Consider the following 56005-nt stretch of genomic DNA (forward strand, 5'->3'; position numbering starts at 1 on the left):
CTCTGGAGGAACCCCAGGCACCTTGCTGCAGCCTTTGCTGGTGTCAGTTACACCCCCACCTCCACCCCTAGGGCTGGCTCACATGGCCCAAGGGCCACCCTTAGATAAAAGGGACACTAAAACTGGGAGAGGGTTATGGAGGAACCCTAGGAAATCACGGCAAGGGGATGGGGGAGGGGTGAACGGAGCAGCACAAGTTCAGTGACAGGGCGCAACCCAACCTCCTCTGAGAACAAATCAAGGAAGCATTGCCCAGTAAGCCTTCCGGGGACAGGCTTGCTCCCGGCAGAACTGCGAGCAGAAGGGAAATGAAATTCCCCAGGACCGCTGTGGAAGACAATTAAGCCACTGCTTGACCAAAGAAGGGAGGTTAAGATTCACGCCAACAGCCATTCACGCCAACACTGCAACCCGTCCACACTGAGTGCCCCACAGCAAGATGGGGGGACAGGGGAGGAGGGAAAGAAAGGCTTTGACCTGTAAGCACCAGGGACTCCCTGGGGGAGAAGACAAGGGGAAGAGAGGAGGTAGGCTGGGCCATGGGGTGTTCTGGGGTCTGGAGATGTGCATCCATTCCAGACCCTTGTTCTGGGGACCCTGGACACCTGAAGCAGCAAAAGCCAGCACTCAGGAGGTTCAGGGCCAATAAGATGCCCTGTAGGCTACGAAAAGTCCTCCAGCAGTGACAGACAAGCCCTCCTACCTGCTCTTGGCTGCCCAGGGGCTGATGGGGTATGAGGACCGAGCTGGGTCAGGCCAGCATTCACGAGGGATGAACCACCAGAAGGTCTGGGATGGGAGTGCTCCTGGCAGAGGGCAACGTGAGTGCAAAGGCCCAGAGACGAACTAAGCCTGGAAGGTTTGAGGAGCCACAGGAAGACCAGTGGGGCTGAAGCAGGTAAGCCAGGGGGCAGGTTAGTACCAGGTAGGGCTGGGTGGCCAGCAGGCCTTGAAGGCCAGAGTCAGGAGGTTGGACACTTGTCAGCAGGGGCACAGGGAGTGTGGAGTTTTTTAAGCCCCTTCCTGCGAGCCACAGGGGGCCAGATCTCCTAGGGCCAAGACAGGCCAGGCCAAGGTTTCTCAGAGAGTGCTCCCAGGGCCACTTGCCTTGGAATAATCTGGGTTGAGCTGGGACATGATGGAACCTAATCAAGAGCTGGCAAGAGGCTCCCTCTGGTTGCTGTGGGGGGAGGACTGTGAAGGGTATGAGCAGAGGCTGGACCAGGGTAGGGGGCCGTGGAGGTGGGAGAGGGGGTGGGTTCTGGCTGCATTCAGGAGGTGGAGCCAAGAGATCTTGCTTGCTCAAGCGGGGGTGAGACAGGGAACTTCCTTGGCGGTCCAGTGGTGAAGACCCTGCGCTCCCACTTCAGGGGCAAGGTTTCGATCCCCGGTCAGGGAACTAAGATCCCACGTGCCGCACGGTACAGCCAGAAAAAAAAAATAAAAAAGGATGGGTAAGACAGGAATGAAGGCTGACCCAGACCTGGGGGTGATATTTACTAGGACAAGGAAGTCTCAATGGAGGCCAGATTTGAAGAAGGAAACAAATCCAGACTTCTATTTGGCCACGCTGGTTTGAGAGGCCCCTTTGATGGCTCCCAGGTAGCTAGGGCTCAGGGCTGAAGCCCAGGATGCAGACCTCAACGTGGCACTGTCAGCGTAAGAGGTGGCAACGCAAGCTGAGACACTGGACAAGACCACCGTGAAGGGAGAATCACTGGAGCAGAGAGGAGACCTCAGACCTGATGAGGTCATTGCTGACAAAGTCAGGGAGATGAGGAGGAAGGAGGGAGGTGGGCAGAGACCAGGGCAGGAGGGCAGCTCCGGGAGGAGGGGGACCAGTGTGTCAGGCGCTGCCCAGAGGCTAAGGAAGAGAAGAACAGAGGGTGGCCAGTGGATCGACAAGACAGGGGCCATGGGTGACCCTGACGAGGACTGTGGCGAGGGAAGGTGCAAGTGGCTGAGGTGAGGGAGAAGAGACTAAGGAAGGGAGCGTGAATCCTTTGAGGAATTCTAACTTAAAGGGAAGAGAATCGGGCAGCAGCTGAAGGGGGTGCAGGGCCTGGGAGGCCCGGTTAAAATGGGAGCTGTTACATCTTTTCAAGCAGGTGGAGAAGATCAGCAAGAGAGGGACCCAGTGAGGAGGCCAGGATGGCGGAAGCAAGTCTTGGAGGGGGCAGCCTGGAACAGGCAGGGGGCCGATTCACCCTTCCAGAAGCCAGAAAGCAGAGCTGGTGGGTGCAGATGGACCCCGGGTGCGGGAGGCTGGCTGGGTGGGAGAAGGGGTCCTTCTTGTCATGTGATGATGCCTTGTCCCCAGAGAGGTCAGCAGCAGGGTCGGGGTCAAAAGCACAGAGTGAGAGGGAGGTGACAGAGGTGAGAGATGCGGGAGTGGGTTTCTCGGACAGTGAGGGCTATGCTGGCTAGGAAGTGTAGCAGGATCCCTGTGCAGCACCGAGAGCCCCCTGGAGATCTGTGGCCCGGTGACCTGGCCACGTCCTTGGCCTGGCCTCACTCTGCACTCAGCTGACTCTTGCGTACCATCCCTCCACACCAGTCTGTGTGTTAAAGAGTCACTGTCCTGAGCCCCTGTGTGCCCCACCCCCTGGCCCTCCCTGGGGACCCCGACACAGCCAGGAGCCTCCAGGATGCTGCTGGGGCCCAGCTGCTTCTGTCCTGGTCCTATGGGGCCATGTCAACTGCCACAAATTTTGACCCTTTATTGTCCTATGGTCCTAAACGCAGTCTTGACCTGCTCCTTCCGCAGCCTCCCAGGATGCCCTTAGGATCCCCACCGCTTCCTTTTCCACTCTGGGAGGACCAGGGCCAGCCTCAACATGAGGTTTCGCTGCATCCTCCCCTCTACACAGAGCACATCAGAAACCACTAATGACGCCGAGCCCTGTTCGGAGCTCCACATTCTCCCTTGGGGAGAGACTGCCTGTCGTGACCCTGTGCTCCCACTTCCCTCTGCTCAGCCCATCCCCATTCTAGAATAAGCGGGCATGGGGAAGATGCTCTAGGCAGGAACCATGGGTGCCATGACCCAAGCTTCCTGGTCATTTGCTCCACAGCCTCAAGGGGCGGCCACAGTGACAAACAGGAGCCCTTGGCCACATCACATGCTCACGAACTCGCCCAGCCAAGAGCCCCGCTTGGCCTGAGTCTTGCCAAAAATGAAATGGGAGGGGAGGGGAAGTGGTCCCTCAGGCCTCCCAGCGGACCTCCCTGAACTGCCACAGGGAGCACCTCACACGCAGCCCCTGAGCGCTCGAAGCTGTTATGATCCCTTTACGGATGGTGGCTGTGTGTTCACCCTCCATCTCCAGCAGGCGTTTGCAAATTAACTCCACTGCCCAATCCTTTCTTCAAGTGACACCTTACTTGAGGATAGAGACAGAAACAGCTCTAAGAGCTGTCCCGGTGGGGAGGAGTTTGGGGGCACAGAGGCCTCCCTGCTTGGTCTGACTACTCCTTCCCCAGAGGTGCCCCCCAGATCCCACCTGGGAACCCCAGAGAGTTTAAAAGCTGCCCTCCTGGTAACAGGCATAATAAGTGACAATGGGAGGGCGCCAGGGTGCCTCCACATCCAGGATGCTAGGCTCCCCAAAACTCCCTTTGGGGCTGTTCACTGAGTGCCCTCGCTCTGAGCACGTGTCCACTTACCGGAGACGGTGACCACGATGTACTGCTGGGATGCCGGGGACGGGGCGGGTGTGCCGGCCGGCTGCGAGGGCGTGGGGGTGGCCGGGAGCTCTGTCACGTACTGCTTCTGGCCGCCCGGTGGCTGTGCCTGAGGCTGCGGACTCTGCAGCTCGGTGACATACTGGGGCTGGGGGGTGGCGGTGGTGGCGGGGGGCTGGGGAGGCTGGGGTGCTGCTGAGGCTGGTGGTGGCGGTGGCTGGGGCTGGGCTTGTGGAGGGGCCTGTGGCGGCTGGGATGGTTGCGGGCCTGCCTGTAGCTCAGTAACGTACGCCTGTGTTGCCATGCCAACAGTGGGGAAAATGATAATAAATAAGGCTTTTCTTTTTTTTTTTTCTTTTTTTTTTTTTTGCTTGCTTGGGAAGAAAGGTGGGGCGGGGGAGAAGAGGAGGAAAAAACAAGAAGGAAAAACAAGAATTAATCTACAGGCAGAGGAAACCAGGGACAGCTCCTGGCTCCCTAGAGACACATTTGAGTTCATCAGTAACTTAATTAAATCCTGAGGCTGGTGGCAAGATATAACGAATCCATCGTTACTGCAGGGCAACTAAGTATGGACTGGAGCTGGTCTGCACCTCTTCCACTCATCCCTGCCCAGGATTCCTGCCTTCTTCCTTCCTAGGCCCCAGCGCCTGGGGACCCCTGTGCTGGGAGAGCTCCGGCTCTCACCCAAAAACAAATAATACAGTTCTCCTGAGGGCTCCTGCAGGCTGGGCACTGTGCTGAGTGCTTTCTTTACATTACTCAATTTTAATTTTTGTTTTTTGGCCGCACCACGTGGCACGTGGGATCTTAGTACCCTGACCAGGGGTTGAACCCGTGCCCCCTGTAGTGGAAGCGTGGAGTCTTAACCACTGGACCGCCACGCCAGGAAAGTCCCTACATGACTTTGTTTTTTAAGCTTGTGGTTTTCTTTTTTTTTAATTAATTAATTTATTTATTTTTGGCTGCATTGGGTCTTCGTTGCTGCGCACGGGCTTTCTCTAGTTGCGGTGAGCGGTGCCCGGGCTTCTCATTGTGGTGGAGCATGGGCTCTAGGCACGCTGGCTTCATTAGTTGCGGCACGCGGGCTCAGTACTTGTGGCGCACGGGCTTAGTTGCTCCGCGGCATATGGGATCTTCCCGGACCAGGGCTCGAACCTGTGTCCCCTGCACTGGCAGGCAGATTCTTAACCACTGCGTCACCAGGGAAGTCCCCCTACATTACTTAATTTAAGACTTTGCAACGATCACATCTGAATTTGGGTTCCTTCTGCCAGAGGAGGAGTTGAGGCTCAGAGAGGTTGAGATTGCCCCAGGCCACACAGCAGGGAAGTGGCAGGACCGAGTCTGAACCCTGGGCATTCTAAGCACTTGACTAGTCGGCTAATTGCCAGAAAGGAAAGTCATGGGGAAGCTACCTCCCAGCCAGCCCGTGCCAGCTCCCTAATCGCCTGCCATCTGGGCTTGGATTCTTGGCTGAGTACCATTCCCAGTGGGGTGCCAGACACACAGAAGCTGTTTGAGTCCAAAAAGCCTCCCGAGCTGCTTGCTGCCACAGAAGTGAGGGCAGTTACGGGTGGTGACACCAGATGTGAGCTCCTCAAGGAAAGTGGCCTTCTAGGACCAGGGGCAGCTGGGCTGGGAACAGGTCCTGGCCACAGGGCAGGCCCAGCAGCCCCTGCTGACCTCAGAATGGGGCCCACCTGACCAGGCAGAGGCAGCTTTTGTGGCTGCTAAAAGGTTGTGGTCCCTCTCCCAGGAGCTGGGTGAGGCACATGGTCTCTCTTGCCAAGGGGGAATGGGCCCTGGTTCAGGTCCAGGGGCGCTGTTCTGGGCTTTCCCACTGGGCAAGACGGAAGGGTGGCCTGCCAGGGACTCAGGCAGCAGGGGGAGCTTGCCCACCGGGAGAGGGAAGAGGCTACTGCCTGCCATGCACACAGAGAAGACATCTTCCCCCAGCCCCTGCCCTTCCCCAACTCTTCTGCCAGCATTAGAGAGGCCCACCTCCTCAGGTCTCATACTACTGGGTCCAAACTCTGGACCAGATCAGGTGCTCAAGTCACTGCAGCTAATCAGCACCTGTCTGCCCAGTGTCAGACCCACCTCCACATGAACCCTGGCCTGTCTCTTAATTCATAAACGTGTAACTGACTTTCCTCTGGGCCTCAGTTTTCCCATCTGTCACCTGGGGATGATGAGAACACCTGATTCATAAGGCTGTTGTAAAGATCCAATGTGATCAGCCCAGCACCCAATAAGCACTGAGAAATGGAAGTTGCTATTATTATTATTCATTCAACAAACATCCATGCCAGTTGGGGCTGGAAGGGAGAGAGAGACACAGTCCTCAAGCTCTTGGAAAGAGGTGCCAAGGGGGACTCTGACTCTGGTGTTCATCAGCCTCACCTGGGGAGTTAGTTAAATGCAGGTTCCTAGGCCCCACTGCCAGAGTCTGGGATGACCCTGGAGTCTGCTGTTTGAGCTAGTCCCCTGGATGATTCAGAGGCAGGTGGTTCTGGGGGCACTGAGAAACCCTGGCTTGGACTTTCCCAGCCCTAAGAGAGCTGGCCCCTAGGGGCCCCTCCCACCACAAAAGGGCTTTAAAAGCTCCACACTTGCTGGTGCTTTCTCCTCCTCGAGGTGCCAACCCTGCAGGCCTCCTCCCTTCCCCTCAGGGGCAGAGGAAGGTGGCGATGAGACAACTGAAAGGCTGAGCTCAAAAAGGGGAGGAGCACAGGTGGCACAGTGGTTGAGAGTCCGCCTGACGATGCAGGGGACACGGGTTCATGCCCCGGTCCGGGAAGATCCCACATGCCGCGGAGCGGCTGCGCCCGTGAGCCATGGCCGCTGAGCCTGTGCGTCCGGAGCCTGTGCTCCGCAACAGGAGAGGCCACAGCAGTAAGAGGCCTGCGTAACACACACACACACACACAAAAAAAAAAAAAAGGGGGAAGAGGAGATGGATAAAACAGTTAAACCAACATCTCTGTTGGGAGACCTTCTCAGCACTGTCATTGTTAGTCTCTAGGAAGAATGATACAGAATGACATATTTCCCATAACTATTTCACCAGGGAACCCCCATTTTTTTGCCATTTGTGGAAGACTAGGTTAAGCAGAGTTCTGTAGGGTGTTCCCTAGAGAGGAATAAGTCACAAATATTTATACAGGATGAGGCATTCCCGGTCTATCTGAGCATGACTCAGCAAATCTGTTCCTTAGCAACGAAACTGCCAAAAAAAAGCACCAATGGCTGCACCTATCTTCAAAGCCAACACCTGTTTTTGGAGAAAGTTTGAATCAATTCTTTAGGTCAGGGGCTGGCAAATTTCTGTGCAGTCAACATTTTTGGCTTTGAAGACAGACAGCCTATTGCAATGACTCAACTTTGCCCCTGGAGTATTAAAGTAGCCATGGACAATATGTAAACAAGCAAGTGTGGCTGTGTGCCAATAAAAGTTTATTTCTAGATACTTAGATTTGAATTTTCATAATTTTCACATATCGTGATATATTAATCATGTCACAAAATATCAGTCTTAAAAATGTAAAAATCAGTCTTAGCTCACAGGCCATATAAAACAGGTGAAGGCTGTAGTTTGCCAACTGTTTTAGATGCCAGATACTTAACTGAATGGTTTACATCTTGGACAAGGCCCTCCCAAGGAAATGGAAAGAAAACCTCACTTCCCTCACCTGTAGACTGGCTTCAAAAATGAACTTTTGGGGGAATGGGGAAATTAGATATAATAATGTGTGTTTCCTTCATCTTCTATATCCAGTTTTCTTGTTTTTTGTTTTGGCTACACCATGTAGCTTGTAGGATCTTAGTTCCCCAACCAGGGGTTAAACCCGGGCCCCAGCGTGAAAGCATGGAGTCCTCACCACTAGACTGCCAGGGAATTCCCTAGCCACTTAGTTTTTAAGACTTGTCAATAATTCCTCCAAAATAGATCCTAGGGCTGGGCATTTCCCTCCATCTTTATCAATACCATGCTAGTCTGGGCTACCATCGTCTCTTGCCTGGACCCTCTCATCACTGGCTCCTGGCTTTACTCCTGCCTGTATAGTCTATAAGATCCTTTGAAAACACAAACCCTATCGTGTCACTTCTCTATTGAGAAGGCTCTAAGTCTCCCATCACAGAGAATAAAATCCAGAGCCCTCCCCATGACCCATAGGGCCGTGTGCGATCTGGCCCTTTCCCCTTTCTCATTCTGAATGTTCTAGCCACAATGTGGCTTCCCAAATGCTCCAGGCCTCCTGCTGCCTCAGGACCTTTGCACCAGCTCTTCCATCTACTGGCATGCTCTCCTCGCCTCCAGCTGCTGGCTGCTTATCACTCATGTCCTAGTTCATATGCCACCTTCTCAGGTCTCAAGTAACCCCCTTCCAAGCCCTCTGGAGTACATACTCCTGTTTTATTTTTTTCCTGGCCCTGTATCCTGTTTATTTTCCTCTTCCCTCCACGACCAGGAAGGTAAGCTTTCCCCAGGGGTGGAGATGTGACCTGCCTTGCCCATGACTCTATCCCCAGCTACTAAAACACTGACAAGCACAAAGCTGGGGCTCAACTTTTACTGTCAAATGAGTGTCCACAATGCTGGGAACACACTGCTAGTGACTGTCAAAAGCCGGTTCAAATCTGCCGACTGGTAAGACCTTGTGAAAAAGTTACTGCCTCCTGCCAGCAGCAAGCTTGTGCTACAGGGGCAGGTGATGTCTCCTGGTCCAGAACAGGCCCCTTAGGCCAGGAAGACTATGTGCTGTGTGGTTGCTATCTGGAGGCCGTGTCCCTAGTAGGTGGTGATGGGGAGTGGGGTGGATTCTGCCTAGCCTATCCCGTCTTCAGCCCCAAAATGCTGGGGCATGTGGCAGGAAGGGGAGGGAGAGACCCTTAGCTCCAGAGACACCCTTCCCAGGTCCCCACCTTTCCCATGACACCCACAGCCCCAGCTCATCCAGCTGCCTCCCGGAAGGTTGAGTCTGAGCCTGGGCCCAGGGAAAAATTTTCTTTCTGGCTACCCTCCTAAAGCTGGAGAAGGGCCTTAGGAGAGTGACACTTTCCCACTAGAAACTAGAGTCCTAGCACTCAGCTTCCCGGGATCCCAGTCATCGGCCCACACAGCAAGTGAGTCAAGCCTTAAAGCCACTAGGCTGTCACCCGATTCAAAATGATAAAAATAAATGCGAATGGTATAATTCCAAAGGCTGAGCAGGAAGCAACAACCATCATAATAACAGTAGCAGCCAACATAGTTTGAGCGATTACTATGTATTTAATGCTCAACATGTATTCTTTTATGGGATCCACAGCATAGTAATATGAGATTAAAATCATTACCAATGATCACTGTCCCTAGTTTAGATGGGAGGAAACTAAGGTCCAGAGAAGTTAAGTTACTTGCCCAGGAGCATACAGCTAGAAAGCAGTTGATTGTTTCAAGGACAAGTGATCAAAGCCAGTGTTCCCTTCAGGAACCCCTCTGGGCTTGGGCCTTTCAAATGCATAAGATATAAGAAGGGGGAGGGGCAGTTAACAAGACTAGATCACTTTCTGCTCAGAGCTCGCCTTTCTAACAGGTACCGATGACCTGGCAACTTGGTTATTTCTAGATTTTGGAAATATTTCCCAGATCAGGTTATTTCCTGACCTGGGAAAAATCCCTGGAGAAGTGACACTCCCAAGCCTTATGTCAAATTCTTGAGGGAAAGTTTTGGGAGAACCTGAAACGTTCCTTCTCCCTGAAGTTTACTGATTGATTTTAAAAGAAAACGGCTGCAGAATGCACTCGGCTCTGCTGATGCCAAGCTCCAAAGCAAGACGGAGAATAAGCACAGTGGACTTGGCCCAGCTGCTGTTTAAAAAAAAAAAAAAAAAAAATTCTTCCCCAAGCTGGCAGATCTTGTCCCGGCAAAGCAGTCACTCAGATTCTCCTCTAACAAATGTGGAACACTTCCCCTTCCCTCTGATCTCGGTGTCCCAGCTCCCTGCCCACGTGGCTCTGTAAGCTGGTACCTCCTCAGCGACATGTGACCCAGTTGACACCAACTTGACTGACACAAAAACATGTGTCTAGCCAAGAGAAGCAGCGTCAGAAACTTCCTCGGGCGCCCTTTACTCCATCATTTACTTCCTTCCCCAAAGGAAGACCAGGATGGGCAGAACAGCTAGGAATGGTCCCATCTCCAGGAACAAGCCCCCTGCCCAGGGACAAGACGAGATCTTAGATCTTAGAGCTGCCCACATAGAAGCAATCAAGTTTCTGTTCTTCTAACTCAGTCACCCAAGATCACTCCTCTCTGCCATGGGCTTCGCTTTCTGCGAACCAAATCGTCCGGACTAAAGCCATACCCCTATCCCACAGCTTCATGAAATTGTCTACCTTCATCTCTTTTCAGAGAGAAGGCAGATTTAGGAGCGAACAGCAATGTTGAAATCAAGACTAACAGTTAATCTATAAAAAACATTCAGAAAAAGTAGATAGGAGTAAAAAGTTCAAGAATGAGCCCTAGAGAAATTCCTGAAAGGAATTAGGAGTCCCTGAAATGCAAAAAAGAGGCGATGGCAGTGATTCTCCCCACTTTACAGGATAGAAAACTGAGGCCTCACATGTGGTACACACTTGAGTCCTGGCAGGTTCTAAAGTGACAAGGCACAGGTGGCTTCCGTCGCTTACGCGAGCAGGAATGCCTAGGGGAGAGCTGCCCCACCCGGTTCCCGGGGCACCGGCCGGTCCCGCCCACACCTTATGACCTGGCCCCGCCCACTCACTTCGGTCCCGCCTCGCCCCTCCCTCGTTCCCATTGGCCCAGCCCTCCCAGTCCCGCCCCCTTGTGCCTCCCGACATATAAAAGCCCCCCGCCCCGGCTGGCCGGCCTACCTCCACTCGCCGTCTGCCTGCGAGCGCCCGCCCCTCGCGGGGGCCGGGCTGCGGGGCCCGGGGGCGGGTGGTGTAGCCCCAGCCGGGCCCCAGCCCCCTCCCCCACGGCCCCGACAGTCGCCGCCGCCATTTTGACCGCCCGCCCCTTCCCCCAAGATTATGATTACAGAGACACCCGCCGCCCGGGCCTCGCTGTCCTCCCCGGCCCGGACCGCCACCCTGGGGCCGCACGGGTTACCTCGGCTTCTCCCTACTTCTGTCCGCGGAAGGGCTTTCCACAGGTCTCGGAGGCGATGTTGGGAGGGGGACAGAACGTGCCGGGGTCCCCGGGCCAGGCCGGGGGGGTGGGGGTGGGGGTCGGCCGGTCGGTTGTTGTTGTTGACTCGCGTTGCCGGGTTGCTTGGTCGCCACGACTACCGTGGCTATGGCGCCTCCGTTTCCCTCACCGGGGCAACTGTTGCTACCCACCCTACTTACGTCACGCGCCGGGGGCGGGGTCCAGGGTGATTGGCGGCACTGGGAAAAGTGATTGGATGGCGCCAGGCCCTGCCGCTAAGCTATTGGCTCCAAGGCACGTCTTTCAACATCCTCTCGACTTCCCGACGCTCTGATTCATCGGTGTGAATGTCCATCGAGGGAAACTAAGCCTTCAAAGGCAGAGGAGCCCGTCACTCCCTCAAGGAAGCTGCGGGCTAAGAATAAAGGGGTGGGGCCTGTAAGGTCGGGAACTGGTTTGCGGCCGTAAAACTTGCCTTTTGGTTCGACTAAAGGGACGTCAATCTAGCCCAAAGGTTTGCCGCGCTCTCTCGCTGGACGCTGTGCGCATGCGCAGCACGCAAGGCCAGATGGGAGTGGTAGTCCGTTACTGCGTATTTTAAACGCCTTACCAAATACGAAGTGCGAGAAAGTAAAGATCTTCCTTCAGACTTCTCCCTTCCCGTATGGGCCAGTTCTTGGCCTTGCGCGCTGACGTCACGGGAGGAATGCGGTGACGCTGCGCTGCTTGTCTGTGACGTTGGCGGCGGAGGCCGGGCTCGGGGTTCGATGACGTCACCGGGCGCGCTTTCCCTCCCCCTATTACCCTACGGTGGTAGGATGAACGTGGGGAGTCGAGGCGGGCGGGGTTCGATCCCAGGGCCGCGATACCCACCGCCACCATTTCCGCCTAAATCCATCCCGCTCTCTCCCGCCTCCCCGCCCCATTGGACCTGTAAAGGTCACCGCTGCCGGGGCTACCGCGGCTGTCTCGGCCCTGCAGGAGGCGCGGGCCGACCTGGGAAAGGTCTCCCGCAGGCGAGGGAGACTTAATTAGCTGCTTATTCCGCGGGCGATAAGCAAAGGTCACCGTCCAGCCCCTCCCGGGGCAGCTCGGGTTGCTCAACCGACTCCACACAGCTCCCCCATCCTTCCCCCACTCCCACCCCGAGTCCTCCGTGCCTCAGTTTCTCTAGGGGAGGAGAAGAGACAGAAGCGGGACTTGTACTAGGGTGAGCGTCTTGGGTGGAAAAACTCAATCATCAAGATGAATAACATTCTAATGAAGTATTGCAATAGTTTTTAAATATCAAAATTAATGGGAAAAAAATAAATCCATGGTGAACAGAATAGCAAAATTTTAAATAAAGACGGGATCTGCCAGGACTGGGATTAGGGCGGGGTGAGTCATGCGAGTGCAAGGTCGAATCTTATCTTTTGCTTTTTGTTGACATTAATTTTTTTTTTTTCCTGGCAGCGACACACAGCTTGCTTCTTTATACTTTTTGTTTTTTTCCTGGCAGCGGCACAGCTGGCCAGGATCTTAGTTCCCAGACCAGGGATTGAACCCCGGCCCTCCGCTGTGAAAGCGCAGAGTCCTAACCACTGGACCGCCAGGGAATTCCCAATTTTGACTTTTAAAAATATCTCGATGACTAATTTTTTTGACAACCCTTAAGTTTTGTGTCCTAATCCCCACCAAAGAGGGAGGGAAAAGAAAGCAAAGGCTCAGAGCCTGAAGTTCTAATGCAGATTTTGCTGTGTGACAAATGAGAAAGTGGCTCCACCTCTCTGGGTTTATGTTTCCTAGTTCAACGAACATTACACTTTCCTCAGGCAAGGCCCTGCCTGTAAAAGTGAAAAAAGCAGACAAGTCCCTAGACTCTGCATTCTACTACAGGAGGAGACACAATAAGCAGTGAAATTAATACTCAAGATAGGTTCGTAAGAGCTGTGAGGCGCTACTATGTAGAAAATAATCAGAAAGGACTGATAATATAGCACAGGGAACTATACTCAATATTTTGTAATAACCTATAAGGGAAAAGGATCTGAGAAAGTGTGTATATATATATATATATATATATGAATAACTTTGCTGTACACCTGAAACTAACACAATATTGTAAATCAACTATACTTCAATTTAGAAAACAACAACAAAGACTCTTAAAAAAAAAAAGCAACATTAGAGTGTGCGTGATAAGAGAGACCGCTGTAGCCCACGTAACCTGAGGAGGGGCTCCTTCGAACTGCGCCTGAGTTGTAGAAAGCAGGCAAGCCTCACAAAACGGAGGTGGAACTGCAGAAGCAAAGGCCTGGGGACTGGAACAGACATCTGGCAGGGGTGGAATTAGCAAAGAGGAACGTGCCAACAGCTGAGGTCAGAAATGTAAAGGTAGTCTGATGATTCTGCCGAAATCCTCCCAAGAACCCAGCAAAGCGGAATATTCCCCCCACTTGACAGGTAAGCAAACAAAGGCTCAGAAGGGAAAGTACCTCCTCTAGGATCATGTAACTGAAGGCAGCAGAACCCAGACAGCCTGTCTCCTTCTCTGGGACTTTTCAGTGTGCTTTTCTGCCCCTGGGTGTGACCCTCGATGGAAGACTAGAAGGGGCAGTCCCCGTCTGCTTGGAAATACTAGCTGAGCCCCAAGAATTAATGAGACTTCCAGGCAGGAGGTGCCCGAGATAAACCCTGACTGGCAAAACAAGTCGCTCGACCCTTGCAGCTACTTCTGTGAGACAGGTTTGGGTGCCAGAGCCAGCCATGTTGGGTGGGGGAGTGCCAAGAAGCCCTATTTTTACTTCTCACCCATTTCCCCACCTTCCTGAAGTCCTTGAACCCCCAAGATGGGTACAATCAAGCCTGGAAATCATTTCTTCAATTAAAATTACTCATTATAAAACTTAATGGCAGGGAAGGCCGTGTGGGATTAGAAATGCTCTATATTTTTATCTGGTGGTGGTTGCACAGGTATATAGCTGTAAAAATTCCCTGAGCTCTCCCTTTAAGATCTGTGCACTTTATGTATGTTATACCTCGATTTGAAAGTTAAAACACACACATACTTATTAACCCATTGGAAGTAGCTCTCAACCAACTCCTTTCCGAAAATGTTGGTAATTAAAAGTAAGGAATTAAGCACGATCTTGCCTTCCCAGTAGTAACTTTTCATGGTCACCACTTGCCTTCCCAGTAGTAACTTTTCATGGTCACCAAACAGTCTAAGAATGCCAGCTAAAAAATGTGGAAGGAGAGAATTCCCTGGCGATCCAGCGGTTAGGACTTCGCGCTTCCACTGCAGGGGGCCTGGGTTTGATCCCTGGCCCCATCCCTGCTTGGGAAACTAAGATCCCGCAAGCTGTGTGGCATGGCCAAAAAAACTGGAAGGAATGAGAGAATTAAAACAATCACCATTTTGCAGAAGCCAATGAAATAATTGATTTGGGCAGTATTCATCGATGGGTGTTCTCAAACATCGGGTGAGAAGATGTTGGGGAGCAAGATACGCCCAGGGTTCACTAGGTGTAGGGATGCAGACTTCATCACAGAGGCCAGACTGTCACCAGTGTTAGCTGCAGTGAAGCTGAGCATCACAGTAGAGGGACCCTTGGGCCTCCGGGGCCTCCTGATGTGATACCAATGGAAGTTCACAGCTTCCCCTGGGACACATCTTGCCAAAATGTTAAACTTGACTCTGATCAGGTCTCTTGACCTAACATCCAGTTTGCAGGAAATGGGAAGCGTAGAGGAACAAGTTAAATGACATCAGGAAGCAACTGACAAACCCCAAGGGTGGAGTGTGCTACAGGACAACTGTCCCGGTGTCTTCAATGCGTCAGTTATGACAAAAAGGAGTGGGGGACTTCCCTGGTGATCCAGTGGTTAAGACTCCACGCTCCCACTGCAGAGGGCACAGGTTCCATCCCTGGTCGGGGAACTAAGGTCCTGCATGCCTCGCAGTGCGGCCAAAAAAGAAAAAAATAAAAGAGTGGGGACTATTGTAGGGCAGGCGACATCATTGACATTTGAGGCCAAATTGTTCTTTGTCGCAGGGGGCTATTCTGTGCACTGTAGAGTAGTGAGCAGCATACCTGGCCACCACTCACTACATGCCAGGAGCACACAACCTCCCCAACCCCTCCCTTTGCCAGGTGTGACAACGAGGATGTCTCCAGACACAGCCAAATGTCCTTGGAGATACTGCCCTGGAGGATGGTGGAGCAACCGACAGAAGGACCAGGGTCCCCAGGCTGTCTGCCAGCAGAGACAAACATTCTCTCTTGTTTAAGCCAGTTATTGGATCCCTGTTAAATTGAGAGAGAACTACAACTTTGGTAATTCTCTTCCAAGTTTTTATATTCACTGAGTTTTGCACCAGATAAGAATGCTCATTGAAGCAGGAAGTTGGAAGCAATGTAGGTGTCCATCCCTCAGGGACTAGAAAGATGAAATAAGAACGCTGAGTGATAGAGTACTAACCTAACAGTGAAAGCAACAAAGTAGCTCTTAAAAAATGTGATGCTGTTGCGGTGAAACTCAGACACTATAGCATTTTAAAATAAGGCAACCTTGCTCCTGACCCAAGAGTGAGAGGTCTTCATGGAGTTTTGCTAAAAGAGAGAAAAAAAGAAATTAAGAGCCATCCATTAATGTGCCAGTGAGTAATGAAATAAGAATCTGACACTTGGTGCATTGAAATGCAAACAAGATGTCCTTCTGTTATGCTGGAAATTCATCTTAAAAGCCTGTGCATTTCTGCTTATTAAACATGAGGTGTAGTGAATGATTAGCAGGCTGGTTCTTCTTCTTTTTTTTAAATTTTTAAAATTTATTTATTTTTGGCTGTGTTGGGTCTTTGTTGCTATGTGCGGGCTTTCTCTAGTTGTGGTGAGCGGGGGCTACTCTTCATTGCGGTGGTGAGCGGGCTTCTCATTGCGGTGGCTTCTCTTGTTGCAGAGCGTGGGCTCTAGGCGCGCGGGCTTCAGTAGTTGTGGCACGTGGGCTCAGTAGTTGTGGCTCGCGGGCTCTAGAGCGCAGGCTTAGTAGTTGTGGCCCACGGGCTTAGTTGCTCCGAGGCATGTGGGATCTTCCCGGATGTGCCCTGCATTGGCAGGCGGATTCTTAACCACTGCGCCACCAGGGAATCCCAGGGTGGTTCTTCTAACTTTTCAAACTATGTACACAGTAGGGTAAAAGAAATATATATATATATATATATTTATTTATTTATGTTTGATATATAAACACTGTGCAGATATAGCCACGAATCTGATGCATGAAGACAATCTTCACGCATGGAAGATTTCTGGAGGCACTGAAAAGAAGATTTGTAAAAGAAAGGAATGGACTGAGATTTAAAAATAACAAAGATCTGAGAGACAATGCCCTAAATAATTGGGCTTTTAGAGAAAATACTTGGGGTGTATGCATATCTACATGAACCCGTCCCCCCAACTCTGGGAAGACAACTTTTTGTTGGGAGGAGGCTGAAGGAAAGAAGTTAATAAATGCTTTCAATCTGGTTAAAAAAAAGAAAAAAAAAGTAAAAACAAAATAAACAAAAAATCCCACAATGTATCCCTGAAAAGGATACAGATGGAGATCTAGTACACAATGTCATTTTGCAAATTACAGCATACTTGTATAAGCATATAAAGTAAAAGTATGAACACACAAAATGATACATCCTATTATTGACTATCTACCAGCTTAAGAACACGTAGCAGTTGCCTTAGGGATGCTGGCAAAGGTTTGGGAAGGGCAAGGAATTGGGGATCTGGGATGGAGGGGACAGAAATTAAACTGGTGAGGGCTTTGCATGAACCAATGAAGGTATGATAGAATCTGGGGAGAAGCGGGGCTGGGGTGAGACCTGGGTTCATGGCAATTTGCCGGGGGGCAGATGTCACACTGCAAAAGGCTGAGGGCCAAGTGGGAGGGGAATAATGGAGAAAGTGAGTACAGGTGAGATGTATTTGGGTGAGGAAGTCATATTCTACATCTGCACTGTCTTATATGGTAATTGCTAGTCCTGTGTGGCTATTTTTACGGGAGGGGATGCCTTTTATTTCTTTTTCTTGCCTAACTGCTCTGGCTAGGACTTCCAGTGCTATGTTGAATAGAAGTAGTGAGTGGGCACCCTTGTCTTGTTCCTAATTTTAGAGGAAAAACTTTCAGTGTTGAGTATGATGTTAGTTGTGGGCTCGTCATATATGGCCTTTGTTACATTAAGTACATTTCCTCTGAATAGCAGTTTGCTGAGAGTTTTTATCAGGAAAGGATATTGAATTTTGTCAGATATTTTTTCTGCATCTATTGAGATGATCACATGATTTTTATCCTTCATTTTGTTAATGTGGTTTATCACACTGATTAATTTACAGGTGTTGAACCTCTTTGCATCCCTAGAATAAATCCCACTTGATCATGGTATATGAGCCCTTTAATGTATTGTTGAATTTGATTTGCTAATTTTTTTTTTTTTTTTTTGGCCGAGCCACAGGGCATGCAGGATCTTGGTTCTCTGACCAGGGGTCGGACCCTAGTCCCTGCAGTGGAAGCTCAGAGTCTTAACCACTGGACTGCCAGGAAGTCCCTGATTTGCTAATATTTTGTTGAGAGTTTTTGCATCTAGCTTCATCAGGGATATCGGCCTGTAATTTTCCATGTGGCTATTAAAACTTAAAGAAAGTAAAATAAAATACAGTGAAGAATTCAGTTCCTCAGTCTCACAGGAAACATTTTAAGGGCTCAACAGCCACATGTAGCTAGTGACTACTATATGGGAAAACACATTCTCATCATCAGAGACAGTGCTATTGGCCAGCACTGCTCTAAACCAACTCTGAACAGATATTTCAGAGACTCGGGGAAATGTTACCATTCGCTTTGGTGTAAGATGATACTGAAGAATGACTGTATGTTTTGTTAGGTGTGAAAATGGCATTATATTATGTAGGGAAATGTGTGTTGGAGTATTTAGAGATGAAAAATGGTGTCAATAAGGTTGAACAGAGATGGTGTGTTTAAAGAACCAAAGCCAGACACGTAGCAAATCCTCAATAAACGTTAGTGGTCAGTAATCGTAAGAGTTTAGAGAAATGACAAATCGGGAAAAAATATTTACTACACATTTCATAACCATATGGTAAGCTTCCTTAACATATAAGAACTGCTAGGGGAGTTCTGGTGGCCTAGTGGTTAGGATTCCGGGCTTTCACTGCCGTGGACCGGGTTCAATCCCTGGTCAGGGAACTGAGATCCTGCAAGCTGCATGGAGTGGCCAACAAAACAAAACAAAACAAAACAAGGGACTTCCCTGGTGGCGCAGTGGTTAAGAATCCGCCTGCCAATGCAGGGGACACGGGTTTCAGCCCTGGTCCAGGAAGATCCCACATGCCAGGGAGCAACTAAGCCCGTGCACCACAACTACTGAGCCCACATGCCACAACTACTGAAGCCTGTGCGCCTAGAGACCGTGCTCTGCAACAAAGAGAAGACACCTCAGTGAGAAGCCCACGTACTGCAACAAAGAGTATACCCTGCCCGTGGCAACTAGAGAAAGCCAGCTCGTAGCAACCAAGACCCAACGCAGCCAAAAATAATTAATTAATTTTTTTAAAAAAGAAAAAAAATTAAAAAAAAAAAAAACTCCTAGAAATCAGGAAGGAAAAGATCAACAACTTGAAAGAATAATGGACAAGGAAGGTGACCAGAGAGGAAAAAGAAAACTATAAAAAGCTCTTAAACACATGGAAATATGGAAACATGTTCTGTCTTGCTTGTGGTGAGGCAAATGCAAATTTTCTCTACTCTGAGATACCACTTTTCACTTGTTCTTTTGGCAAAAATCCAAAGTTTGATAATATTCTGTTGGTGAAGCTGAAGGGAAACAGGACTCTTATCCATTGCTGGAGGGAGTGTGAATTAATCTAACCCTCAAGGAAGGAAATCTGGTAATATCTGTAAAAATTACAAATGCACATAATCTTCGAGCCAGAAATCTCACATTGCAGAATTTATATACAGATACACTTGCATACATGTGAAATGACATTGGTGCAAGGTTCTTCACTGCAGTGTTAACCTAAGAACAAACGAATGAAAAAATGTCTGTCTCTGGCAGTGAAATTAACTATGGGGTATCTACATGGCAAAATACCATCCGGCTGTAGATAATGACAAGGGTGCATAAAGAGAGCTTTGGAAAGGGGAATACTCCAGCATTTGTTGTTAAGTTGGGGGGGGGGGGTGTGGAGGAGGAAGCTGCAGAAGAATATGTAAAACATGTTACCTTGAACTGAAATTCTGACACATTCTACCACATGGATGGATGAACCTTGAATGATTATGCTGAATGCAAGAATCTAGACACAAAAGGGAAAGTCCTGTATCGTTCCAATTTGCAATGTACCTTGAAAAAGCAAATTCATAGAGACAAAATGTGGAATGGTGGTTACCAGGAGCTGGGAGAGGGAGGAATGGGGAGTGCCTGTTTAACTGGGTACAGAGTTTCAGTTTGGGAAGATGAAAAATTTCTGGAGATGGGTGATGGTGATAATTGCATGACAATGTGAATGTACTTAATGCCACTGAATTTTATACTTAAAAATGGCTAAAATGGTATATTTTATGTTATATATATTTTACCACAATAAAAAACCCAACATTTTAATGCTACCTTTAATGTAAAAGCAGGTGTGTGTGTGTGTTGGAGGGGGTGGAGGGATAAGGACTTGTATTCATATTTCTTTTCATATGTGCACAGAAATTCCAGAAAGATACTCAGGAAATCAAGAGCAGTGGGTTACCTGTGGGTGAAGAGAGGGGAACTAAGACTTGGGAGGGAGATACTGCAGCATAAACCTTATACTTTTCGTTTTCTGAAGCCCATGAATGTATTAACTGTTCAAAAATAAAATTAACTGGACTTCCCTGGTAGTCCAGTGGGTAAGACTCCACACTCCCAAAGCAGCGGGCCCGGGTTTGATCCCTGGTCGGGGAACTAGATCCCACATGCATGCCACAGCTAAGAGTTCACATACCACAACTAAGAAGTCCGCATGTTGCAACTATGAGCCTGCATGCCGCAGCTAAAAGATCCCACGTGCTGCAACTAAGACCTGGTACAGCCAAAAATTAAATAAATAAAAAAATAAAAAAGTTAACAAATTAGAAGAATGGCTTTATTTAGGATTGATTGGTAAGATTTGAGTGCTTTTTTTTAAAAGATCTGGGTTGTGGGTGTTTTTTTAATATAAATTTATTTATTTATTTATTTATTTTTGGCTGTGTTGGGTCTTAGTTGCTGCACACGGGCTTTCTCTAGTTGCGGCGAGCGGGGGCTACTCTTCATTGTGGTGCGCGGGCTTCTCATTGCGGTGGCTTCTCTTGTTGTGGAGCACAGGCTCTAGGCGCACGGGCTTCAGTAGTTGCGGCACGTGGGCTCACTAGTTGTGGATCACGCTCTGGACTGCAGGCTCAGTAGTTGTGGCACAAGAGCTTCGTTGCTCTGTGGCATGTGGGATCTTCCCGGACCAGGACTGAAACCCGCGTCCCCTGCACTGGCAGGCAGATTCCTTTTTTTTTTTTTTTTTGCGGTACACGGGCCTCTCACTGTTGTGGCCTCTCCCGTTGAGGTTGGAGCACAGGCTCCGGACACGCAGGCTCAGCAGCCACGGCTCACGGGCCTAGCCGCTCCGCGGCATGTGGGATCTTCCCGGACCGGGGCACGAATCCGTGTCCCCTGCATCGGCAGGCGGACTCTCAACCACTGCGCCACCAGGAAAGCCCTGGCAGGCAGATTCTTAACCACTGTGCCACGAGGGAAGTCCCTTAAGTGCATTTTTATGCTGCCCATGATAATGGTGGTGATGATGATGACAGTAACAATAATGATATTGGTAGCAGATAACATTTCCCAATTCTTATATATGCGTTTCCTATGGCTGCTGTAACAGTTCGCCACAATTGGGTGGCTTACAGCAGTGGAAATTTATTCGCTCACAGTTTTGCAGGCCAGAAGTCTGAAATCAAAGTGTCAGCGGAGCTGTGGCTTGCTCCCAAGGCTCTAGGGGAGGATCTTTCATTCTCTTGCAGCTTTTGGTGGCTTCTGGCATGACTTGGCCTCTTTGGCTACATCACTCCAATCTCTGCTTCTATCTTCACTTGGCCTTTTCTCTTCTGTCTCTGTCTATTAACACTTGTCATCGGATTTAAGGCCCACCCAGATAATCCAGGATGATCTCATTTCAGAGTCCTTAATTATATCCACAAAGATCCTTTTTTCCAAATAAGATCACGTTCACAGGTCCTGCGATATATCACCAGGAGGTGATCACCATTCAACCCTCTGCACTTGGGTGTCATGCCCAGTGCTAAGCACTTTGCATAATTTCACCCAAGTCCTCAAACAACCCCATAAAGTAGATACGCTTATTATCTACATCTTCCCAATGAACTCATAGAGGTGCAGCGCCTTGCTCGCAGGAAGTGGGATTTGCACTCAGCTGTGATGGGCTCAAAATTCTGATTCTGTGTGAGGCACAAAAGAAGCTTCTGGTTCTGGGACAGTCAGTTAAATAAATATTTCCTGACGTGTTTGTTCATCAGCAACCCCTGGGCCAGGATTGGGGATATGGAGAAAAGGGCAGAAGGGTACATCCATAGAGAGTGGCCAGGAGAAGAGGCAGAGGAGGGGAACATATTATTCATCAGCCCTTTTGAAGCAGTACAGTCAGATATGACCCCTGTCTTCTGGAGCGTTGGCCTTGGCCTTGGGGGCAACCAAGGCCAGGAGTCTGTCATGAAGAAAAGGACAAAGGAATAAAGTTCAAATCCAAAAGGGATGTGTCAAGTAGACATAACATTTAAGGGGCTTCCCTGGTGGCACAGTGGATAAGAATCCGCCTGCCAATGCAGGGGACACGGATTCGAGCCCTGGTCTGGGAAGATTCCACATGCTGAGGAGCAACTAAGCCCATGCACCACAGCTACTGAGCCTGAGCTCTAGAGCCCGTGTGCCACAACTGCTGAGCCCATGTGCTGCAACTACTGAAGCCCGCGCGCCTAGAGACCACACTTCACAACAAGAGAAGCCACCCCAATGAGAAGCCCGCACACCACAATGAAGAGTAGCCCCCGATCGCCACAACTAGAGAAAGCCCTCGTGCATGAACAAAGACCCAACACAGCCAAAATAAAAATAAAAATTTAAAAATTTAAAAAAAAGAAATAACATTTAATTAAACAGCACTTACTGCATGCCACAGACTGTTTTAAGAATTTGACACACTCATTGAATCCTCCTTGTTTTACAGGTGAGGAAACCAAGGCACAGAGAGCTTAAGTGACTTGCCAAAGGTCACACAGCAGGAACTAGGCAGACATGGGATTCGAACCCCGCTCTGCCCATCACCAGAGCCCTTATTGTTGTTTTTCGTAAATTGAGTGAAATTTAAAAATATATAATATAAATAATTAAATAGGACTGCACTTCCACTGCAGGGGGTACAGTTCCGATCCCTCACCGGGGAAGCTCCACAACCTGCACGGTGTGGCAAAAAACAAAAAACAAAACAAATAAATAAATAAATTGAGGTGAAATTGACATATAAAATTAACCGTGGTAAAGTGAACAATTCAGTGGTATTTAGTATATTCATAATGCTGTGCAACCACCACCTCTGTCTAGATCCAAAATGTTTTCGTCACGCCAGAGACATACCGGTAGGAATTACTCCTGATTCCTCCCTCCTCCCAACCCTTGGCAACCACTAGTCTGCTTTCTGTCTCTATGGGTGTGGCTATTCCAGACATCTCCTATAAATGGAATTATCCACTATGTGACCTTTGGTGTCTGGCTTCTTTCACTCAGCATAATGCTTTCAAGGTTCATCCACATTGTATCACGTGTCATTGCTTCGTTCCTTTCTAGGCTGAGTGATATTCCATTGTATGGATGGACCATATTTTGTTTATCCAGTCATCTGTTGATGGGCATCAGGGTCGTTTCCACTTTTTGGCTATTGTGACTAGTGCTACTATGAACATGCATGTACATGTAACATTAAAATGGTCAATTTTGGGCTTCCCTGGTGATGCAGTGGTTGAGAGTCCGCCTGCCGATGCAGGGGACACAGGTTCGTGTCCCGGTCCGGGAAGATCCCACATGCCGCGGAGCGGCTGGGCCCGTGAGCCATGGCCGCTGAGCCTGCGCGTCCGGAGCCTGTGCTCCGCAACGGAAGAGGCCACAACAGTGAGAGGCCCGCATACCACAAAAAAAAAAAAAAGGTCAATTTTATTTCATATGAATTTTACCTCAATGTTTTTTTTTTTTAAGTGATGCTATCAGCTGAGAAGGCCCAGAAGCAACAACATCAACTCCCACCCTCAGTAGCAATGAGCAGACTCAGCATCCAGGTCTTGGCTTCTCAATGCCACTCTCCAGTAAAGGGAACACAGGCTCCTTGGGAAAATGGCTGATACTAGGACTGGGGCAGGGGAAATGCAACATGAGCCTGGAACATCTTGTGGTGCCAGACAGTAAGGAAGTACTTAAAAAAAAAATATATATATATATATATAGAGAGAGAGAGAGAGAGAGAGACAGACAGACAGACAGACAGACAGAGAGACAGAGAGACAGAGACAGAGAGAGATAGTCATGTCAAAAGAGCAGTGCCTGAAAGAAAATGCTTAGAGCAGAGACCAATTGAAAGAGCTCCCAATGGCCAAAGCTGAAACAATTTGGGTGGTGAAATAAATAATAATAGTATTGAATTTTAACCCAAAGAATAAAAATAACTATTCATGAGTCCATATTGGTATAAACAAATAATTGCACAAGTAAATAAATGGAGATGAAACAACTCTTCCTTACAGAAGAATTCCAAATAATAAATAATAGCAAATGCACACGCTCCACCAATGAATGCTAATATCAGTGGGTGGAACAGGAAACAGGATCTTTGCATAGCCTCAAAGCATCTCACTCAAAGCATTTATTAGTTAGTATAGGTTTAACATATGTCCACAAATTCTTCCATACTCCTCCTCCCAGACGGTGGAGTTTAATTTCCCTGCTCTGGATGGAGGCTGGGAATGTTCTGTTTCTGGACCTGAGGGGTGGATGCAGAAGTGTGTTCAGTTTGTGAAAATGCTTCCAGGTGTCCACTGATGATCTGGGCACTTTTCTGTATGTGCCCAGATCTGTATGAACTTTGATAAAAAGTTCAATTTGTTAGAATGAAAAAAAAAAAAAGGAAAAAAAAAAAAGAAATAGACTCAGTTATGTTTCAGAGATTCAGTTATCTGTTTCAGAGATGCCCAGGTTGGTGTTAAAACTAATTCAAAGCAGGGAATTCTCTGGCTGTCCAGTGGTTAGGACTCCGAGCCTTCACAGCAGAGGGTCTGGGTTCAATCCCTGCTTGGGGAACTAAGATCGCATAAACCATGTGGCACGGTGAAAAACAAACAAACAAACAAAAAAAACGAATAAAAAGCAAAGAAGTGGTGATGGCTGAAGTCAGGATGGTGGCTACCTCTGTAGGGAAGAAATTGTGACTGGGGATGCGGGGTGGGGGGGGGTTGACATCTGTGGTGCTGGCACTGTCCTTCTTCTTGATCTGGGTAATGATGACATGGGTGTTTAAAAAAATCATTATTTTCTAAATTGAGCAAATTGCAATGTTTTTCACATTTTGGTGGTGTCCTGGAGCCGGCTTATACTGACTTGTGAAAACTGATTGTTACCTTTTCAGGAATTTGGCAACATCACACTGATATCACGCTGGTAGCTTGAAATTGGCCAGAAACCTATAACTGGTATAAATCAGGGCCTTTTTTTTTTTTTTTTCCCCCGGAGAGCCCATTGGGGTTTACTTGTTTTGTTTTGTTATTGTTTAATATTTTTAAAAATTGAAGTATAGGGGGCTTCCCTGGTGGCGCAGTGGTTAAGAATCTGCCTGCCAATGCAGGGGACATCCCTGGTCTGGGAAGATCCCACATGCCGCGGAGCAACTAATCCCGTGTGCCACAGCTACTGAGCCCGTGCTCTAGAGCCCACGAGCCGCAACTACTGAAGCCTGCACACCTAGAGCCCCTGTGCTCTGCAGCAAGAGAAGTCACCGCAATGAAAGGCCCGCGCACCGCAACGAAGAGTAGCCCCCGCTCGCAGCAACTAGAGAAAACCCGCATGCAGTAATGAAGACCCAACGCAACCAAAAGTAAATAAAATAAAATAAAATAATTTATTTTTTTAAAAATTGAAGTATAGGGACTTCCCTGGTGGTCCAGTGGCTAAGGCTCCGTGCTCCCAATGCAAGGGGCCCGGGTTTGATCCTGGTCAGAGAACTAGATCCCGCATGCCACAACTAAAGATCCCGCGTGCTGCAACTAAGGCCTGGTGCAGTCAAATAAATAAATATTTTAAAAAAATTATTAAAAAAATTGAAGCATAGTTAATTTACAATGTTGTGTTAGTTTCAGGTGTGTAGAACAGTGATTCAGTTATACACACATTTATATATATGTGTGTATATATATATATATATTCTTTTTCAGATTTTTTCCCTTATAGGTTATTACAAAATATTGAGTATAGTTCCCTGTGCTATACAGTAGGTCCTTGTTGGTTATCTATTTTATATATAGTAGTGTGTATATGTTAATCCCAACCTCCTAATTTATCCCTCCCCCACCCCTTTCCCCTTTGGTAATGATAAGTTTGTCTTCTGTCTGTGGGTCTATTTCTGTTTTGTAAATAAGTTCATTTGTATCCGGAAAGCCCACTGTTAAACATTGCCCAGCACACGACAGTTCCTCTCTGTATATGATATTAGTTAAACATTTAAAAATTATATTTAAAATTATGGTAACATACACATAACAGGAAATGTACCATCTTAACCATTTTAAGTGTCCAGTTCAACGACATAAAGTACATTCACATGGTCGTGCAACCATCACTACCATCCATCTCCACAACCCTTTTCATCTGCGAAACTGAAACTCTGTTCCCATAACAATTTTTTTAAAAATAAATTTACTTTATTTTTGGCTGCATTGGGTCTGTTGCTGCACGCGGGCTTTCTCTAGTTGCGGCGAGCGGGGGCTACTCTTCGTTGCGGTTCGCGGGCTTATTGCAGTGGCTTCTCTTGTTGGGGAGCATGGGCTCTAGGCGCGCGGGTTTCAGTAGTTGTGGTGCATGAGCTTAGTTGCTCTGTGGCATGTGGAATCTTCCCGGACCAGGGCTCGAACCCGTGTCCTCTGCATTGGCAGGCAGATTCCTAACCACTGCACCACCAGGGAAGTCCCAAGAGTATTTTTTAATCCTTAAAAATTTTCCCTGGGGGGAGGGATACATTTGGAGATTGGGACTGACATACACACACTACTATAAATAAAATAGATAAATAATAAGAACCTACTGTATAGAACAGGGAACTCTACTCAATACTCTGTAATGGCCTATATGGGAAAATAATCTAAAAAAACAGTGGATATATGTGTATATATAACTGATTCACTTTGCTGTGCACCTGAAACTAACACAACATTGTAAATCAACTATACTCCAATAAAAATTAAAAAAAATACTTTTTCCCTTGGAGAGCATTAGCTCTGGAACCAGAGGCTCTGTTTGAACCCCAACTCCCACCTCCACTTACTAGCTGATCTTGGGCACCTTAGGTCACTCTTCTGTTTCCTCACCTGTAACCTGGAGACAGTCTTTGTCCTAGTCTCATAGTCCAGTGGCTCTTAAAGGTGTGGTTTCTGAACAAGGACCAACTGTATAGCACAGGGAACTCTGCTCAATGTTATGTGGCAGCCTGGATGGGAGGGGAGTTTGGGGGAGAATGGATACATGTGTACGTATAGCTGAGGCCCTTTGCTGTGCACCTGAAACTATCACAACATTATGAATTGGCTATACTCCAATATAAAATAAAAAGTTAAGGGCTTCCCTGGTGGCGCAGTGGTTGAGAGTCCGCCTGCCGATGCAGGGGACAAGGGTTCGTGCCCCGGTCCGGGAAGATCCCACATGCCGCAGAGCGGCTAGGCCCGTGAGCCATGGCCGCTGAGCCTGCGCGTCCGGAGCCTGTGCTCCGCAATGGGAGAGGCCACAACAGTGAGAGGCCCGCACACCATAAAAAAAAAAAAAGAAAGTTAAAAAAAAAAAAGTGTGGTTTCTGGACCGGCAGCATTAGCATGGCCTGGAAATTTGTCGTCAATGCAGATTTTCAGACACTCTGCACATAGGGCCCAGTGATGTGTGTTTTAACAAGCCCTCCAGGAGATTCTGAGCCTTGCTCAAATGAGAACTATTATCATAGGCTGTTGGGAGGATTAAATCAATTAAACAAATATACATATTTAGAGCAGTGCCTGGCCCCACAGTGCATACTGTGTAAGCACTCATTATTCTTGTTATTATGGAGAAGGCCTGGGACCCTAGCAGTATGGTGGTGATGGGGGGCTGGCTGTGCCCTCTCTCCCAGTCTGGTGGGGGTCTGGGTTCCTGGTCTCTTGCTAAGTGGAGGCCTTCTCACCTCTCTCTGTTGAAGATGACAGTGAGCTGGACCACGTCACCCCATCCTTGGTGAAAGGTTATTGCTTGGTCCGGGAAACGGGAAAGGTCAGTGCTGGAGGGGTGGAGGGGGCCGCGTGCCTGCCTCCTCTCTGCTAGTGGAGATAAAGGAGGTCACTTCGCTCCCCCATGACAGGCATGACAAGAGGGGGGAGCTAAGATGTATAAATGGGGGGCCAGGAGGCGGTGGCGGCACCAACCACAGGAAGCTGCCTTGCTGTGCCACCTCTCACATCTCAGGCAGCCCTGTCCAGCATGGCCAAACGTCCTCTGCTGCTGCTGCTGGCCATGGGGGTGCTGGCTGGGGAGCTGTGGACAGAGGCCCAGGCAGCACCCTACGGAGTGAAGCTTTGCGGCCGTGAATTCATCCGAGCAGTCATCTTCACCTGTGGGGGCTCCTGGTGGAGACGGTCAGACATCCTGGCCTACGAAGCTATGGGTGAGGCTGGGGAGGTGCTGTGTGTGTGTTAGGGGCATTGACAGGACACAAGATGGGTCCAAGGAGCCAGGGACAGAGGTGAGATGAGGGGCTGGGGCAGGAGAGTCCCTCCTCCACCACATGCAGCTGGGGAGATGGGCCAGGCCCTCAAAGCTGTGTCAAGGCTGGGGGAGCCGTATAGGGGAGGGGCAGCAAGCCATCCACACCAGCTAAAAGTCTGCTTCTACTCGGGAGCCCTGTGCCCTGCATTAGGCAAGGCTGCTCTTTGCACAACACTGGGACGTGCCTTTCAGAAGCCGAAACTAACGTGCTTTCCAAGCCTTCAGGGAAGGGAGTGTGAGGGGTGTCGTGAGTACAAGGCTAGATTTGCCACCTAGTAGGTGACCCTCCTACCAAGTTGCTTTCCTCCCCTGATCCTCTTTATCTGCAAAAGGGAGGCACAGGGCTTCCCTGGTGGCGCAGTGGTTGAGAGTCCGCCTGCCGATGCAGGGGACACGGGTTCGTGCCCCGGTCTGGGAAGATCCCACATGCCGTGGAGCGGCTGGGCCTGTGAGCCATGGCCACTGAGCCTGCGCGTCCGGAGCCTGTGCTCCGCAATGGGAGAGGCCACAACAGTGACAGGAACGTGTACCGCAAAAAAAAAAAAAAAAAAAAAGGGAGGCACAGCCCCTGTATCTTGCAGGTTTGTTAAGCGGCAAAATTCAGTGAAAACAGATTAGGACAAAGTTGAGTGCCTACCATGTGCCAGACACTATTCTAAGTTTTTTTTTTTAAATGGGTATTAATTAAATCATCTACTCTGTATAAAACCCTGGAAGGTAGGAGTTATTATTATCCCCGTTTTGCCGACAAGGAAACGGAAGCTGAGAGATGATAATGGGATTGGTGCTCAGTCAGTTCAGCTCCCAAACACATGTTCTTAACCATCAGGTCCTCAGTAAATAAATAGTAGGGGAAAAGATATGACAGAAGAGGAAAGTCAAGCTCAATGAGGTTGAGTAAGCTGCCCATCAAAGCGGGAACCCAGGCCTGAATGGAATCAAAATCTTTACTCAGGAGGCTGAGTCACAAGAACAGAGAAGTAGCTGGACCAGCCAGGAGCCTGGACTCTGGGTTTGACAGATGAAATCAGCAGCCTCTGCTAGAAGGGGAACTGGGCAGCCAGGGAGCACCAGGGTGAATGCCCCAGCCCTGCCATCCACCTAACCGGTATCCAGCTGGGCACCTGTTTCTGGCCCTTCATGCATCCATTCATCAGCGAGTCTCAGAGGTCAGGCACTGTGGACTTAGACAGAGTCCCCCCACCCAATCCTGACCTTTGAGCAGCCTGCCTATCCTGACCCTACCCTGACCCTGACCTCTCCGCAGCCCATATCATGCCTTTCCTGTCCTATACTGTCTCCTGCTGCAAAGGAGGCCCCTCCTCTACCCAACCTGGCCACACTGAGACCCTTACCCAAACTGTGACTCTCTCCTGTCCCAACTGTGGCCACTGTCCCCTTGCCAGCCCCAATTATACCACCACCCCATTCCAGCCTTTGCCCGCTCCCGTCCCCCTCTGCCAGCCCCTCTTCCTCCGACCTCGCCTGCTGGGGGTTCTAAAGCTGCGGACCCCAGGGTTGGTGGAGGGACCCCTGGGTTCCCTTCATATCCTGGGGTGGGAAGCTCAGTGGGGAGAACGGATCAGAACCTTCTCCAACCCCAAAGATAAAAAGTTCCAAAGGACTCGGCAGCCTGTTGGGGGAGGGGAGGGGCAGGTGTCTGCGGAGCTTGGCCACGCCTCAGCGCCGCCCACCCCCTACTACCCCTCCTCAGCCCCCGCGAGGGACTTTCCGGTGCAGCGGAGGGGCGGGGAGCCGAAGCGCAAGGTGCGGAGGCGGCTGGGAGGGGCGGCTCCGCTTCCCTTTGCTGTTCGGGTGCTGGACCCCGAGAGACAAGCGGGCCGCGCTGCAGCGCTGGGCCGGGCAGGGCCGGGCCGGACTGGGGGCGTGGGGACGCCATGCGGGGAACCCGGGCCGCTCCCTTCCCGCCGCGGCGGCGGCCGAAGCTGGTTTTGCTGCTTCTGTTGATGCTGCTGTTCTGCAGGACTCGGCCCCAGGGTGAGTTACGGAGCGAACTCGTGTCGGCGCTCTGCCGCCGCGCTCCGCGGAAACGCACATCCTCCAGGGTGAACCGCAATTTTTTGGAATGAATGACAAAGGTCCGGATGCCACTCTGCTCCCCCCCGGGACAGGGACCGGGCGATGAGAGGAGTTGGGGAATGGGCGGCAGCGAGGTGGGAGCCAGGGTCCGGGGTTGGGGGGTGGTAGGGGAAAGGGCTCTTCGGGTTGTAACAGGATGTAGCTGGTAGAGGGAGGGGAGGAGTTATGCCCGAAGCCTGGGGAGCGGTGCCCAACGCCCCCTTCCTGCTGATCACTTCCGTAAGGGGTGGGGGGAGTTCAAGTTCTGGGGTGTGAGGGCGGCTGGGGGAATTGACCCCCTTCCCTCGGACCCTCCCTCCTCCCCCTCCAGGCAGCCCTGGGCCATTGCAGTGCTATGGATTTGGACCCTTGGGCGACTTGAACTGCTCATGGGAGCCTCTTGGGGACCTGGGAGCCCCTTCCACGCTGTACCTCCAGAGCCAGAAGTAGTGAGTACAATGGAGTGATTTGGGGAAACAGAGGCTTTGGAAGAGTGACCACTCAGGTTCTAGACTTCTCAGGTTGAGAGGACCCATTAGTCCTGCCCACCCGCACCCCCCAGCCCTGCCCCACTCTCAAGCCCTTCACTTCCAGGTTCCCTCATTTCCTTGCTGTGTTACCCTAGACCAGTCACTTTCCCTCTCTGAGCCTCTGTTTCTTCCTCTATCAAGTAGTGATAATAATGGAACCTGCCTCTCAAGGCTGGTTCTGAGAATTCAATGAGTTAGGCACTTGGAAAAGAAAATGCTTAATGATTAGAAGCTGTTTTTATTGCTGTGTGACCTTAGGCAAATAGCTTAACCTCTCTGAGCATATGAAACGATCATTTGGTCTGGTGCCAGGGATGCAGCAGTGAAAGAGACACAGAAAGCCTTGTGGAGCCCACATTCTGAGGGGGTGACTGATGTTGCTTCACAATGAATCACACCTGGAAACACAAATTCATTTCAAATTTGGCTAAGTGAGAGGAGAGGGAAAGGAACATTTGAAGATGGGAACTGGGATGGGAGACTGGTCTTTTTTTTTTTTTAACGATGGTAAAATACACATAAAATTTACCACCTTTTTTTCTCATTCTTTTTTAAGTGTACAGTTCAGTGGAATGAAGTATAGTCACATTGTTGTGCAACCATCACCACCACCCATGTCCAGAAGCGGGGCGGGGGCTAGGGTTTTAAATTGGTAGAGGATGAGGGAGTAAGAGAAGGTCTTCCCCTTTTTTTTTAACGAGGTGAAATTCACATAACATGAAATTAACCATTTGCCAGTGAACGGTTCAGTGGCATTGAGTACATTCACAATGTTGTGCAACCAGTGCCTCTATCTAGTTCCGAAACATGTCCATCACCCCAAAACGAAGTTCCATCCCCAACAGCGGTCACTTCCCATTCCCTGGCAACTACTAATCTACTTTCTGTCTCTGAGTTTGCCTGTTCTGGACATTTCACATAAATGGGATCATATGTGGTCTTTTGTATCTGGCATGTGGTCTTTTGTATCTGGCTTCTTTCACTTAGCATGTTTCTCAGGTTCATTTATGTCGTAGCGAATCAGAACTTCGTTCCTTTTTGTGGCTGAACAATATTCCACTGTATGGATATACTACGTTCATCCACTCATCTGTTGATGGACATTTGGGTTGTTTCCACCGTTGGGCAATTGCAATTGGGCAATCGTGACTAGCACTGCCTTGAACATAATGTGTACAAGTTTTTGAGTCCTGTTTTCAGTTCTTTGGGGTATATGCCTAGGAGTAAGATGGCTGGGTCATATGGCAGTTCTGTGTTTAACTTTTTGAGGAACCACCTAACTGTTTTCTGCAACAGCTACGCCGTTTTATGTTCCTACCAGCAACATAACATAACACATGTGTTTTTGTTGTTTTTTTCTGAAGGCCTTGATTTGAACCTTTGAAATCCAACCCTTTGGGATGTCCTCAACTCCTCTCTCTCTCTCTGTCACCCACAGCAGGCCTTGCCGGCTCTACCTTCTACATTATGCAGAATCTGGCACTCCTCACTTCCTCAGCACCCACCGTAGTCCAGTTCCCATCATCGCTGGCCTGGACCGTGCGGTCACCTCCTCCCTGGCCTCGGTTTCCACCCTTAGCCCCACAGTCTGTTCTCCACCACAGCATCCAGAGGACACCTGTGAACTTCGGTTTTGTTTATTTTTTCATATTTCTTTCTTTCTTTATTTGGCTGTTCTGGGTTTTAGTTGCAGCATGTGGGATCTTCGTTGCGGCATGCGGGATCTAGTTCCCTGACCAGGGATCGAACCCGGGCCCCCTGAATTGGGAGCACGGAGTCTTTTTTTTTATTTTATTTTATTTTTGGCTGCGTTGGGTCTTCATTGCTGTGCGCGGGCTTTCTCTAGTTGTGGCGATTGGGGGCTACTCTTCTTTGCGGTGCGTGGGCTTCTCATCGCAGTGGCTTCTCTTGTTGCGGAGCACAGGCTCTAGGCGCGCAGTATTCAGTAGTTGTGGCACACAGGCTCAGTATTTGTGGCTCGTGGGCTTAGTTGCTCTGCGGGGCATGTGGGATCTTAACGGACCAGGCCTGGAACCCCTGTCCCCTGCATCGGCAGGCGGATTCTTAACCACTGGACCACCAGGGAAGTCCCGCACCTGTGAACTTCTGAATCAGGGCATGTCCCTCCCCAGCTCACAGCCCTCCAGGGCTCCCACCTCACTCAGGGTAAAAGCCGAAATCCTTCCTGCAGCCCATCAGGCCCTGTATAATTTGCCTGTCACCTCCCTGCCCTCACCTCCTCCCACTTTCTCGCTCACTCACTCTACTCCAGAGGACAAGCCTGCTCCTCACTGTTCTTCGTAAAACACCAGGCACAGTTTGGCCACAGGACCTTTGCACCAGCTGCTCCCTCTTCCTAAAATGCTCTTCCCGAGGTATTGCGTTGTTCCGCACCACATCCTTCAGGCCTTTATTCAAATGTCTCATCAGAGAGCTTTCCTGACCACCTTTCCTAAAATAGCACTGTCACTCTTCATCCTATCATCACACTGAATCCCTCTCACCCTGCTTTATTGTTCTCTGTATCGCTTATACCACCATCAGTTATATATTTATGAGTTTCTCATTTGCTTCCCCCACTGGAACACCAGCTCCGGATAGTGGATCCTTGCCTGCTTTGGTCATAGTCCTATTCCCAGCTTCTACAACAGAAGTGTATATTTGCTGAGTGAACAGTTGCGTAGAAGTAAATGTGCGTATATGTAATAGGTGCTCACTAAACAAAATAACCAGTGCTCATGTAACATGTATTGTGCCCCTGACACTTGCTGTTCTAAATGCGGTCCATTTCTCATCTCATTGTTCCCCTCCCCATTCAGCCCTTTCAGCAAGCACTTTTTAAAAAAGACATTTATTTATTTATTTATTTGGCTGTGCCAGGTCTTAGTTGCGGCACACTCGTTGGGACACGCGGGATCTAGTTCCCTAACCAGGGATCGAACCGTGGTCATTGGGAGCACCGAGTCTGAACCACTGGACCACCAGGGAAGTCCCTCAGGAGGCAATTTTATCACCCTCGTTTTGTAGATGAGGAAACTGAGGCACAGAGAAGTTAAGTTGCTTGCTCAAGGTCACACAGCTCTGAAGAAGGAGAACTGGGATTTGAACCCAGGCAGAAAATATGTTATCATTACGGCTCTGGGCCCAGCCCACCGTATGCTGCCCCGATTCTCGCATCTCTCCTCACAGCCATTCCAACAAAACCTGGACAGTGGCAGTGCCCACTGGGCAAAGCCGGGTGACCATTCCACGGGAACAGCTCACCACGTCTGATGAACTCCTCGTCTGGGTGGCCAGGGCAGGCCAACCTCTCTGGCCCCCAGTCTTCGTGAACCTCGAAACCCGAAGTAACAGGCGGGAGTGGGGGTTTGCTATGTGTGGGGTGGGTGGTCTTGGAGGCCCTGGCTCAATGCACCTCCCCTTCCTCAGTGAAGCCGGATGCCCCCCAACTGTACCCTGATGTGGACTTCTCAGAGGATGACCCCCTAGAGGCCACTGTCCAATGGGCCCCTCCTATGTGGCCACCCCATAAGGTCTTGGTCTGCCAGTTCTACTACCGAAGATGCCAGGAGATGGCCTGGATGCTGGTGAGTGTCAGGGACCCTTTTCCCCCACCCTACTCTGGGCGGGGCCCGGGACATCATTCCCAAATCAGACACCTAGCTCAGAGCTCATTCCTCAGCTGGCCCTGGAGTCTGTCCACATTCCTCACAGAAGGCCTGTACATGCATCTTGTTCAGCTAAAAAATGTTCCCCCAAGATAATCTATAAATTCCATGCAGTCCCAATCCAAATTCCACTTGGAATTTTTTTTTTTTTTGGCCTCGCCACGAGGTTGTGCTTGCGGGATCTTAGTTCCTCGACCAGGGATTGAACCCGGGCCCTCGGTAGTGAAAGCAAGGAGTCCTAACCACTGGACCTCCAGGGAATTCCTTCCACTTGGAATTTTTGAGAAACTCAGTAAACTTCCTCTAACATTTTTGTGAATGAATAAAAATCCTCAAATAGCTTACCTTAACCTTAAAATAAGAGGTTAACAGCAGACACTTGGCATCTACTGTGTGCTGTCTATTGAATCCTTACAAGAACTCTTTGAGGTAGATGTGTTTTATGCCTACCCATTTTACAGATGATGAACAGAGCCTGGTTTTCAGTAAACGCTCAAAAGTAATAAAAGCAGCTCACATTTCTGAGCACCTGCCACGCGTCAGGGCCCAAGCTAAGCAATCTGCATGGATTATCTTGAGGAGTACCAACCTCCCTATATAGTAGATGCTTTTAAGATCTCTATTTTATAGTTGGGGAAGCTGAACCTCAGAGAGGTTAAACAACTTTCCCAAGTTCACAAAGCAAAAAAAATGGAAGACAACTCCAGTGCAATGGGACCCCAGGAGTTGAGGAGCCTGCCCATGCACTTTAAGAGCACAGCACCAAAGTTGCAAGTATTTTTCATCTCATATCTCATTGGCCAGAACTTAGTCACATGGTCTCACCTGATTGCAAGGGAGACTGGGAAATGTAGTCTTTATTCTTGACACACGTTCCTGACAGATACTCAAGGGTTCTATTTCCAAAGGAAGAAGGGGAGAATGGATATTGGGGATAACCCACTATCTCAGTTACAGCTTTTCATGCAAAACACTACGATATAGAGTAGAGTTGTTGTCACTATGAATATTCATGCAATTCAGAGCAATGCTCAGATGCAGACTTTGCAATCTAACTGCCTGGGTATGAATCTCAGCTCCAGAACTCACCAGCCATGTGACCTTGGGTATGTCACTTCCCCGCTCTTGGCCTCAGTTTTCCTCATCTGTAAAATGAGAATAGTATTAATAATAGAATTTACCACCTACTGCTATACCTGGCACAGAGGATAATCCACTTGTCTCTTTTTTCCAGGGATTGTCCCAATTTTAAAACCAAAAGCCCTGTGTCCTAGGAACCCACTTGATCCCAGGCAAAGCAGGACAGTGTTGGTCATCCTATTGACATATAAGGCCAGGTACTTTCAATTCAATCTTCAGCCTCATCATTCTCCCCTGTCTCTCCCCCAGCTGGAACCTGAAGTGAAATCCATACCCCTGACCCCTGTTGATATCCAGGACCTGGAGCTAGCCACTGGCTATGAGGTATCTGGCCGCTGTCACGTGGAGGAAGAAGAGGATCTGTGGAGCGAGTGGAGCCCCATTCTGTCCTTCCAGACACCACCCTCTGGTGAGGATCTCTGGGCTTACCCCTACACCCTCAGCCCCTCTCCTGGAAGTCTGGCCAATCATGCCATTCTTATTTGTCATATTTTATAGTTGGGAAAGCTGAACCTCAGAGAGGTTAAGCAACTTTCCTAAGCTCACACAGCAAAAAAAAAATTGAAGACAACTCCAGCGCAGTGGGACCCCAGGAGTCGGGGAGCCTGCCCTTGCACTTTAAGAGCACAACCCCAGAGTTGCACGTATCTTTCATCTCATATCTCATTGGCTAGAACTTAGTCACATGGTCTCTCCTTTTTTCATCCTTTCCAGCTCCAAAAGATGTGTGGATATCAGGGAACATCTGTGGGGCACCAGGCGGACAGGAACCCCTGCTTCTGTGGAAGGTGAGTTGTGAGGACCATGTCTCTGCACGTGTCAGGAAACCCCAAATAACAGTGACGTAGAGGACTTCCCTGGTGGTCCAGTGGCTAAGGCTCCGTACTCCCAATGCAGGGGGCCCGGGTTTGATCCCTGGTCGGGGAACTAGATCCCACATGCTGCAGCTAAAGATCCCACATGCTGCAACTAAAAGATTCCTCATGCCACAACGAAGATCCTGCATGCTGCAACTAAGACCCAACACAGCCAAATAAATAAAATAAATAAATATTAAAAAACCAAAAAACAATGTTGTAGGGAGTTCCCTGGTGGTCCTGTGGTTAGGACTCTGGGCTTTCTCTGCCGAGAGCCTGGGTTCGGTGCCTGGTTGGGAATGAAAATCCTGCTGAGCAGTGGGGCAAAAAAAAACAAACCAACCAAGAAAACAAAAGAACAAGCCAAACCAAAAAACCCCCCCAAAACAATGATGTAAACAAGACGAAGGTTACTATGCTGCCCTCTTGAGGTTGCTTCAGGGCTTCAAGGAGGGGATGCTCAGAGAGGTCCTGGCATAGTGCTGGGTGCAGAGAAAGACTCCACCAATGTTGGCTGAATCTAGGAGATCTGAGCTGAGACATGAAGATGGGTACAAGTGTTCCAGTCGGGGGGACACCAGGTGCAAAGATTTAGAAGCAAGACTAGGCTCAGCTCCACAAAATACAGCAGAATATGCTAAGGACTTTGATGCTAGTATTAAAGGGCATTGTGAGATGACAGACAAGAGTGAAACAGTCCTCACTGATGCAAATCTGCCGTGCACCTACCGTGTTCCAGACATTGCAAGACCCTGGCTCACAGTAAATATGGCAAGAGACAAAACAACAGGGCTCATACTTTCTTGGGCCACACAATCTAATATCACTAACTTTAACCATGCATAATACTTACAGAGCTCTTATTATGTGCCAGGTCCTCGCCTCCAACACTTATTTACATTCACTAACTTTACAGATGAGAAAATGAGACATAGAGAGGCTACCCCAAACCAAACAACAGCTATGTGGCAGAGCTGAGGTTCTCTGGCTTTCAAACCTTAATTCACAGTTTCAGTGCCTCTGTTTTATTATTTTTTTTAATTCATTTTTTTTCTTACTTTTTTGGCCATGCTGCACGACATGTGGGATCTTAGTTCCCCAACCGGGGATCAAACCTGTGCCCCCTGCATTGGAAGTGCAGAGTCTTAACCACTGGACTGCCAGGGACGTCCCTCATGCCTCTATTTTATAACACATACTTTGTAATGCCCCCTTACTATACTGAAATGAAATACATAGCTAATATAACCCATATATACATATATTTTAAAATGTGTATAATACAGTGTATTGTATTATAGCATACCGTGTAGAGTGTATTGTAATATTCAGTAGAAAATAAAGGGGAAATAAGGCTACTACGTAATGGCAAAATATTCAGTTCACCAGTATGATATGAATAGTAAATCTGTATGTACCTCATAACGTGGCTTTAAAATACATAAAGTAAAAATCGAGGGGCTTCCCTGGTGGCGCAGTGGTTGGGAGTCCGCCTGCCGATGCAGGGGACGCGGGTTCGCGCCCCGGTCCGGGAGGATCCCATATGCCGCAGAGCGGCTGGGCCCGTGAGCCATGGCCGCTGAGCCTGCGCGTCCGGAGCCTGTGTTCCGCAACGGGAGAGGCCCGCATACAGCAAAAAAAAAAAAAAAAAAAAAATCGATAGAACTACAAGGAGAACTCCATAGAGTCCACAACCGTCGTGGGAGATTTTAACATACCCCTCTAAGTAATTTCATAACAAGCAGATGGAAAAACAAGTCAAGATCCAGAGAATCTGAACATATGCATAACAAACAACCTAATGGACTCACATAGGAAACATCAGAACATGCATTCTCTCCATATGCCAACAGGACATTTACCAAAATCATCCACATGCTAGGCTATTGAGCTGGTTTCCAAGGACTTCAAAGGGATGAGGTGATGCTGGGCACATTGAAAAATTCTCTGATCAGAACACAGATTGTGCTGGAAATAGATAATAAAAAGTGCTTAGAAAGTCCCCGTATGTTCAGGATATTTCAAAATTCAGTGAATGTTAAAACCAGGTCCCAAAAGGTTTTGTATTTATACATCAAAATGTGTTTGGTTCTAGGATCAGTTAAAATTATTAGACAGGTTTTTCATCTACAGAAGTTTCCAGTTGGGATGACCTTCAAAAGTCACAAGGGACGTGGGACAATTTTTTTATTTCTAGGAGAGGGTAGTGTCCCTGGCTCTTGCCCATCAAATACCAATCATTGAGGCAACCAAATATTCTCACACGTTTCCCCAAAGCACTCTGGAGGGTACTATCCTCTTTGCTATGCGTAATTACTCCTCTATACAACAGTGGGAATTTTGCAGTCCCTAAGAACTGCACAAGACAGACTAAGGTAAGGTGAGGGAAGACAGGGTCATATAAGTGCATGGTCAGATCCTGCCTGTCTTTAGTTAAAATCTTTTTTATTTATTTATTTATTTTATTTATATTTTTGGCTGCATTGGGTCTTCGTTGCTGCGCGCGGGCTTTCTCTAGTTGCGGCGAGCAGGGACTACTCTTCGTTGCGGTGCGCGGGCTTCTCATTGCAGTGGCTCCTCTTGTTGCAGAGCATGGGCTCTAGGCGCGCGGGCTTCAGTAGTTGTGGCACGCAGGCTCAGTAGTTGTGGCTCACGGGCTTAGTTGCTCCGTGGCATGTGGGATCTTCCCGGACCAGGGCTTGAACCCATGTCCCCTGCATTGGCAGGTGGATTCTTAACCACTGTGCCACCAGGGAAGTCCTAGTTAAAATCTTGATAATTTGTTTGTCATGGTTTTTCTTTTTTGCATTAATTTTTTTTAATTAAAAAAAATTTTTTTTGACCACGCCGAGCCTCACGTGGGATCTTAGTTCCCCGACCAGGGATCAAACCCATGCCCCCTGCATTGGAAGCGCAGAGACTTAACCACTGGACCGCCAGGGAAATCCCTGCATTAATTTTTTTTTTTTGTGGTACTTGGGCCTCTCACTGTTGTGGCCTCTCCCATTGCGGAGCACAGGCTCCGGACGCGCAGGCTCAGCGGCCATGGCTCACGGGCCCAGCCGCTCCGCGGCATGTGGGATCTTCCCAGACCGGGGCACGAACCCGTGTCCCCTGCATCGGCAGGCGGACTCTCAACCACTGCGCCACCAGGGAAGCCCCCTGCATTAATTTTGATTGATTAAAATATTGCGTACAACAGGGTCCTACTGTATAGCACAGGGAACTATATTCAATACCCTGGATAAACCATAATGGAAAAGAATATGAAAAAGAATGTACACATATGTATAACTGAGTCACTTTGCTGTACAGCAGTAATTAACACAACATTGTAATTCAACTATACTTCAACTACAACTATACTGAAAAATAAAAAAGAAATTTTTTAAATATTGCATTAAAATATAATTCATCTTGATTGGATTTTTGGTATCCTCTTGTTTTGCCGCCAAGGTGAGTGCCTCACTCACCTCACCCTAATTCTGGCCCAGGAGCTGTATTCTAATTCCACCTCTGCCACTGAGCCACTCTTGAGACTCGGTTTCTTCATCTTAGAGTGAAACAAAAACATTTCACAGACTGGTTTGTCAGGTGACCTCACTGAGAAGCACAGTATGTGCCTGATAAATGGGAGATATTAACCACTTCTTCCCCTCATCCCTCAGGCCTCGGGGCACTGCGTGGAGGTGAGCTACAGAGTCTGGTTCCAGATTAAAGATCAGGAGGTGATCCAGGAGGAGACCTCATGTTGCAACATCTCCATCCCCACTCAAGCGGAGTGGGCTGGGGTGTCCGCCATCAACGCCACAAGCTGGGAGCCTCCTACCAACCTCTCTTTGGCCTGCTTGGGTAAGAGGCTGTGAGCTTCCTCTGAGCAATGCCCTGGAGGTGCAAGAGGGGACTTCCCAAGTGGACAGCTGAGATTTCTCCTCCTTATCCTCTAGGTCCAGGCTTTGCCCCTCGTGGTGTGGTGGTCAGCATCATCCCTGTAAGCTCGGATCTGCTGGTGACTTGGCAACAGGGGTCCGGGGGGCTGCAGGAGCATGTGGTGGACTGGGCTCGAGATGGTGACCCCCTGGAGGATCTCAACTGGGTCTGGCTTCCTCCTGGAAACCTCAGTGCTGTGTTGCCAGGTGAGGCCCCAGGACACCTGGGTTCCCATTTCAGCTGTTGGAGAGTGGACTGATGGCTGGATTTGCAGAAGAGAGTGTTCAAGTATCATTAATTCGTGCAAGAAATATTCATTGACTACCTACTGTGTGCCAGGCCATGTTCTAGACACTGGTACACAGTGATGGTCACTGATGCGTATTGGCATTTACCATAAGCATTAAATCATTCAAACTTCCTTATAAAGTAGGTTTCTGCTATTATCATACAGAGAAAGAAAAAGGCCCAGAGAGGTTAAGCAACTCACCTGAGGCCAGACAGCAAGTATGTGGTAGAACCAGGATTTGAACGACATAGTCGGGCTCCTGAAGCTAAACCCTGAACCATCACCCTACTGTCCTCTCAGCAGCATCCCCACCCTCATCCCCACCAACATCTCCATCCTCATCTTGTAGGGCAGGCACCCAATGAAACAAAAAACAAGTACATCTGTAATGTAATTGGGGCAAAGTAAATCAGGGTAAGGGAGAGGAGGGAGGATAGCTATGTCAGAAAAAAAAGGTAGGAAAGGTCTCTCTGGGAAGGTGCTATTTGAACTAAGACCTGAAGGAGGCGAGACAGAGAGCCATGAGGATGTCTAAGGGAAAAGCAATAGGGAACAAACAGTGCAAAGGCCCTGGGGCAGGATTGTGCCTGATGTGTTAGAGCAGCAGTGAGGAGGCCAGCGTGGCTGGAGTGGAATGAGCAAGGGGGAAAGTGGGAGGAGGTGAGGGCAGGGAGGTGATGGGGCAGAGTGTGCAAAGCCTTGTGGGTCGTGGGGAGAACTTTGGCTTTTGTTCTGAGTCAGGTGGGAGCCACAGAGGGTTCTGTGCAGAGGAAGGATGTGTCCTGACTCAGGTGCTTACAGGCGCCCCCTGGCTGCTGGGGAGGAACAGACTGGGAGGGCAAGGGTTGGAGGTAAGAGACCCAGGAGAAGGGACTGTGTATGTCCAGGTGGGACATGGTGGGAACTGGACCAGGTGGGGACCAAGGAAGGGAGAGAAGCAGGCAGATTCTTGTTGTGGAGTCTTAGAGCAGAATTTTGGGGACCCGTTTGGATATGTTGCACCTCATGTGCTCATCCAAGTGGAATTGTCCATGGGACTATCAGATACTCAAGTCTCAGGTCTAGCAATAAGTTCTAGGCGGAGATTTAACACTGGGGAGTCTGTCCTTGGTGTAAAGAACTTGGGAGAGCATGAGAAGGTGTTGAGCGAGAGATTTAACACAGAGTCCCAAGACCCATGAGTATATATGGACAAAAGAAGAGGAGCCCCAGTTCTGGAAAATTCCCAGTTGGGGAAGCCCATATGGCAGCATTAGGTTTTGAGAAGGGATTTCAGGAACCTTACTTACTGTGATGAGCGGTGTCAGGGCCCCACTCATAGTCCAGCATTTGACTATCTCCCAGCCTCTGGCACCTGCATTCCTGGCCTGAGGGCTTTTTCTGATCTGAAGCATTTTGCCTGCCTGGACAGCTGGAAGTGCCGGGGAATCAAAGCCCCTCAGAGGCAGCCCTCTACCAATGACTGATGTTGGTTGATGGATAAATACCCCAGCTCCCACCCTCCTCGGGTGGGACGGTGCTCAGGATCGTGCTCTCTGCTGCCACACAGAGTTCGCCAGCAGGACTGAGCCTTGGTTGGCCATGTTGGGAACTTGTTCTCTAACACATATTTACTGGGTGACTCTCCTTCCCTGCTTCACTTCCCCACTGCCCTATTGGTGTTTTCTGGGGTTGCCTCCCAGATCAGTTACATTTATTCAAATTCTTATATCAAGGTGTCCTTCTGGGGACACAAATGAAGATTCCTACAAAATAAGAAATGAGTCGGGGAGGGGAGCCAACTCTAACTGGTCTTTGCTCCTCCCCCACTCAGGGGATTTCGAAGGAGGGGTGCCCTACCAAATCACGGTGACAGCAGTCTCTCCTTGGGGCTTGGCCCCTGCCCCCTCCGTCTGGAAGTTCAGAGAGGAACTAGGTAAGTGGTGGGGCTGGAGGATGGAGGGTCCTGGAACCCTGGCAGAACTTGACCCGCTGACTTTCTCTCACCAGTACCCCTGGCAGGGCCAGTGCTTTGGCGACTCCAGGATAGCCCCCCAGGGACCCCTGCTGTAGCGTGGGGAGAGGTCCCAAGGCACCAACTTCGGGGCCATCTCACCCACTACACCCTGTGTGCACAGAGTGGGACCAGGCCTTCTGTCTGCATGAATGGTGAGCTCCACTGCCGCCTGCCCCTGTTCCCAGCCCCCACAAGACCCACCCATCAGCCTACCCCTCCCCTTACCCCCAGATGGGCCCCTTTGGCTCCCTCTCAGCCCCTGGGAGAACACACACTATCATGGGTTCCCTAGTGGATAATAACCCCGGTGGCTATCAACGTAATAGACTGTCATTTGGCTATTAAAAAAGGAGACTCCGATCTATATTTATTGACATTGAAAGATGCCTGTCATATCTTATTAAGTGAAAAAGATAAAAGGATTGTAAAACTTTGTGGGGTTCCGTTTTTGTAAAATAAACCCAGCACTGAGTGAAGCAGAGGCACAAATATGAAAAGAAATTCCCCCACAATGTCAATAGGGACTGTGGGATTACATATGATTTTTTTTTTTTTTTTTTTTTTTTGCGGTATGCGGGCCTCTCACTGTTGTGGCCTCTCCCGTTGCGGAGCACAGACTCCGGACGCGCAGGCTCAGCAGCCATGGCTCACGGGCCCAGCCGCTCCGCGGCATGTGGGATCCTCCCGGACCAGGGCACGAACCCGTGTCCCCTGCATCGGCAGGCGGACTCTCAACCACTGCGCCACCAGGGAAGCCCACAAATTCCTTTTTAAAATACCTTTTTTACCCTTTCCACTCCAGTTTTATTGAGATGTAATTGACAGCATCACCGTGTAAGTTTAAGGTATACAGTGTAACGGTTTGGCTTACGAATATTGTGAAATGATTCCCATAAGTTTAGTTAACATCCATCATCTCATATAGATACAATAAAAAGAAAGAGCAGAACAATAATAAAAATTAAAAATCTCCTTTTTTTCTAATTACCAAAGTTATCTGTTCTTTTTTTAAAAACTGACACATTGAAGTATACTCAAGTATATCGTCATTCTCATCATTTCACTGATACGGACAATGCAGCTTCCATATTTTGCCATGTGTACGTTAACATAGAGATAGGAGTTGTGCTTTTTGAAAATTTTAAACTTCTTTATTATAGAAAATTTCAAGCACAAACAAAAGTTGGAAAAAGGGCTTCCCTGGTGGCGCAGTGGTTGAGAGTCCGCCTGTCGATGCAGGGGACACGGGTTCGGGCCCCGGTCCGGGAAGATCCCACATGCTGCGGAGCGGCTGGGCCCGTGAGCCATGGCCGCTGAGCCTGCGCGTCCAGAGCCTGTGCTCCGCGACGGGAGAGGCCACAACAGTGTGAGGCCCGCATATCACAAAAAAAAAAAAAAAAAAGTTGGAAAAATAGTATAACAAATCCTTGTGTACCCACCATCCAGTTTCAATGGTTTTCTGCATTTTATCAATCGTGTTTCAATTTATCCCCCCCTTTTTTTTTCTAGAGCCTTTGGCATCATTTCACCCCTAAATAATTTGGTACTTCAGCATTTGTCTCTAACCGATAAAGCCTTTTTTTTTTAACATAGATACTTTGCCATGATTGCACCTTGCACAAGTATATAGATATCCTTAGGTTAAAAATCATATATATTTATGTGTACATGTACCTATAATTAAAAGAGGACTATGTTATAGGCCCCTGAAGCTTATGAACGTGATGTTTTGCAACTTTCTTTTTCTCACCCGATTTCACTTGGACACCTTTCTGTGGCAGTATATCTTGATCTGTATTCATGTCTCCTGTAATCCTATAACAAACCAAAAAGCTGCTTCCTCTCTTGGCTTAAAAACCAAAAAGGGCAATTCAGTTAAAAAGTAAACAAAAACAGTTCCGGGAGATGCAAATGTATTCCCCTCGTCTGGGGTGAATTTCCCTTCACTGGATTCTGTGCAGGTGAGGGATATGATACTCATGCATCCTTTTATTTATGCAAATATACAGTCGACCCTTGAACAGCAGGTTCGAACTGCGCAGGTCCAGTTATACATGACTTTTTTCAATAGTAAATAGTACAGTACTATCTGCGTTTGGTTGAATCTGCAAATGTGGAACTGGGCATCCAGAGGAACCACAGATAAGGAGGGTGGACTATAAATTATACTGTACTTAGATTTTTTAAAGAGTGGAGGGTCGGCACCCCTAACCTCTGCATTGTTCAAAGGTCAACTGTGTATCTTTTTTTTTTTGGTTTCGTTGGGTCTTTGTTGCTGCACGCGGGCTTTCTCTAGTTGCGGCGAGCGGGAGCTACTCTTTGTTGCGGTGCACGGGCTTCTCATTGTGGTGGCTTCTCTTGTTGCGGAGCGTGGGCTCTAGGCGTGCAGGCTCAGTAGTTGTGGCGCACAGGCTTAGTTGCTCCACGGCATGTGGGATCTTCCCGGACCAGGGCTTGAACCGGGGCTTGAACCCGTGTCCCCTGCCTTGGCAGGCGGATTCTAAACCACTGTGCCACCAGGTTAAGTCCCCTGTATATCATTTTTGAGTGCTTTTTATGTGCAGGCGCTGATCCAGGTGCTGGGAATATGGCCCTCGTGGAGCTAACTTTCTAATGGGGGACATGAAGGTATAGACAAAGTAAATAAGGTCTAAGCAGTGTGTCAGATGGTGATAAGTGGTGGATAGAGAATAAAGCAAGGAAGATGAGTGGTGAAGCAGGCGCTATTTTACTCGCGGGGCGGGGGCGGTCAGGGAAGGCCTCACTGAGAAGGTGACCTTGCAGCAAAGAGCTGAAGGAGATGAGGAAGGAGCCATGTGGATATCTGGGGGAGAGTGTTGCAGACAGCATGGCACGTGCAAAGGTCCTGAGATGGGACTTGACTGCCTCCCCAACCGCTCTGGGTGTGTCCTTCAGTGAGTGGCAGCACCCGGACCATCACCCTGCCCGACCTTCACTGGGGTACCTGTGAGCTGTGGGTGACCGCGTCCACCATCGCAGGACAGGGCCCACCGGGTCCAAGCCTCCGCTTTCACCTACCAGGTATGGGCCTGGGGCAGGACTGCCATGGGAGGGGTCCCGGAGAGAGGGGCATTGGAGGGGGTTATGTAATCATTACTGAACTTCAGGGGGTGGACATGTAGACTTCGGGATGTTGACGATGCTAAATACTGCTGTGGATTATCAAGCAATGTGTGTCTCTGACCCTTTCACCCCATCCCTGACCTTGACCTTTTCACAAGCCCCACTCCCACCCCAAGATTTCCCCCACCCTTAGCCCCTACCCATTCATAGGCCCCGCCCTTTTATCCACCTCCCTGACCTATTCCCAGCTCCACCCATGAGCCTTACCTGACCCCTCCCCACCTCCCTGGTGTCCAGATGTTCTTCTGCCCCTCCCCCCTCCCTCCAGATAACACCCTGAAATGGAAAGTTCTGCCAGTTGTCCTTCTCGTATGGGGTTTGCTCCTGACGGGCTGCGGCGTGAGCTTAGCTACCTCTGGAAGGTGAGGCTGTCAGACACATGGGTCTCTGCCCAGGTTGGGAGGACAGCTGGACATTAGCTGAGCTTGGGGAGAGATGTGGTAAGGGGATGATGCTTCAGGGCTCTGTGACGTTCCTGGACCCTACGATCTGGGCATGGGTGTCTAGCCGCCTGGATTCCCTGCCCTGACTCTTACCTGCTTGCCAGGTGCGTCCACCTGCGGCACAAGGTACTACCCCACTGGGTCTGGGAGAAGGTTCCTGATCCTGCCAACAGTAATTTCAGCCTGCCCCACATGAAGGTGAGCAGAAAGCTGGGCTCATCAGGGCCCTTTGGGGGATTGGGGAAACCTTAGACAGTGGGGAGTAGGTGAGAATTGGCGGGTATGAGGGGAGGAATCTCAGCCTCTTCTCTTCCCAGGAGGTGCCCCAGGCCCAGCCCCCTGGGGACTTGCCCATCCTGGAAGTGGAGGAGATAGAGCAGGTACCGATTATGGAAGCCCCCCAGGCCTCAGCCCCACTGGACTCTGGATATGAGAAACACTTCCTGCCCACACCCGAGGAGCTGGGCTTTCTGGGCCACACCCCAGGTTCCAGGTTACGGACTGAACCAACCCCAGGAGGGGAGAGGGGTGCTCATTTGACAGATGAAGACACTGAGGCTCAAGGAAGCTGAGTCACTTGCTTGAGGACAGCCAGCCAAGGAAGAGCTGAGATTGAAGGACCCCTACAGAAAAGGGCCTGGCCCTACAGGGAATATATGGATGGACGAGGGAGCAAAGAAAAATATATAAAATCCAGAGTGGCGGGTGCCTTCCCAAATCTGTCCTGCTGCTATAACAGAACTGTAGTTGGGTACACTGCCAGCCTCCCTTGCAGCTGGGTGCAGCCACGGACTGAGTTCTTATGAGTGGAACATAAGCAGAAGTGACATGTGCCTCCAGTGGGTCTGCGTGGGGGCTCTTCCACATTCCCTTCCCTTTCCCGTGAGCTGGAGCATTGATGTGCCCTGTGATCCAGCTTTGGCCACACCCAAGGTGAAGGCGGAGCAAGAAATGGAAAGGAACCCGAGTTCCTGAGTGAACGCCTGGATCAGAAGTGCCCAGAGAAATAAATTCTTTCTGTTTTGATAGCTACTGTAGCTTGAGGTCTTTTTGTTACGGCAGCCATATCTACACTCTCACTGATTCATAGTCTTTGATTCTAGCAGAGTGAAGCCCTCCACTTCCCACCAGGAGACGGTGAGGTGGCTCTGTGCCAACAACAGACACACTCACACTGTCCAAATGCTCAACATTTTATTTTCAAGTATAAAGGCTTTGTCACAGAAAGGGGCCAGGGTCACAGGCAGTGTGCAAGGGGTCCAGGAGCCCAGGTGGAGATGGACATGTGGACCAGCTGGCTCCCAGGTGCCATCACCAGTCCCGTGGTGCCCTGTCTGCGCCTGGGACCATCTGCTGATGCCAAGAGGCCGAGGTAGCTGTGAGAGGAGCTGGGAGTGGGGTAGAGGGCGTGGGCTCACATAACCGCACAACACTGGCACGTCTTCTGCTTAGGACCACTCGCCTCTTCGCCCTCGGGAGGGGCAGATGGCTCCGGCTGCTGGGCAGGCGCGTAGGTGGGCACCGCCTGGGCACTGGGGTTGGCCCTGGGCTCCTCCACCTGAAGCAGTGGCTGGCACTCAGCAGGCTGCTCCTGAGCTGGGGTCTCTGCCAGGAGGGGGGTGGCATCCCCAGAGGGGTCCTGGCCCTCATCAGAGGTTTGGGGCTTCACTGCTTCTGCTTCTGAGGAGCCTTCCTGCTTCTCCTGGGGCTGCTGTCCTTCTTCCTCCGGCCTTGGCTCCTCCTTGGCCCCCAGGGGAGCCACTTCCTCACTCACTTCCTCTGCCTGACACTCCTTTCCTCCTCCTGACTCTCTCTGCTCTTCCGGACTCAGATCTCCCTCGGCCCCTTGAGTCTTCTCTGTCTGCAATGGCTCTTCACCTGCCATTCTCTCTGCCTTCTGTGATTCCTCATCTCCTTTTGTCTCTGCCTCCGACGGCTGCTCACCGCCCGTTTTCTGTACCTTCAGTGGTTCCTCATCTCCTTTTGTCTCTGCCTCCGACGGCTGTTCACCGCCCGTTCTCTGTACCTTCAGTGGTTCCTCATCTCCTTTTGTCTCTGCCTCCGACGGCTGCTCACCGCCCGTTCTCTGTACCTTCAGTGATTCATCTCCTTTTTTCTCTGCCTCCGACAGCTGCTCACCGCCCGTTCTCTGTACCTTCAGTGACTCCTCGTCTCTTTTTTCCTTTCCCTCCAATGCTTCCTCACCTCCTATTCTCTCTCCCATCAGTGATTCCTCACCTTCTTTCCTTTCTGTCACCAATGGTTCTTCAATTGCCTCTAACTTTTCCTCACCTCCTTTCTGCTGTACTCCCAACGGCTCCTCCCCTCTTTCCCTCTCTACCCTCAGAGGCCCTTCAACTTCTTTTCTTTCTGCCGACAGTGGTTCGTCACCTCCTCCCATCTCTGTCTCCACCTTTTCCTCAACTCCTCTCCTCTCCGGCTCCAAGGATTTCTCACTTCCTTTCCTCTCCACTGCCAGTGACATCTCTGCTCCTTCTGGCTCTGCGCCTGTCATTCCCTCACTTCCTCTCTTCCCCGCTAATTCCTCTGCCCACCTCCTCTCCGCCTCCCACGTTTCCTCCCCGCCTCTGCCGCCTGCCCCCAGTGGACTCTCATCCTTTCCCTCCCTTCCCAGTGCCTTTGGCCCTTCCAAGCCCTCCAGCCCCAGCTCTTCCCACTGCTCATTGAGGGTCACTCTCTCCACCCAAATGAAGGACCCCTCCTCTCCTCCAAAGCCCCCCTGCCCATCACCATCAGCGCTGCCCCTGGGGGCACCTTCCCCTTCTCCAGAAGCTGCTCCCCCCGGTCCCTCCTGCAGCCTCAGTGAGCTGGTCTGTGCAGCCTCCAGGCCTCTGCCCGCCTCCCCCATGGCCTCTGAGTCGCTGCCCTCTGTGCCTCCCACCCCTTCCCAGACTACCTCCACGATATCCCTGTCCTCCCTGACCCATGAAGGGAGCTCTAGGCGTCCGGCTTCCTGTCTGTCCCCGATGGCCTCCATGACCATCTCCTCCACCTTAGCCTCCAGCTCTGGGCCTGTGGGCCCCGTGGTACAGTCCTCCGTGGCCCTCAGCCCCTCCCAGACCACCTTCACCGTGCCTTCCCCTTTGGCCTCATTCACTCCCCCGTCAGACGCCGCCACTCCCTGACTCGGCGCCTGCTCCGGAGGGGGGCTGGATCCAGGGCAGGGGCCATTGGCTTCTGAGGAGGCCACTGCTGCCCCAGGGATCCTCCTTGGGGCTGGCGGAACCCCGACAGACTCGTCTCTGGACTTAGAGGGGTCCACTGGTCCGGCTGGTATGGAGGCGCTCTTGTTTAGATCAGTCTGGTCTGGGGGCGTGAGGGGAGAAGGGGAAAGGAGAGATGGGGCAACAGAGTGAGATTCAGGTCCTTCCTCTTGTGACCCCCAGACCTCAATACACTCACCTGCAGGACCTGCCTCCACGGTGGGCTGGGATAGAGGACGGTGACCCTGCAGGGATGGAAGAAACAAGGTCAGGCCGGCCCATATCTCCACTTCCAGCCTCCTGCATGCCAGTACCCCCCCCCTGCTCAAACACCATCGATGGCTCCCCGTTACCTTCAGGACCAAACCCTCTGTTGTACCTCAGCCTTCCTGACCTGTCTCATCTCCCTCTGCTCCATTGCGTTGCACACAGTAGGTGCCCAATCAATACTGTGGCCGTGCAGCCAATCCCTCTGTATTGGGGACCTACTCTGCCAGCTACTGAGGTTACTTAAGGGACACTTAAGCCTTTTGCTATTGGAACTTACATTCCAGTGGGAGGAAGCAGGTAATAAACATAAAACAAATCTGTAATTCAGGGAGTGAGAAGGGCTATGATAGGAAAAAAAGAAAAGAAAAGCAGGATAAGGGGCTGGGGAATGCCTGGGAGGTGATGGGGTGCCTCCTTTAGGTATAAGATGCAGAAGGGCCTCTTGGAGGAGGTGACATTGAACAAAGGCCTGAAAGGTGAGAAGAGCCAGCCTTGAGTCAAAAGGTAGGAAAGGGCATTCCAGGCGGAGGGCACAGCAAATGCAAAGGCCCTGGGGCTACAGTGATTTAGGCAAGTTCAAGGAATAGAACAGAGGGTCAGGGTGGCTAGAGTGGAGTGAAGGAAGGGATCAAGGGAAAGATGAGCCCAAGGGAGGGGAGCTGAGGACACCCCTGCAGGCCACCTATGCCAAACCCCACAGATCTCCTATCCTACCCTCCTCTTTCCAGCCTCTAGGCCTTTGTCCAGGCTGTTTCCTCTGCCTGTATTCCTGATTCCCTTCCAGATTCAGCATAGATGTCACTGCCTGTCAGAAGCCGTCCCTGAGCCCCCAACCTCACTCAGGTACTTCTTATGAGCTTCCCCTATATCCTGGGCTCCCCCCTCACAGACTCTTTGCACCCCATCTCCTCATCTGGACCGTGAGCTCTCTTGGGCCAGGAATCATGCCTTGCGCATCTCTAGCAGGGAATTCCCGGCTTAGACTAAAAACCCAACAAGTGCTTCCTATCCCAATTAAAGGTCTCCTCTCCTCTTTCGTCCTGAAACAGGCACCTGGGAGCCAAGGTAAAGCATCAGGGAGAGGTGGGGACTGTGGAAAACCCACACATCACCGTGGCCAGGTGCAAATATTACTGGATCTTTGGACTTCAAGGAAAACACGGAGAGTCAGATTTTAATGTGAAGTTGTCTTGGTTTTCAAAAACCTGTATGTTGTATGGCCTGCGTTGTATCTTAATAGAGACATTACCAAAACAAACCCCAAAACTCCAAAAGCCACGTAGATGCCCCAAATCATGCGAGCATCTCACGATGACCCTTTCCCACCTTTGAGACTGAATTCCATGAACACTTCCCCACATTTGCTGACTGCTTTCCTCATTCAGGTCGTATTGGCAACCATATATCAAAACGGTCCCCTGTGCCCGTTCCGGGTACTAAGCTATGATCTCACCAACCCTCTCTCACACCTCTTCCAGGTGTGTGCTGTTGTTATGCTCATTTTAGAGCTGGGGAAACTGAGGCTTGGGCAAGGAAAGCAGAGGACCCAGAATCTATACTGTGCTTGGAGAGGTCCTGCTTTAGGTTCTGCTTGCCACACCCCCTCCTCCCACCGCCCGCTCCCCTAGCTCCTCACCTGTCGGCGCCAGGTGGGCTTGCCTGTGGGCTTGTGCTGGGCACCTGTGGATGCACTTTGTAACAGCTGCAGCTGGGACTGGAGCCTGGGGAAGAGAAGGGGCTGCTGGGAGCCTGGACCTCGGGCTTATGGACCAGCCCCACCCGAAGTGTCAGTTGGAGTGGGCTGAGGGGCCTGGCCTAGTCAGGCTGGGGCAAAGCTGTCAGGCAGGGGCCCTACTCACGTGAACAAGCTGCCTTCCAGGTTCCGGATGCGGGCCTGAGCCTGGTCCTCAGGTGACTGGGGGTCCTGTGAGGCGGGGTCCTGGGGCCGCTCCGGCTCTTCAGCTGCCCCGTCCATTAGCCAGCGTTCCCGGAGAGACTTCCTCTGGGCATGGGAAGGGGCACATGGACTACCCCATCTCATGTAGCGCCCCCCTCTGCATGTCCCACCCTGGGCAGATTTCTTATTGCCCTACGACCACCCAGATGGGACAGACATTTCTCCCTCAGGCTGGGATACGTGCCCCAACGATGCCAGGTGGGGCAGACACCCCGTTACCAACCCATAGCTTTCCCACGCTGGAAAAAAAACACCCATCGATCTCCCCAACCTTTCCAGAATGGGACAAACACCCCCAAAGGTGAACTCAATGTCCCTATGAGCCCCTCCCTACCCCAAAGAGGAACAAACACCTCCATTGTCCCCACACTCTTCCCAAAGGTGGAACAAATGTCCCCATCACAACCACCCACTCTCCCAAGCTGGGGAGGACGCCCACCCCCAAAGCTGGAACCAATGCCCCCCCATGTTTAGACAGAGCCGCCTTTGGTTCCCAGAACTGACTCTCACAGACACTCCCACTTCATTGCCCGGGCTAAGCAGGCGCCCCTGCCCGCCCCCAACCTTGAGCCGCTCCACACGGAGTTTCTCCTCCTCCAGCTCCCGGCGCGCGGCGCTGATCTCCTCCTGCAGCCGCCGCTTCTCCTGCGCACAGAGGACCAGGAGCTGCCCGCGGGCCGGGTGAGGCCGGGTGGGGCCGCCTTCCCCCCTTCCTCCCTCCCTCCTCCGCCGGGCTCCCGGGGCCTCCCGGGACTCCCGGGACTCCCGGGACTGCAAGCCGCGCCGTGGGCGGAACACAAGTCTGGGCCCCGGGCCGGGATGGGGGCTGCGGAGGCCCTGACTCAGCAGCGGGTGGGGGCGGGGCCGGCGGGGGCGGGGCCGGCCGCGCCCGGGATGCTGCAGAGGCCTCGCCCGCGCGGAACTGGGGTCTGTGGGTGGGAGGGCCTTGGAATGGGAATCCGGGGGTAGGGGGTGTCTGAGATATGGAGTTAAGAGGGACGGGATTCAGAGAGATGGGGGTCCAGATATGAAGATCAAAGGGAGGCGGCTAGTGAGATGGGGGGTCGGAAATGGAGGTGCAGTCATGGAGATCCAGCGAGATTAGGATGTAGAGAAGGGGTCCAGAGAAATGGGGGTTAGTGAGATGGGGGGTTCAGAGAGATGTGGTCCACAGAGATGGAGATTTAAACATGGGAGTTCTGAGAGATGAGGTTCAGATATGGGGGTCTGAGAGATGGGGTTCAGACATGGGGTATCTTGGAGACTGGGGTTCAAGAATGGAGCATCGGATGCCATAGATTTCAAGAGTGCGGAGTTCGCAGCTCTCCATTCTAGGGGTGTCAGTGATCAGAGGAACTGGGGAGCGGAGGGGCCTGAGGATTTAGGTGGGGCGCCCCGAGAAAGGCTGGAGCTGAGGGTGCTTCCCGCACCTTCAGAGCCCTAGGCCTGCTCCCTGTGATAGGAGGGAGGAGAGGAAAGGGCTTGGGGCAAGGCTAGGGTTGCCCAGGGCTCCAGGCTGACCGCACTGGTAGGGCTTCACTTACCGCGATGACCTCTAGCCGCTGCCGGTAGAGGGAGCTCTCTGCCATGGGCCTGCAGGGAGAGGGAGGCGGCTGCCAAAGGGGTCTCCCAGGGGCCCACACCTCAGCAGGCTCACCTCTCGAATACCCCTCTCTGAGCCAAGATCCCTGAGCTGCTTGGAAGCCAACCAAAACCCAGCACTTTCCTCTATTTTCCCTTTGCACCTGGGAGGGGTCGGGGCAGAGGGCAGGGGTTCTGTGAGGGAGAGAGAGCAGAGACCATGACAGACTGAGCTAAATCCCTTCCTAGGCTTGACAACACCTCTCTGAGCCTCAGTTTCCCCATCTGTAAAATGGACCAGGATAGCTTGACCTTCACCTTGCAGAGAGAGATGGACTTGCAAGGAAGTATCCATGCAGGAAAAAACTTAGGACATAGTGCTCCAAAAACAGTAGCATAGTTTATTATTAATAATAATTTTAGGGAATTCCCTGGCGGTCCGGTGGTTAGGATTCCGTGCTCTCACTGCCGAGGGCCCAGGTTCAATCCCTGGACGGGGAACTAAGATCCCACAAGCCGTGTAGCTCAGCCAAAAATAAAAAAATAAAAAAATTTAAATAATTCCCACGACTAATAATGTTTTTGATTAATTATAATAACCATTCCCAGGAACTCTCGAATCCCACCAAACCCGAACAAGGTCCTTTCTGGACCTTGGCTCCTACACAGCATCCCTTAAGTGCTGGGGGGTGAGGGAGTCTGAGGAGAAAAGGGTCCATCCCACCATGGACACATGCCATTGCCATGGTAACTCCGGAGTTGCCTCCTCCACCTGCAAGCCACCATCCCTGGGGGCAAGGGTCACCAGGTCACACTGCCTAGTGCCGGACTCTGAACTGGGAGGAGGGGGAGGGGGACTCGCCATTTAAGGTTTAACCTGAGATTACCCCCATTGTTGTCCTCCTCAGAGCACCCCAGGATCCCCAATTCCCAGCCTCCAGGGCCACCCCTAGTCCATTTGGGCTCCCCCTGGAAGCTGGAGGCTGACTGGTACTGCAGGGCACTTCAGGGACAGTCATCATTACATCAGCCGCTCATCAGAGACATGCATTGAGCACTGACTACGTGCAGGTGCTTCACAGGCCAATAACTAGAAGGATATATGTCTGCGTGTTGGCCCTGACGCTTAGCCCAGGGTGGGCACAGAGCAAGCCCTCCAACATTTATTAAGTTGAGCACTAACTAACCTCATTGCCCAAACTCTGGTGGGGCCTCCCAGATCTTCTCTGGCCTCACCATGAAGGTATAATAGTGAGTTCACACTTAGCACTTACTATCTATAGCACTCTAAGTGCTCTATGGGGCTTTCGCGAGGCTCCCACAGCCACCTCCCCCTCCCCCTCCCTGCCCTGATCTTGAGACACTGTAGTGAACTTTTTGCTGAGTTGACATTCCAACTGAGAAGAAAATCAGCCAACCATTAGCCAGTGCACACCAGGTGCCAGGCACTGTTAAATGCTTTACTCACAGTAACTTATTTAACCCTCTCTACCATCTTAGAAGGTAAGTATCAATAGTAGTACTGTCCCCATTTGACGGATGAGAATACTGAGGCCCCAAGAAGTGGCAAAAAGACTTGTCTAATGTCCCTGAGTCAGGATTGGAACTCAAGGCTCTCAGATCCCCAATACTGGGAACACTGTGGGGAAGAGGGAAGTCTAGGCATCCTCCTCTTGACGGCCAGGAGACAAGAGATCTGTCTGGGGTGTCCCCAATTCCAGTTGGGGCAGGATGCTGAAGTCATGCTTTCCAAGGTATCCCAAAGGAAGCTCAGACCCCCTGTTAATAAGTTTGCCCCTGGGGGGAAGGCTAAAGTCCCCCCTCTGCTCTCCCACCCCCAAGATGTAATCTCCCTGCCTCTTCCTTGCTGGGGGGAGGATCAGATTCCCATTGCTAGGCAACCAGGTTTGTAGTTGGTGAATAATGCAACGGGGAACCCAAAAGAGTGAAGAACCAAATTGGGGTCCCTGGGGGGAGCCCCTTTTCCAGAACTCTTTACAAACCTCTGGAGCCCCTCCACCCTCTTACTTTAAAAAGCCCTCACACCTCGAATATTAAAATAATCTGCACATTTCGTTAGATGTTGCTTATCTCTAACTCTGCAAGAAGAACATTCACGGTGGTGGCATTTTGCCCCACCAAGAACAGTCGGTGGTCATTTCATTAAGCAGGTGATCATTTCCATTTTCCCATTCTCTTTCCCAGTTTGGGAGCTGTTAACCTTTTCCTGTTGGATCTCAAGCATTTCCTCCCACCCTGGACACTGAGGGATGATTCTAGAGGCAAAACATAGGAGTCAGAGACCTTGACATTCCCTGCCCCTCACCCAAGTAATAGCCCCACCCCCCAGGCTGGACTTTGGGCTTGGGCCTGCCAGCGGAAAGTCCCCAAAAAAGAAGAGGGTGAGGGTTCACACCTCCCACCCGACTTTCTGGGGAGGGGGTGGCATTGAAGAGCCTGGGGGGCTGGCTGCCGGCCGCCCTTCACTCTCCCTGGCCCCCTTAGGAGAGGCTAGCTGGAGGTCTCACCTCCCCTGCTCCGTGGAAAGGCCAGTGTCTTCCATGAGCCCCTCCCAGGCCCTGCCCACTGGCCCCCCTGACCCCAGACACTTACATGGGTGTGGCCGGAGACCACACCTGGCTTTGCAGGGCCATCTCTGCCCAGAAGCCCACGTTCTGGTCCCTGAGTCCAGGACCCACCACCCGCTTGCCGAAAGGTGCCCTGGAGGCTGTGACTTGGCTGTCGGGAGTGGGGGGGGGCTGCAGGCGGGCACTGGGAGAGCTGGTCCAGCTGGTTTGGGCCAGGAGGCGGGAGACGCATGGGCCGGGGCGAGGGGGGCCGGGGGCTGGCGGGGCAGTTCTGGGGAGGTACTATCAGCTGTCCTGATCAATTATTTACCAGCCAGTGGCCTCGTTGCTGCACTCAGCTGCCTCCTGGCAA

At 50.5% G+C, this 56005-nt stretch overlaps 4 protein-coding genes across 7 annotated transcripts in view; 2 read left to right on the top strand and 2 right to left on the bottom strand.

The window, feature by feature from the left end:
- Positions 1-4047, bottom strand: part of RFX1 (regulatory factor X1) — a 24828-nt gene extending 20781 nt beyond the window's left edge. For all 3 annotated transcript variants that reach the window (XM_079918604.1, XM_079918603.1, XM_079918602.1), the window contains exon 1: positions 3667-4047. In XM_079918604.1, the coding sequence (XP_079774730.1) occupies positions 3667-3988 (322 nt within the window). In that variant the 5' untranslated portion in view covers positions 3989-4047. The remainder of the gene's footprint in view (positions 1-3666) is intronic.
- A 23625-nt stretch (positions 4048-27672) lies between these two features.
- RLN3 (relaxin 3) lies at positions 27673-27888 on the top strand (the record flags this gene model as incomplete). Its single annotated transcript, XM_079918705.1, has 1 exon — positions 27673-27888. One exon carries the CDS (start codon positions 27673-27675, stop codon positions 27886-27888), a length of 216 nt encoding a protein of 71 aa, XP_079774831.1.
- Positions 27889-29371: 1483 nt separating this feature from the next.
- On the top strand, positions 29372-47055 carry IL27RA (interleukin 27 receptor subunit alpha). Its single transcript, XM_079916108.1, is given in 15 exon segments — positions 29372-29955; positions 30368-30485; positions 33756-33913; positions 33996-34153; positions 35624-35783; positions 36089-36162; positions 39900-40083; positions 40179-40367; positions 42264-42365; positions 42440-42598; positions 45363-45488; positions 45859-45952; positions 46138-46231; positions 46351-46509; positions 46511-47055. Coding segments are annotated over 15 exon segments (1938 nt in total). The 5' UTR covers positions 29372-29855; the 3' UTR covers positions 46574-47055.
- A 252-nt stretch (positions 47056-47307) lies between these two features.
- PALM3 (paralemmin 3) lies at positions 47308-55719 on the bottom strand (the record flags this gene model as incomplete). 2 transcript variants are annotated; one of them, XM_079917050.1, is made up of 8 exons in its annotated part: positions 47308-47911; positions 48044-49360; positions 49457-49502; positions 51164-51248; positions 51387-51529; positions 52049-52129; positions 53029-53077; positions 55679-55719. In XM_079917050.1, 8 exons carry the CDS (start codon positions 55717-55719, stop codon positions 47448-47450), a joined length of 2226 nt encoding a protein of 741 aa, XP_079773176.1. In that variant the 3' UTR covers positions 47308-47447. The 2 variants fall into 2 exon arrangements, with proteins under 2 accessions (XP_079773176.1, XP_079773175.1); XM_079917049.1 differs by having other exon boundaries at positions 47308-49360.
- Positions 55720-56005: the final 286 nt, after the last annotated feature.

Source organism: Stenella coeruleoalba (genome assembly GCF_951394435.1).
Source record: "Stenella coeruleoalba genome assembly, chromosome: 3".
Lineage (NCBI taxonomy): Eukaryota > Metazoa > Chordata > Mammalia > Artiodactyla > Delphinidae > Stenella > Stenella coeruleoalba.